The 66364-nt window shown below is 47.1% G+C and overlaps 1 protein-coding gene across 1 annotated transcript; it reads left to right on the top strand.

Annotated features, from left to right (window-relative positions):
- The first annotated feature begins 20735 nt into the window (after positions 1 to 20735).
- LOC134983576 (zinc finger protein 271-like) lies at positions 20736 to 49912 on the top strand. Its single transcript, XM_063949236.1, has 5 exons — positions 20736 to 20816; positions 30054 to 30132; positions 30251 to 30348; positions 30487 to 31075; positions 46899 to 49912. The coding sequence occupies exons 2-5, from the start codon at positions 30099 to 30101 to the stop codon at positions 48701 to 48703; spliced, it is 2526 nt and encodes an 841-aa protein (XP_063805306.1). The 5' UTR covers positions 20736 to 20816; positions 30054 to 30098; the 3' UTR covers positions 48704 to 49912.
- The last annotated feature ends 16452 nt before the right edge of the window (positions 49913 to 66364 follow it).

Raw genomic sequence — 66364 nt, forward strand, 5'->3', positions numbered from 1 at the left:
AACAACAGTACTCATAATTATTAGCATTTTGTAATTTTTTAACGTAAACTGTTATATAATTAATATAGCATTATCTCACATAGATAATAACGTTCAATAGTAATTTAATTTATATTACAAAATGTGAACTTAACAAATATACAGTAATTGGAATTACTGAGTGGCTATGAAAAAATCAAGCGTAGTCATTTATCATTATTAACAACAGCACATAGACATTCTTTTGAATATTACAAATGGTGTATTTATCAAATACAATCTAATTGTAAAGCACAGCGGATTATGCTGCGCTAATAAATAAATTATATTATGCATAAGTAAATTGTTCATGTGTACACATATATTTAGACACCAGATGGCGTCGCAGTCACATAGATGTGTCAAAATGTATGTATTCAGTGCTGCGTGACACATATTTCTTAGTAATTCGCTTTTTAAAAAACAATATGCATGCAAAATATTATCTTTGAATGCCGGGTATACATTGCTACACCACCCAACAATGACTTGTTAGAAATAGTAATTTTAAAATTCAAAATTTGCATTTTCCTATCTATGAACGGGAGTGCTGACGGTTACTGATAGCCTGTCTTATTAGCATAGATCTATCATCAACCACACTTCTCTGAACCTTCAGCGTGTTAGAGGATTCCAGAAATACAGTGAATGTATGAAGAAAAAAAATACTTTAAACACAGAATGATTTCTTCATATAATATTATTAATATTAACACATAGCTCGCACGTTTATTTTATAAATCATCTGGAAATAATATACAACATTGCATCATCGGTGTTAATACACAAAGCACTTATAACTGATTTGTAGGATTATTTCATATAAAATACCAGCAGAAGGGAATGAAAAGTGGGCGTATCAGGAGGATTGGTTAGGGGAGTGGTTAAGGGTGGATCTGGGCGGGGTTAGGGGAGGATCTGGGCGGGGTTAGGGGAGGATCTGGGCGTGGTTTGCATAATTAGAGGCGTTCCCACCTGTCAAAAATGAGTTTGACGGAAAGTGGTTCCCTTTACTACTACTGTCCAGAGCCAGGAACTAGCACAGTAACTATCCACCAACTGCCCAGAGCAAGGAACTAGCACAGTAACTGTATCCACCAACTGTCCAGAGCCAGGAACTAGCACAGTAACTATCCACCAACTGTCCAGAGCCATGAACTAGCACAGTAACTGTATCCACCAACTGCCCAGAGCCAGGAACTAGCACAGTAACTGTATCCACCAACTGCCCAGAGCCAGGAACTAGCACAGTAACTGTATCCACCAACTACCCAGAGCCAGGAACTAGCACAGTAACTGTATCCTCCAACTGCTCAGAGCCAGGAACTAGCACAGTAACTGTATCCACCAACTGCCCAGAGCCAGGAACTAGCACAGTAACTGTATCCACCAACTGCCCAGAGCCAGGAACTAGCACAGTAACTGTATCCACCAACTACCCAGAGCCAGGAACTAGCACAGTAACTGTATCCACCAACTGCCCAGAGCCAGGAACTAGCACAGTAACTGTATCCACCAACTACCCAGAGCCAGGAACTAGCACAGTAACTGTATCCACCAACTGCCCAGAGCCAGGAACTAGCACAGTAACTGTATCCACCAACTACCCAGAGCCAGGAACTAGCACAGTAACTGTATCCTCCAACTGCTCAGAGCCAGGAACTAGCACAGTAACTGTATCCACCAACTGCCCAGAGCCAGGAACTAGCACAGTAACTGTATCCTCCAACTGCTGAGAGCCAGGAACTAGCACAGTAACTGTATCCTCCAACTGCTCAGAGCCAGGAACTAGCACAGTAACTGTATCCTCCAACTGCTCAGAGCCAGGAACTAGCACAGTAACTGTATCCACCAACTGCCCAGAGCCAGGAACTAGCACAGTAACTGTATCCACCAACTACCCAGAGCCAGGAACTAGCACAGTAACTGTATCCACCAACTGCCCAGAGCCAGGAACTAGCACAGTAACTGTATCCACCAACTACCCAGAGCCAGGAACTAGCACAGTAACTGTATCCACCAACTACCCAGAGCCAGGAACTAGCACAGTAACTGTATCCTCCAACTGCTCAGAGCCAGGAACTAGCACAGTAACTATCCACCAACTGCCCAGAGCCAGGAACTAGCATAGTAACTGTATCCACCAACTGCTCAGAGCCAGGAACTAGCACAGTAACTATCCACCAACTGCCCAGAGCCAGGAACTAGCACAGTAACTGTATCCACCAACTGTCCAGAGCCAGGAACTAGCACAGTAACTATCCACCAACTGTCCAGAGCCATGAACTAGCATAGTAACTGTATCCTCCAACTGCTCAGAGCCAGGAACTAGCACAGTAACTATCCACCAACTGCCCAGAGCTAGGAACTAGCACAGTAACTGTATCCACCAACTGTCCAGAGCCAGGAACTAGCACAGTAACTATCCACCAACTGCCCAGAGCCAGGAACTAGCACAGTAACTGTATCCACCAACTGTCCAGAGCCAGGAACTAGCACAGTAACTTTCCACCAACTGTCCAGAGCCATGAACTAGCATAGTAACTGTATCCTCCAACTGCTCAGAGCCAGGAACTAGCACAGTAACTGTATCCACCAACTACCCAGAGCCAGGAACTAGCACAGTAACTGTATCCACCAACTGCCCAGAGCCAGGAACTAGCACAGTAACTGTATCCACCAACTGTCCAGAGCCAGGAACTAGCACAGTAACTATCCACCAACTGCCCAGAGCAAGGAACTAGCACAGTAACTGTATCCACCAACTGTCCAGAGCCAGGAACTAGCACAGTAACTATCCACCAACTGTCCAGAGCCATGAACTAGCACAGTAACTGTATCCACCAACTGCCCAGAGCCAGGAACTAGCACAGTAACTGTATCCACCAACTGCCCAGAGCCAGGAACTAGCACAGTAACTGTATCCACCAACTACCCAGAGCCAGGAACTAGCACAGTAACTGTATCCTCCAACTGCTCAGAGCCAGGAACTAGCACAGTAACTGTATCCACCAACTGCCCAGAGCCAGGAACTAGCACAGTAACTGTATCCACCAACTGCCCAGAGCCAGGAACTAGCACAGTAACTATCCACCAACTACCCAGAGCCAGGAACTAGCACAGTAACTGTATCCACCAACTGCCCAGAGCCAGGAACTAGCACAGTAACTGTATCCTCCAACTGCTCAGAGCCAGGAACTAGCACAGTAACTGTATCCACCAACTGCCCAGAGCCAGGAACTAGCACAGTAACTGTATCCACCAACTGCCCAGAGCCAGGAACTAGCACAGTAACTGTATCCACCAACTGCCCAGAGCCAGGAACTAGCACAGTAACTGTATCCACCAACTACCCAGAGCCAGGAACTAGCACAGTAACTGTATCCTCCAACTGCTCAGAGCCAGGAACTAGCACAGTAACTATCCACCAACTGCCCAGAGCCAGGAACTAGCATAGTAACTGTATCCACCAACTGCCCAGAGCCAGGAACTAGCACAGTAACTGTATCCACCAACTGTCCAGAGCCATGAACTAGCATAGTAACTGTATCCTCCTACTGCTCAGAGCCAGGAACTAGCACAGTAACTGTATCCTCCAACTGCTCAGAGCCAGGAACTAGCACAGTAACTGTATCCTCCAACTGCTCAGAGCCAGGAACTAGCACAGTAACTGTATCCACCAACTGCCCAGAGCCAGGAACTAGCGCAGTAACTGTATCCTCCAACTGCTCAGAGCCAGGAACTAGCACAGTGACTATCCACCAACTGCCCAGAGCCAGGAACTAGCACAGTAACTATCCACCAACTGTCCAGAGCCATGAACTAGCATAGTAACTGTATCCTCCAACTGCTCAGAGCCAGGAACTAGCACAGTAACTATCCACCAACTGCCCAGAGCCAGGAACTAGCACAGTAACTGTATCCACCAACTGTCCAGAGCCAGGAACTAGCACAGTAACTATCCACCAACTGCCCAGAGCCAGGAACTAGCACAGTAACTGTATCCACCAACTGTCCAGAGCCAGGAACTAGCACAGTAACTATCCACCAACTGTCCAGAGCCATGAACTAGCATAGTAACTGTATCCTCCAACTGCTCAGAGCCAGGAACTAGCACAGTAACTGTATCCACCAACTACCCAGAGCCAGGAACTAGCACAGTAACTGTATCCACCAACTACCCAGAGCCAGGAACTAGCACAGTAACTGTATCCACCAACTGCCCAGAGCCAGGAACTAGCACAGTAACTGTATCCACCAACTGTCCAGAGCCAGGAACTAGCACAGTAACTGTATCCACCAACTGCCCAGAGCCAGGAACTAGCACAGTAACTGTGTCCACCGACTGTCCAGAGCCAGGAACTAGCACAGTAACTGTATCCACCAACTGCCCAGAGCCAGGAACTAGCACAGTAACTGTATCCACCAACTGTCCAGAGCCAGGAACTAGCACAGTAACTATCCACCAACTGTCCAGAGCCATGAACTAGCACAGTAACTGTATCCACCAACTGCCCAGAGCCAGGAACTAGCACAGTAACTATCCACCAACTGCCCAGAGCCAGGAACTAGCACAGTAACTGTATCCTCCAACTGCTCAGAGCCAGGAACTAGCACAGTAACTGTATCCTCCAACTGCTCAGAGCCAGGAACTAGCACAGTAACTGTATCCTCCAACTGCCCAGAGCCAGGAACTAGCATAGTAACTGTATCCTCCAACTGCTCAGAGCCAGGAACTAGCACAGTAACTATCCACCAACTGCCCAGAGCCAGGAACTAGCATAGTAACTGTATCCACCAACTGCCCAGAGCCAGGAACTAGCACAGTAACTATCCACCAACTGTCCAGAGCCATGAACTAGCATAGTAACTGTATCCTCCAACTGCTCAGAGCCAGGAACTAGCACAGTAACTGTATCCTCCAACTGCTCAGAGCCAGGAACTAGCACAGTAACTGTATCCACCAACTGCACAGAGCCAGGAACTAGCACAGTAACTGTATCCACCAACTGTCCAGAGCCAGGAACTAGCACAGTAACTATCCACCAACTGCCCAGAGCCAGGAACTAGCATAGTAACTGTATCCACCAACTGTCCAGAGCCAGGAACTAGCACAGTAACTATCCACCAACTGCCCAGAGCCAGGAACTAGCACAGTAACTGTATCCACCAACTGCCCAGAGCCAGGAACTAGCACAGTAACTGTATCCACCAACTGCCCAGAGCCAGGAACTAGCACAGTAACTGTATCCACCAACTACCCAGAGCCAGGAACTAGCACAGTAACTGTATCCTCCAACTGCTCAGAGCCAGGAACTAGCACAGTAACTGTATCCACCAACTGCCCAGAGCCAGGAACTAGCACAGTAACTGTATCCACCAACTGTCCAGAGCCAGGAACTAGCACAGTAACTGTACCCACCAACTGCCCAGAGCCAGGAACTAGCACAGTAACTATCCACCAACTGCCCAGAGCCAGGAACTAGCACAGTAACTGTATCCACCAACTGCCCAGAGCCAGGAACTAGCATAGTAACTGTATCCTCCAACTGCTCAGAGCCAGGAACTAGCACTGTAACTGTATCCACCAACTGCCCAGAGCCAGGAACTAGCATAGTAACTGTATCCTCCAACTGCTCAGAGCCAGGAACTAGCACAGTAACTGTATCCACCAACTGCCCAGAGCCAGGAACTAGCACAGTAACTGTATCCACCAACTGCCCAGAGCCAGGAACTAGCACAGTAACTGTATCCACCAACTGCCCAGAGCCAGGAACTAGCACAGTAACTGTATCCACCAACTGCCCAGAGCCAGGAACTAGCACAGTAACTGTATCCACCAACTGTCCAGAGCCAGGAACTAGCACAGTAACTGTATCCACCAACTGTCCAGAGCCAGGAACTAGCATAGTAACTGTATCCTCCAACTGCTCAGAGCCAGGAACTAGCACAGTAACTGTATCCACCAACTGCTCAGAGCCAGGAACTAGCACAGTAACTGTATCCACCAACTGCCCAGAGCCAGGAACTAGCACAGTAACTATCCACCAACTGCCCAGAGCCAGGAACTAGCACAGTAACTGTATCCACCAACTGCCCAGAGCCAGGAACTAGCACAGTAACTGTATTCACCAACTGCCCAGAGCCAGGAACTAGCACAGTAACTGTATCCACCAACTGCTCAGAGCCAGGAACTAGCACAGTAACTGTATCCACCAACTGCCCAGAGCCAGGAACTAGCATAGTAACTGTATCCTCCAACTGCTCAGAGCCAGGAACAAGCACAGTAACTGTATCCACCAACTGCTCAGAGCCAGGAACTAGCACAGTAACTGTATCCTCCAACTGCTCAGAGCCAGGAACTAGCACAGTAACTGTATCCACCAACTGCTCAGAGCCAGGAACTAGCACAGTAACTGTATCCACCAACTGCCCAGAGCCAGGAACTAGCACTGTAACTGTATCCACCAACTGCCCAGAGCCAGGAACTAGCACAGTAACTGTATCCACCAACTGCTCAGAGCCAGGAACTAGCACAGTAACTGTATCCTCCAACTGCTCAGAGCCAGGAACTAGCACAGTAACTGTATCCACCAACTGCTCAGAGCCAGGAACTAGCACAGTAACTGTATCCACCAACTGCCCAGAGCCAGGAACTAGCACTGTAACTGTATCCACCAACTGCCCAGAGCCAGGAACTAGCACAGTAACTGTATCCTCCAACTGCTCAGAGCCAGGAACTAGCACAGTAACTGTATCCTCCAACTTCCCAGAGCCAGGAACTAGCACAGTAACTGTATCCTCCAACTGCTCAGAGCCAGGAACTAGCACAGTAACTGTATCCTCCAACTGCTCAGAGCCAGGAACTAGCACAGTAACTGTATCCACCAACTGCCCAGAGCCAGGAACTAGCACAGTAACTGTATCCACCAACTGCTCAGAGCCAGGAACTAGCATAGTAACTGTATCGTCCAACTACCCAGAGCCAGGAACTAGCACAGTAACTGTATCCTCCAACTGCCCAGAGCCAGGAACTAGCACAGTAACTGTATCCTCCAACTGCTCAGAGCCAGGAACTAGCACAGTAACTGTATCCACCAACTGCTCAGAGCCAGGAACTAGCACAGTAACTGTATCCTCCAACTTCCCAGAGCCAGGAACTAGCACAGTAACTGTATCCTCCAACTGCCCAGAGCCAGGAACTAGCACAGTAACTGTATCCATCAACTGCCCAGAGCCAGGAACTAGCACTGTAACTGTATCCACCAACTGCCCAGAGCCAGGAACTAGCACAGTAACTGTATCCACCAACTGCCCAGAGCCAGGAACTAGCACAGTAACTGTATCCTCCAACTGCTCAGAGCCAGGAACTAGCACAGTAACTGTATCCACCAACTACCCAGAGCCAGGAACTAGCATAGTAACTGTATCCTCCAACTGCTCAGAGCCAGGAACTAGCACTGTAACTGTATCCACCAACTGCCCAGAGCCAGGAACTAGCACAGTAACTGTATCCACCAACTGTCCAGAGCCAGGAACTAGCATAGTAACTGTATCCTCCAACTGCTCAGAGCCAGGAACTAGCACAGTAACTATCCACCAACTGCCCAGAGCCAGGAACTAGCACAGTAACTGTATCCACCAACTGCCCAGAGCCAGGAACTAGCACAGCAACTGTATCCACCAACTGCCCAGATCCAGGAACTAGCACAGTAACTGTATCCACCAACTGCCCAGAGCCAGGAACTAGCACAGTAACTATCCACCAACTGTCCAGAGCCAGGAACTAGCACAGTAACTATCCACCAACTGCTCAGAGCCAGGAACTAGCACAGTAACTGTATCCACCAACTGCCCAGAGCCAGGAACTAGCACAGTAACTGTATCCACCAACTGCCCAGAGCCAGGAACTAGCACAGTAACTATCCACCAACTGTCCAGAGCCAGGAACTAGCACAGTAACTATCCACCAACTGCTCAGAGCCAGGAACTAGCACAGTAACTGTATCCTCCAACTGCCCAGAGCCAGGAACTAGCACAGTAACTGTATCCATCAACTGCCCAGAGCCAGGAACTAGCACTGTAACTGTATCCACCAACTGCCCAGAGCCAGGAACTAGCACAGTAACTGTATCCACCAACTGCCCAGAGCCAGGAACTAGCACAGTAACTGTATCCTCCAACTGCTCAGAGCCAGGAACTAGCACAGTAACTGTATCCACCAACTACCCAGAGCCAGGAACTAGCATAGTAACTGTATCCTCCAACTGCTCAGAGCCAGGAACTAGCACAGTAACTATCCACCAACTGCTCAGAGTCAGGACCTAGCACAGTAACTGTATCCACCAACTGCCCAGAGCCAGGAACTAGCACAGTAACTGTACCCACCAACTGCCCACAGCCAGGAACTAGCACAGTAACTGTATCCACCAACTGCCCAGAGCCAGGAACTAGCACTGTAACTGTATCCACCAACTGCCCAGAGCCAGGAACTAGCACAGTAACTGTATCCACCAACTGTCCAGAGCCAGGAACTAGCATAGTAACTGTATCCTCCAACTGCTCAGAGCCAGGAACTAGCACAGTAACTATCCACCAACTGCCCACAGCCAGGAACTAGCACAGTAACTGTATCCACCAACTGCCCAGAGCCAGGAACTAGCACAGTAACTATCCACCAACTGCCCAGAGCCAGGAACTAGCACAGTAACTGTATCCAACTGCCCAGAGCCAGGAACTAGCACAGTAACTGTATCCACCAACTGTCCAGAGCCAGGAACTAGCACAGTAACTGTATCCACCAACTGTCCAGAGCCAGGAACTAGCACAGTAACTATCCACCAACTGTCCAGAGCCATGAACTAGCATAGTAACTGTATCCTCCAACTGCTCAGAGCCAGGAACTAGCACAGTAACTATCCACCAACTGCCCAGAGCCAGGAACTAGCACAGTAACTGTATCCACCAACTGTCCAGAGCCAGGAACTAGCATAGTAACTGTATCCTCCAACTGCTCAGAGCCAGGAACTAGCACAGTAACTATCCACCAACTGCCCACAGCCAGGAACTAGCACAGTAACTGTATCCACCAACTGCCCAGAGCCAGGAACTAGCACAGTAACTATCCACCAACTGCCCAGAGCCAGGAACTAGCACAGTAACTGTATCCAACTACCCAGAGCCAGGAACTAGCACAGTAACTGTATCCACCAACTGTCCAGAGCCAGGAACTAGCACAGTAACTGTATCCACCAACTGTCCAGAGCCAGGAACTAGCACAGTAACTATCCACCAACTGTCCAGAGCCATGAACTAGCATAGTAACTGTATCCTCCAACTGCTCAGAGCCAGGAACTAGCACAGTAACTATCCACCAACTGCCCAGAGCCAGGAACTAGCACAGTAACTGTATCCACCAACTGCCCAGAGCCAGGAACTAGCACAGTAACTGTATCCACCAACTGTCCAGAGCCAGGAACTAGCACAGTAACTATCCACCAACTGTCCAGAGCCAGGAACTAGCACAGTAACTGTATCCTCCAACTGCTCAGAGCCAGGAACTAGCACAGTAACTGTATCCACCAACTACCCAGAGCCAGGAACTAGCACAGTAACTGTATCCTCCAACTGCTCAGAGCCAGGAACTAGCACAGTAACTGTATCCTCCAACTACCCAGAGCCAGGAACTAGCACAGTAACTATCCACCAACTGCCCAGAGCCAGGAACTAGCACAGTAACTGTATCCACCAACTGCCCAGAGCCAGGAACTAGCACAGTAACTGTATCCACCAACTACCCAGAGCCAGGAACTAGCACAGTAACTGTATCCACCAACTGCCCAGAGCCAGTAAATAGCACAGTAACTGTATCCTCCAACTGCTCAGAGCCAGGAACTAGCACAGTAACTGTATCCACCAACTGCCCAGAGCCAGGAACTAGCACAGTAACTGTATCCTCCAACTGCTCAGAGCCAGGAACTAGCACAGTAACTATCCACCAACTGCCCAGAGCCAGGAACTAGCACAGTAACTGTATCCACCAACTGCCCAGAGCCAGGAACTAGCACAGCAACTGTATCCACCAACTGCCCAGATCCAGGAACTAGCACAGTAACTGTATCCACCAACTGCCCAGAGCCAGGAACTAGCACAGTAACTATCCACCAACTGTCCAGAGCCAGGAACTAGCACAGTAACTATCCACCAACTGCTCAGAGCCAGGAACTAGCACAGTAACTGTATCCACCAACTGCCCAGAGCCAGGAACTAGCACAGTAACTGTATCCACCAACTGCCCAGAGCCAGGAACTAGCACAGTAACTATCCACCAACTGTCCAGAGCCAGGAACTAGCACAGTAACTATCCACCAACTGTCCAGAGCCAGGAACTAGCACAGTAACTGTATCCTCCAACTGCTCAGAGCCAGGAACTAGCACAGTAACTGTATCCACCAACTACCCAGAGCCAGGAACTAGCACAGTAACTGTATCCTCCAACTGCTCAGAGCCAGGAACTAGCACAGTAACTGTATCCTCCAACTACCCAGAGCCAGGAACTAGCACAGTAACTATCCACCAACTGCCCAGAGCCAGGAACTAGCACAGTAACTATCCACCAACTGTCCAGAGCCAGGAACTAGCACAGTAACTGTATCCACCAACTGCCCAGAGCCAGGAACTAGCACAGTAACTGTATCCACCAACTACCCAGAGCCAGGAACTAGCACAGTAACTGTATCCACCAACTGCCCAGAGCCAGTAAATAGCACAGTAACTGTATCCTCCAACTGCTCAGAGCCAGGAACTAGCACAGTAACTGTATCCACCAACTGCCCAGAGCCAGGAACTAGCACAGTAACTGTATCCTCCAACTGCTCAGAGCCAGGAACTAGCACAGTAACTATCCACCAACTGCCCAGAGCCAGGAACTAGCACAGTAACTGTATCCACCAACTGCCCAGAGCCAGGAACTAGCACAGCAACTGTATCCACCAACTGCCCAGATCCAGGAACTAGCACAGTAACTGTATCCACCAACTGCCCAGAGCCAGGAACTAGCACAGTAACTATCCACCAACTGCCCAGAGCCAGGAACTAGCACAGTAACTGTATCCACCAACTGCCCAGAGCCAGGAACTAGCACAGTAACTATCCACCAACTGTCCAGAGCCAGGAACTAGCACAGTAACTATCCACCAACTGCTCAGAGCCAGGAACTAGCACAGTAACTGTATCCACCAACTGCCCAGAGCCAGGAACTAGCACAGTAACTGTATCCACCAACTGCCCAGAGCCAGGAACTAGCACAGTAACTATCCACCAACTGTCCAGAGCCAGGAACTAGCACAGTAACTATCCACCAACTGCTCAGAGCCAGGAACTAGCACAGTAACTGTATCCACCAACTGCCCAGAGCCAGGAACTAGCACAGTAACTATCCACCAACTGCCCAGAGCCAGGAACTAGCACAGTAACTATCCACCAACTACCCAGAGCCAGGAACTAGCACAGTAACTGTATCCTCCAACTGCCCAGAGCCAGGAACTAGCACAGTAACTGTATCCACCAACTGCCCAGAGCCAGGAACTAGCAAAGTAACTGTATCCACCAACTGCCCAGAGCCAGGAACTAGCACAGTAACTGTATCCACCAACTGCCCAGAGCCAGGAACTAGCACAGTAACTATCCACCAACTACCCAGAGCCAGGAACTAGCACAGTAACTGTATCCACCAACTGCCCAGAGCCAGGAGCTAGCTCAGTAACTGTATCCACCAACTGCCCAGAGCCAGGAACTAGCACAGTAACTGTATCCACCAACTGCCCAGAGCCAGGAGCTAGCTCAGTAACTGTATCCACCAACTACCCAGAGCCAGGAACTAGCATAGTAACTGTATCCTCCAACTGCTCAGAGCCAGGAACTAGCATAGTAACTGTATCCTCCAACTGCTCAGAGCCAGGAACTAGCACAGTAACTATCCATAAACTGCCCAGAGCCAGGAACTAGCACAGTAACTGTATCCACCAACTGCCCAGAGCCAGGAACTAGCACAGTAACTGTACCCACCAACTGCCCAGAGCCAGGAACTAGCACAGTAAAGGCGCATACACGCTATACGATATCGCTGAACCTGACGAAGCTGTCAGAGTAACGGCGGAACACGCGTGTGGGCAGCGTGTGTCCGCGAGTCCTAATGTCTATGTTTGATAGTTAGAAAAATGTCTAGTTAGCTTTGACCTATATAGAATGGCAGTATTGTTTAACAGCATTAGTGTGCAATAGCAGAGACCAATATCAGCTGCAGCAGATAAGTGATTCAGAGAGATAATAAGCAGCTCCGCACCAGCCAGAACAGGTTCTCTGATGCAATATAATTAAGCATGTGGAGTTGAGAAATCATACATTGTATTTTCACATGAAAGAACCTAGGGATGCAAAAAATCTCAGTGATACTATTTAGCAGTGTCAGTTGCAACAACATTTTCTTTTTAGATTTAGTTTTAAAGTATAATATGGAGTATGCACCTTTAATCTCTCATACACGGTTTTTTACAAACCAGTACTTTGCATTGTGCACTTTACCAAACATGCACTTTATCAGTTTGTATCAATTGCCATTCAATGTATATAAATCTATTGGTTTTAATATTATTCTTTTCAATGATCCTGCATAGGTATTGAACCCGGTTTTGCACGATTACATTGCATATTTTACATCCACTCAGTACACGTTTATGTATAAAGAACAGAGCCGGGTAACCATGGTGACGGGGACACGCGTCACCGGAAGTGACGCGACGGAACACACTAGGTCACCATGGCAACCCGGAAGCGGCAGTACGCAAGAAGAAGGGGATGAGAACAGAACGGACTAGGTAACTAGCAACAAAGCAGGATGTACGTTCCCGGAAGTGACGCGATGGGAAGAAGAACACGGTCCGGGTAACTATGGAAACGGTCATACACACTGCATCACAGCCAATCAGGGCGACGCACAGCATGGGATCATGGGACTTATAGATGATCTGTGTATAGGGTCCAGCTGTGCACCCTGGCATGTGATTGGACATTGATGATTTAAATACACAGGGAACAGGAGAGTTCACCATTCACTTGGATACCTTGAAAAAGACCCCAGATAGGGGTGGAAACGCGTCGGTAGCCTCCTGGTGTAAAGGGAACGCAGGGTCTGAAACTTGGTGACCAGAGCAGCTTGCCGATTGGACCAGTGTTGGTTTTAATCAACCATTCATGCGCTGTTTGGGACTGTTTGGCCACGGTTCCATTCATCTCCGGTAATTTCACTGCATTTACCTCACACCAGGAATCCAATTGATGTTCTTTTTGATTCATTCATGCACAGCATTTTTAATTGCATTTTTAATTGTATTTTAAAAGAATTGTATTAAAACAGGCTTCACTATTATCACTTTTTGTTTCATTGTCCCATGGTGGAACTGATTGTGACGTGAATTGAGGTCTGGGAAGATTGCCGTGACTGAGATTTCATCTATACAGCGCAGGCTAAGTCATTTGCCCACAAACTTTTATATTGTATCAATGTGTCTAAGTGGCACTACTGTGTGATGTAATGTGAATAACTAACACTACTGTGTGGTGTAATGTGAATTGGTACTATTATGTGGCCATGCCCCTTCTCCATGAAGCTGCGCCTTTAAATTTTTGCTGCGCATATTGTATTTATTTTGAATATGGGATGGGGGGGCACCAATTCACGTCCTGGCACAGGGCACCAAAACGTCTAGTTACGGCTCTGATACCAGATGTCATGTGTGTTTTCTATTAATAGTGCACTTCAGAATGTGGGTTACAACTTATGAGGCCTCAGAACTGGTAAAACTATCGGCAAGTACTTATTTCATTAACACTAAGATAGTCAACACTGAAATGCTGTCTTGAGAATGCCGTCACAGCAATTATTATTTTTCAAGGATTTTAATTGTGTCGACATTGAAATTAAAAATGTAATTTACAATGCTGACACTGTTAAAATGTAATAATAACTGTGGCCGGAGACCCTGGCGACCACGTGGGTAATGGTGGCCACGGCACTTAAGGGATTAACCCTAAAATGATCGTCGACATTTTCATAACAATGGGCACTTGGCGCTGCTTTTAAACTTGCATTGGTGCTAGACACCGTCTTTAAAATGTATTGCAAGCGCTAGGCGCCGTGTATTTAAAACATGTATAAAAATGTAATTTGCTATGCCGCGGTCCCGGACGTCTCTGGCAGCCACAGCAGTGTGTGTTTGCCCCCCCCCCCCCCCCCCGCCCCCCCGGTGCACTGGCTTGTGTGTGTGTGCCGGGAGAGAAGAGGGAGGTGCAGCGCTGTGTATGTGCCGCCGCTACAGAGGTGGCAAGCCGCGGCAGCCAGGACGAGCGTCCCAGGCTGCTGAGCTGCAGGGGGGTGGACCGGGTTAGCCGGCTCCCTATGCGGCGGAGGGCTGAGAAGGATGTTGAGCACTGGGGTCCAGGATAGAGCCACGGTGGCCGGGATGAGCGCCCCGAGCCGCCGGCCTTCAGAAGGGGGGTGCGCCGCAGCCTCGGATCGGGAGGCTGCAGCGAGGCAGCAATTTCAGCCAGACTGGGTGGCGGGGGTAGCAGCGGGGCAGATAATAGTTAGCCCCTGCTACAACCAGCTCCCCCCCCCCCCCCCCCCCAGTTCGCCCTGCTGACCCTGGGGAGAGCCCAGCAGTCCTCCAGGCTGCAGGGCTAAGGGAGCCCAGTGCTGAGCGCTGCGCACAGTAAAACGCACACTAGCAATGTGTTTGAATGTAATTAATATATATTGTGCTGTGGAGTCATTGAGCTGGGGATAGCAGATCCCCCCAGCTGCGGTGCCTGAGTATGTGGAGCCTGGTGCAGGGCACAGGCTCAGAGTGTATTTAAACGGAAACATGTACAGTGTATTTAAATGTATTTTAAAGTGAAATGCGCTTACTTGGTTGAATGTGTCCCAGGAGGGGGGAATCCATTACTGTGCAGGCTGTTGGATTCCCCCAGTCCTTCCCCCCCCCCCCCCCCCCAAACAGAATGCTTTCCCCCTCTAGCCTCCCACATGGAAGTATCATGGGAATATAGAGGGGCAGCTCAGCTTTCCAACAAGCTGAGTGGTTTTCAGGAGCTCCATAGGGATCACCCTCCAGTGGCGCACTAAGGGGGGGTTTCCGAGCACCCAGAAACCCCCCTCCATTAATTTTTTTTTTTTTTTTTAGCTGCATGAGTATTATTAATGGCTGTCTAGCGTCCTCTGCAGCCTGCTGTCTTCCTGGTGGCACTTGTAAGTGCAATAAAAGTTTGCTTTATTTTAATTATAGTACATATATTTGCATGTGCATACATATATACACATGTATATACATACATACATATAAACACACACATATGATATATAAATATATATATATATACATGTGTATATATGTGTACTGTATGTGTGTGTACATATATATATATATATATATATATATATGTATGCATGTTTAATATGCTGTGTATATGTGTGTGTGTATATATATATATATATATATGTAGATATGTGTATATGTATATATATATATATATATATACACACACACACAGACACACTAGTTTTACGCACCCAGCATATACTGGGTCACCTCAGTCCCCACCCCCGTGATTGGCTCCGCCCAGTTCTGGAAACCCCCCCATGCAAATCCTGCGTTTGCCACTGCCCTCAGTGAGCAGGAAACCCTGACCGGGGATCTAGGCTGCCCAGCTCTTGAGCCCGAATTCAGGCTGCAAATGGTGAGCTAGGTCCCGGGCAGATTTCTGGAAGTAAGTTTAGGTGGGAAAACTTCCCCCAGCCCAGACTGAACGTCGCCAGGACAGATCCCAACCCTCCAGGATGGGACGGTCAAAGGAGAGTGACCACTCCCCACTGTCCATAGAGGACAATGGTAGCTGTGCATGTGGCCAAGGCATGCACAGCACATGGGTAAACAGTGATTGGTTGAGAAGAACAGGGAGGGCTTACCCCCTGTGGTAATGTGTGTAGAATTGAGATAAAAAGAGGAGGCCTGTGAGCCTCCAGGTGTATTATACAATTTTCACTCTGCTGTATCGCTGAGTTCTTTTCAGAACTGTTTTGGCAAATATATATCTTCTGCCTCAAGCCGACCGCTTCATCTTGTGCCCTGCAGGGCTAGGCGAAACCTAGCTCCGTATTCCAGCTGTCCAGGGAGCACCCATCATCTCCAAGCTCCGCGTTCCACCTGCTACCATGCTGTGCTTAGGCAAGCGACGACTGGGGATTCATCAACACCACAGAAGGCGGCGTGTAGACACATACAGAGCAGAACTGTGGTTCCAGACGCCACGGCTAGGAGTCTGGAAGTGGCAGCGTAATACCCGCCAACTGCGCAGTGGGTGGAGTCAGTAACAGGCGGTTACTGACGGTAACCGGGAATCCCCTAATTGGCCAAGTCCTATGTGACCTAAATCTACATTCTGTGTACTGGGCGGTGAGGGTTTTCGTACGGGACCGTCCGGTCACAATAACATTTCTACTGGGTCATCATTCCCTAATCAAGCCGAAGGTGGGAACAGGTACACAATAGCACAAAGTATGCTGGAGCAAGGTACAAGCCTATACTCTGGCACAGGGGTGCTCTCAGGAACCTCCTTTCAAAGGTGACCAAAAATCTGGCACCAATCAGAACTGCTCCATTGGGCGCACCTGGCTCTTAAACAGAGCGGTGCAAGCATGCCTATAGGAGCTACAGCTACCTGAGCTCCGACGCTGCCTGAAGGAGGGAGGCAGAAGAAGAGACTGCACTCTCTCCTCCTGACACTGTCTCTCTCTCTCTCTCCCTGACACACTCTCTCTCTGACATGTCCTCTCTCTCTCTCCCTGACAATGTCTCTCTCTCCTTCTCTCCCCCTGACAGTGTACTCTCTCTCTCTGACACACTCACTCTCTAACGTCTCCCCCCTCTCTCTCTCTCCCTCTCTATCCCCCTCACAATGTCTCTCTCTCCCTAACACACTCTCTCTCTGACATGTCATCTCTCTCTCTCCCTGACACTGTCTCTCTCTCTCCCTGACACACACTCTCTCTCTGACATGTCCTCCCTCTCTCTCCTCCTGACACTCTCTCTCTCTCTCTCTCCCTGACACACTCTCTCTCTGACATGTCCTCTCTCTCTCTCTCCCTGACAATGTCTCTCTCTCCTTCTCTCCCCCTGACAGTGTACTCTCTCCCTGACACACTCACTCTCTAACGTCTCCCCCCTCTCTCTCTCTCCTCTCTATCCCCCTCACAATGTCTCTCTCTCCCTAACACACTCTCTCTCTGACATGTCATCTCTCTCTCTCCCTGACACTGTCTCTCTCTCTCTCCCTGACACACACTCTCTCTCTGACATGTCCTCCCTCTCTCTCCTCCTGACACTGTCTCTCTCTCTCTCCCTGACACACTTTCTCTCTCTGACATGTCCTCTCTCTCTCTCTCCCTGACAATGTCTCTCTCTCCTTCTCTCCCCCTGACAGTGTACTCTCTCCCTGACACACTCACTCTCTAACGTCTCCCCCCTCTCTCTCTCTCCCTCCCTCTCTATCCCCCTCACAATGTCTCTCTCTCCCTAACACACTCTCTCTCTGACATGTCATCTCTCTCTCTCCCTGACACTGTCTCTCTCTCTCCCTGACACACACTCTCTCTCTGACATGTCCTCCCTCTCTCTCCTCCTGACACTGTCTCTCTCTCTCTCTCCCTGACACACTCTCTCTCTGACATGTCCTCTCTCTCTCTCCCTGACAATGTCTCTCTCTCCTTCTCTCCCCCTGACAGTGTACTCTCTCCCTGACACACTCACTCTCTAACATCTCCCCCCTCTCTCTCTCTCCTCTCTATCCCCCTCACAATGTCTCTCTCTCCCTAACACACTCTCTCTCTGACATGTCATCTCTCTCTCTCCCTGACACTGTCTCTCTCTCTCTCCCTGACACACACTCTCTCTCTGACATGTCCTCCCTCTCTCTCCTCCTGACACTGTCTCTCTCTCTCTCCCTGACACACTTTCTCTCTCTGACATGTCCTCTCTCTCTCTCTCCCTGACAATGTCTCTCTCTCCTTCTCTCCCCCTGACAGTGTACTCTCTCCCTGACACACTCACTCTCTAACGTCTCCCCCCTCTCTCTCTCTCCCTCCCTCTCTATCCCCCTCACAATGTCTCTCTCTCCCTAACACACTCTCTCTCTGACATGTCATCTCTCTCTCTCCCTGACACTGTCTCTCTCTCTCCCTGACACACACTCTCTCTCTGACATGTCCTCCCTCTCTCTCCTCCTGACACTGTCTCTCTCTCTCTCTCTCTCTCCCTGACACACTCTCTCTCTGACATGTCCTCTCTCTCTCTCTCTCCCTGACAATGTCCCTCTCTCCTTCTCTCTACCCCTGACAGTGTGATCTCTCCCTGACACACTCACTCTCTAACGTCTCCCTCCTCTCTCTCTCTCCCTCTCTATCCCCCTCACAATGTCTTTCTCTTCCTAACACACTCTCTCTCTCCCTGACACTGTCTCTCTCTCAGACACTCTCTTTCTCCACTCTCTCTCCGACAGTGTCTCTCTCTCTCCCTGACATTCTCTCTCTTCTCTGACACCCCCTCTCTTGTTCTCTTTCTCCCTCTCTGTCATTCCTCTTTCTCTCTACTTCCCTGAGACTCTCACTCCCTTTCGCTCCCCTCCGTTTCTTGCTCCTTCCCCTTCTCTCTCTGGCACACTTTATCTCTCTCTTCGACACCCTCTCACTGATGTCCTCTCTCTCCCCTCTCATCCCTTTCTCCTTGACACCCTCTCTCTTGCTCCTCTTTTTCTCTCATTCCCTCTTTTTCGATGAAACCCCCCCCCTCTCTCTCTCCACCTGTATAATGATAATAACAGGACACCACAGGCTGCTCCCCTGTATAATAATAATAATAATAATAATAATAATAATAACAACAACAACAGGACACCACAGGCTGCTCACCTGTATAATAGTAATAACAGAACACCACAGGCTGTTACCCCTGTATAATAATAATAATAATAATAACAGGACACCACAGGCTGCTCCTCCTGTACAACAATAATAATAATAATAATAATAATAACAACAACAGGACACCACAGGCTGCTCCCCCTGTATAATAATAATAACAGGACACCACAGGCTGCTCCCCCTGTATAATAATATCAAGACACCACAGGCTGCTCCACCTGTATAATAATAACAGGATACCACGGGATGCTCCCCCTGTATATTAATAACAGGATATCACAGGCTGCTCCCCCTGTACAATAATAATAATAACAGGACACCACAGGCTGCTCCCCGTGTATAATAATATTAACAGGACACCACAGGCTGCTCCCCCTGTATATTAATAACAGGATACCACAGGCTGCTCCCCCTGTATATTAATAACAGGATACCACAGGCTGCTCCCCCTGTACAATAATAATAACAGGACACCACAGGCCGCTACCCCTGTATAATAATAATAATATCAGGACACCACAGGCTGCTCAACCTGTATAATAATAACAGGATACCACAGGCTGCTCCCCCTGTATATTAATAATAATAATAATAATAATAATAATAATAACATGACACCACAGGCTGCTCCCCCTGTATAATAATAATATCAGGACACCATAGGCTGCTCAACCTGTATAACAATAAAAGGACACCACAGGTTGCTCCCCCTGTATAATAATAATAATAATAACAGGACACAACAGTCTGCACCCCCTGTATAATAATAATAACAACAGGACACCACAGGCCGCTCCATCTGTATAATAATAATAACAGGATACCACAAGCTGCTCCCACTGTACAATAATAATAACAGAACACCACAGGCCGCTCCATCTGTATAATAATAATAACAGAACACCACAGGCTGCTCCCACTGTACAATAATAATAATAATAATAATAATAATTATTATTATTATTATCCTTTATTTATTTGGCGCCACAAGGGTTCCGCAGCGCCCAATTACAGAGTACAAATGCACATAAAAAAAATAGGAAAACAGTGACTTACAGTTGAAGACAATATAGGACAAGTACAGAGCAACTAAGCATAACTACACCAGTACACATAGAGATAAGTTCCAGGTGGCCAAAAAACTGTGGGATCTGGGCAGTTGAGGATTATTAAAGTAAGAAAAGGATAAGCACATGAGGGAAGAGGGCCCTGCTCGTGAGAGCTTACATTCTAAGGGGAGGGGTAGACAGACAGGGGTGACACAGATGGGGATATAATAATAGGATACCACAGGCTGCTCCATTACCGTAACGGTAGATGCTAGAATCAAGTGGGCTTATGGGCTAAGGGACCTTTTCCGTCTGGGGGAGGAGTCACAACACACGGGGGAGGAGCTAAGCCAGCGGGATAGTTCCTCTACTATCCACGCTTACCGTAACCACTCTCCCCTCCCTCACCCAGATGCTAAGAAAAATTCCAGTCTTTGGAACGCACAGAGCGGAAGAATGGTGGAACGCACATAGCGGAAGTCGGGTGGAACGCCGGAAGTCGGGTGGAACGCAAAGAGCGGAAGTTGAGTGGACCGCACAGAGCGGAAGTCTGGTGGAACGCACAGCGGAAGTCGGTTGGACCGCACAGAGCGGACGTTGGTTGGAACGCACTGAGCGGAAGTCGGTTGGAACGCACTGAGCAGAAGTCGGGTGAAACAAACAGAACGGAAGTCTGGTGTACCTCACAGAGCGGAAGTCGGCTTTGTAACAGTTTCCGGGTGAGAGGATGCGGTAGCTGGCGGGTGTGAGTATGTACATAGATAACTGGTGATATCTCCACATACACATATATCATACATACACCTATACCTCACATACATGTCACACCCCTGTACTGCTGCCCTAATCACCTGTATACCCCTGTACTGCTACCCTAATCACCTCCTGTATACCCCTGTACTGCTACCCTAATCACCTGTATACCCCTGTACTGCTGCCCTAATCACCTGTATACCCCTGTACTGCTACCCTAATCACCTCCTGTATTCCCCTGTACTGCTGCCCTAATCACCTGTATACCCCTGTACTGCTGCCCTAATCACCTGTATACCCCTGTACTGCTACCCTAATCACCTGTATACCCCTGTACTGCTGCCCTAATCACCTGTATACCACTGTACTGCTGCCCTAATCACCTGTATACCCCTGTACTGCTACCCTAATCACCTGTATACCCCTGTACTGCTGCCCTAATCACCTGTATACCACTGTACTGCTGCCCTAATCACCTCCTGTATACCCCTGTACTGCTGCCCTAATCACCTGTATACCCCTGTACTGCTGCCCTAATCACCTCCTCTATTCCCCTGTACTGCTGCCCTAATCACCTGTATACCCCTGTACTTCTACCCTAATCACCTCCTGTATTCCCCTGTACTGCTGCCCTAATCACCTGTATACCCCTGTACTGCTACCCTAATCACCTCCTCTATTCCCCTGTACTGCTGCCGTAATTACCTGTATACCCCTGTACTGCTGCCCTAATCCCCTACTGTATACCCCTGTACTGCTGCCCTAATCCCCTACTGTATACCCCTGTACTGCTGCCCTAATCACCTTCTCTATATCCCTGTACTGCTGCCCTAATCACCTGTATTTCCCTGTACTGCTGCCCTAATCACCTGTATACCCCTGTACTGCTGCCCTAATCACCTGTATACCCCTGTACTGCTGCCCTAATCAACTGTATACCCCTGTACTGCTACCCTAATCACCTCCTGTATTCCCCTGTACTGCTGCCCTAATCACCTGTATACCCCTGTACTGCTGCCCTAATCACCTGTTTACCCCTGTACTGCTGCCCTAATCACCTCCTGTATACCCCTGTACTGCTGCCCTAATCTCCTGTATACCCCTGTACTGCTGCCCTAATCACCTGTTTACCCCTGTACTGCTGCCCTAATCACCTCCTGTATACCCCTGTACTGCTGCCCTAATCTCCTGTATACCCCTGTACTGCTGCCCTAATCACCTGTATACCCCTGTACTGCTGCCCTAATCACCTGTATACCCCTGTACTGCTGCCCTAATCACCTGTATACCCCTGTACTGCTACCCCAATCACCTCCTGTATATCCCTGTACAGCTACCCTGATCACCTGTATACCCCTGTACTGCTGCCCTAATCACCTCCTGTACTACTGCCCTAATCACCTGTATACCCCTTTACTGCTGCCCTAATTCCCTCCTGTATACCCCTGTACTGCTGCCCTAATCACCTGTATACCACTGTACTGCTGCCCTAATCACCTGTATACCCCTGTACTGCTGCCCTAATCACCTGTATACCACTGTACTGCTGCCCTAATCACCTGTATACCCCTGTACTGCTGCCCTAATCACCTGTATACCCCTGTACTGCTGCCCTAATCACCTGTATACCCCTGTACTGCTACCCTAATCACCTTCTGTATATCCCTGTACAGCTACCCTGATCACCTGTATACCCCTGTACTGCTGCCCTAATCACCTCCTGTACTACTGCCCTAATCACCTGTATACCCCTGTACTGCTGCTCTAATCCCCTCCTGTATACCCCTGTACTGCTGCCCTAATCACCTGTATACCACTGTACTGCTGCCCTAATCACCTGTATACCCCTGTACTGCTGCCCTAATCACCTGTATACCCCTGTACTGCTACCCTAATCACCTCCTGAATATCCCTGTACAGCTACCCTGATCACCTGTATATCCCTGTACTGCTGCCCTAATCACCTCCTGTACTACTGCCCTAATCACCTGTATACCCCTGTACTGCTGCCCTAATCCCCTCCTGTATACCCCTGTACTGCTGCCCTAATCACCTGTATACCACTGTACTGCTGCCCTAATCACCTGTATACCCCTGTACTGCTGCCCTAATCACCTGTATACCACTGTACTGCTGCCCTAATCACCTGTATACCCCTGTACTGCTTCCCTAATCACCTGTATACCCCTGTACTGCTACCCTAATCACCTCCTGTATATCCCTGTACAGCTACCCTGATCACCTGTATATCCCTGTACTGCTGCCCTAATCACCTCCTGTACTACTGCCCTAATCACCTGTTTACCCCTGTACTGCTGCCCTAATCACCTCCCGTATACCCCTGTACTGCTGCCCTAATCACCTGTATACCCCTGTACTGCTGCCCTAATCACCTCCTATATACCCCTGTACTGCTGCCCTAATCACCTCCTGTATACCCCTGTACTGCTGCCCTAATCACCTCCTGTATACCCCTGTACTGCTACCCTAATCACCTCCTGTACTACTGCCCTAATCACCTGTATACCCCTGTACTGCTGCCCTAATCCCCTCCTGTATACCCCTGTACTGCTGCCCTAATCACCTGTATACCCCTGTACTGCTGCCCTAATCACCTGTTTACCCCTGTACTGCTGCCCTAATCACCTCCTGTATACCCCTGTACTGCTGCCCTAATCACCTGTATACCCCTTTACTGCTGCCCTAATCACCTGTATACCCCTGTACTGCTGCCCTAATCCCCTCTTGTATACCCCTGTACTGCAGCCCTAATCACCTGTATACCCCTGTACTGCTGCCCTAATCACCTGTTTACCGCTGTACTGCTGCCCTAATCACCTCCTGTATACCCTGTACTGCTACCCTAATCACCTGTATACCCCTGTATTGCTGCTCTAAGTACCTGTATACCACTGTACTGCTGCCCTAATCACCTGTATACCCCTGTACTGCTGCCCTAATCACTTGTATACCCCTGTACTGCTGCCCTAATCACCTCCTGTATACCCCTGTACTGCTGCCCTAATCAACTGTATACCCCTGTACTGCTACCCTAATCACCTGTATACCCCTGTAGTGCTGCCCTAATTACCTGTATACCACTGTACTGCTGCCCTAATCACCTGTATACCCCTGTACTGCTGCCCTAATCACCTGTATACCCCTCTACTGCTGCCCTAATCACCTCCTGTATACCCCTGTACTGCTACCCTAATCACCTGTATACCCCTGTACTGCTACCCTAATCACCTCCTGTATACCCCTGTACTGCTGCCCTAATCTCCTGTATACCCCTGTACTGCTGCCCTAATCACCTCCTGTATACCCCTGTACTGCTGCCCTAATCACCTCCTGTATTCCCCTGTACTGCTACCCTAATCACTAGTATACCCCTGTACTGCTGCCCTAATCACCTGTATACCCCTGTACTGTTGCCCTAATTACCTGTATAACACTGTACTGCTGCCCTCATCACCTCCTGTATACCCCTGTACTGCTGCCCTAATCACCTCCTGTATACCCCTGTACTGCTGCCCTAATCACCCCCTGTATACCCCTGTACTGCTGCCCTAATCACCTCCTGTATACCCCTGTCCTGCTGCCCTAATCACCTGTATACCCCTGTACTGCTGCCCTAATCACCTCCTGTATACCCCTGTACTGCTGCCCTAATCACCTCCTGTATACCCCTGTACTGCTGCCCTAATCACCTGTATACACCTTTACTGCTACACTAATCACATGTATACCCCTGTACTGCTGCCCTAATCACCTCCTGTATACCCATGTACTGCTACCCTAATCACCTTCTGTATACCCCTGTACTGCTGCCCTAATCACCTCCTGTATACCCCTGTACTGCTGCCCTAATCACCTGTATACACCTTTACTGTTGCACTAATCACCTCCTGTATACCCCTGTAATGATACCCTAATCACCTCCTGTATACCCCTGTACTGCTGCCATAATCACCTTCTGTATACCCCTGTACTGCTGCCATAATCACCTTCTGTATACCCCTGTACTGCTGCCCTAATCACCTGTATACCCCTGTACTGCTACCCTAATCACCTCCTGTATACCCCTGTACTGCTGCCCTAATCACCTCCTGTATATCCCTGTACTGCTGCCCTAATCACCTGTATACACCTTTACTGCTGCACTAATCACCTCCTGTATACCCCTGTACTGCTACCCTAATCACCTCCTGTATACCCCTGTACTTCTAGCAGGAGAGTGCACTAAGGGGAGGTTCCCCCTTTGGTTGATGCTTATATGGTGCAAGCTGCAAATCTTCCTGTCTTGGCCAAGAAGACATGAGAAGTGTGGAGCTGTTTGGCTGGTATTCTGTCAACTGCAAGACTACAAACCAAGTGTGGTCAGGAGCTCGCCTTGTTAGATGCTCTACAATATTATCCTACCTCAAGGATGCAACTGACAGGAAAATAGAAACTTTCCTCAGGTCTACTTACATGCGGGCGCCATTACATGCCCAGCTATGGCTTCGGCCTAGGTAGCTAAAGTTATTGAAGGCTGGGTGGATGCACCTGAAGACAGCCTCCCATCAGATGCTACTGGGGAACTACTATCCCAATAGGGAAGCAGCTTGGGATACAGTAGTGTTTGCTTCTAAAGGCTCTGCGACCTCCATGGCAGCTCGCTCCAAACAATCCTGTGCTATCAGCTGTACGGCTGCAAAGTCGGACGACAAACCCTCTGCTACTCAACCTCAAGGCACTCAACAAGTATATGTGGGCGCTCAGGTTTCGCAGGGAAATCCTCCACTACATTATCCTGGCAATGGACCCTGGGGACTTATGGCCTCTCTGAATTTTCAGGATGCTTACCTACATGTAGTGATCCCTCAGCCCTTTGCACTGACCATGACCCCTGGGGTCTTTACCAAAATTATGGCAGTCACGGCTTCACATCTTAGGGGTCAGGGGGTCTGAGCCCTTTCTTACCTAAGTACTGATTTTAGCACAGTCTCCGCAGGTCCTACAACAGCATCTCCATCTGACCATTGCCTTACTGCAGGCGTACGGCTGGATTATCAACTGGAAGAAGTCCTCCCTGTCTCCTTCTCAAGGGATTTTAGGAGCCATCCTATATTCTCATGTCCAGAGGATTTTCCTACCAGCAGATAAGATAACAGCGCTTCATACTTGAATGTGCAAGTTTTTCGACTCCAGCGAGTGTCCATCCACTCAGCCATGCAGGTGTTGGGGTTCATAGTCTCCACCTTCGACATGGTGGAGTACGTTCAATTTCACTCCAGACCAATTCAGTCAACAGAGGTCCAGCTCTCCCACTTGTGGGGGCTACAGATGTCCCACTTAGAAAAGTGTTGCCCCTTTGTTTTGGTTTCTGGATTGGGTACTCCTCACCCCAGATGCCAGCCTCCGCAGGTGGGGAGTAGTGACCAGTCAGCGGTCCCAGTCAAGCACAAGACCTTCTCCATGGTTGACCTGTTCAGCACCAATCCGACAAAGCAACCGCAGTAGCCTACCTCAACCATCATTGAGGCATGCAGAGGCCGGCCACCATGAGACAAGTGACGTCATCTTCCAGCTATATTGGCGGTCTTCATTCCAGGAGTCCTCAACTGGGAAGCGGACTTCCTAAACCGACAGAATGTACATTCCGGTGAGGGGGCTCTACATCCGGAGGTATTTCAGGTCCTACTGCGCAAGTGGGGCCTACTGAAAGTAGATCTCATGGCCTCACATCACAACCACAGGCTGCCTGTGTACAGAACAAGGCATCCCGCAGCCACATTCATGGATGCTCTGGCAGTGCAGTGGAGTTTCAGCCTGGAATACATCTTCCCTCCAGTCTCGCTCCTTCTGAGAGTTTGCAAGTTTATGAGGGAAGGAGGCACAGTGCTTTTATAGCTCGAGGCCGGCCGAGGCAACATTGGTTTGCACACCTGTAGAGTCTCTCAATAGACACTCCTTTTTACCTTCCTCTATGGCCAGATCTGCTGACTTGGGGTTCGTGTTACACCCAGACCTGGCTCGTCTGTCTTTGACAGCATGGTTTTTGATACATCCCTCTTAAGATCTAAGGGCTTCTCATGCTCGGTCATTCAGATGATGCTCAAGGCTCGTAAACCTACCTCAGCCAGGATTTACTACAGGATTTGGCACACTTACCTTTAGTGGTGTTCCCCCAGGTTCTAGAATCCTACTACCTTCAGAGTAGCAAGGATGCCTTTTTCCAGACAGGCTTGTACTTAGGCCTCCATATGGCGTCCCTCTAGGTAAAGGTATCTGTATTGTCAGTTGGGTTCCATCGAATGATTGCTTACCTACCTGATGTTAAGACCTTTTTCAGAGCGTTGTACACATTCAGCCTCCATTTGTCACTCAGGTGACTCTGTGGGATTTGTCGTTAGTTCTCCAGGCCTTACAAGCACCGCTGTGTGAACCTATGGAAACCGTGGACCTTAAGTGGCTGACATTGGAAACGCTCTTCCTATTTGCTATTGCCTCTGCCCGCAGAGTGTCTGACCTAGGAGCGTCATTGTGTCGCTCCACCTTTTTGGTCGTCCATTCGGACAGAGCCATCCTTACAACTAGGTTCAGCTTCCTTCCTATAATAGTCTCCAAAGTTCATATGACTGAAGAGATTTTAGTACCAGCTTTTCAATCTTCAACCCCTTCCACAGATGACGCTTGCTGGATGTGGTACGTGCACTTCAGATTAATGTGGATTTAACCACATCTCTACGTAGATCAGATACTCTATTGTGTTATACGGCTTTCACCAAAGAGGCTGGCCTGCTAACAAGCAGACATTATCTAGATGGCTTCTAATAATTATTTCTCAGACATACACGGAAGCAGACCTCCTGGTTCCAAATACTGCCAAGGCCCACTCTATTAGATCTGTGGCACCATTGTGGTCGGCCATTCGTGGGTCATCTGCTGAACAATTGTGCAGAGCAGCCACGTGGTCTTTGGTCAGCACCTTTCTGTTTTTATTCATTCGATACCTCCGCCTCCCAGGATGCCTTTGGGTGATCAGTTCTCCGTACCAATCAGGAATGTCCCCTCCCTTAGGGGAAACTGCTTTGGGACATCCCCATTGTAAATCCTGTGGGAATGGTATATTATACAGTAACGCCGGGGGATGTGTCTGGGTGATGACTGGAGAGGTGACTGCTGGGAATGGGACATTATACAGTAACACCGGGGGATGTGTCTGGGTGATGACTGGAGAGGTGACTGCTGGGAATGGGACATTATACAGTAACGCCGGGGGATGTGTCTGGGTGATGACTGGAGGGGTGACTACTGGGAATGGTACATTATACAGTAACACCAGGGGACGTGTCTGGGTGATGACTGGAGAGGTGACTGCTGGGAATGGGGCATTATACAGTAACACCAGGGGATGTGTCTGGGTGATGACTGGAGAGGTGACTGCTGGGAATCGGGCATTATACAGTAACACCGGGGGATGTGTCTGGGTGATGACTGGAGAGATGACTGCTGGGAATGGGACATTATACAGTAACACCAGGGGACGTGTCTGGGTGATGACTGGAGAGGTGACTGCTGGGAATGGGACATTATACAGTAACACCAGGGGACGTGTCTGGGTGATGACTGGAGAGGTGACTGCTGGGAATGGGACATTATACAGTAACACCAGGGGACGTATCTGGGTGATGCCTGGAGAGGTGACTGCTGGGAATGGGACATTATACAGTAACACCAGGGGATGTGTCTGTGTGATGACTGGAGAGGTGACCGCTGGGAATGGGGCATTATACAGTAACACCGGGGACGTGTCTGGGTGATGACCTGAGAGGTGACTCCTGGGAATGGCACATTATACAGTAACACCAGGAGGGGGGAAAGTGTCTGGGTGATGACTGGAGAGGTGACTGCTTGGAATGGGGCATTATACAGTAACATCAGGGGATGTGTCTGGGTGATGACTGGAGAGGTAACTGCTGGGAATGGGATATTTTACAGTAACACCAGGCTATGCGTCTGGGTGATGACTGGAGAGGTGACTGCTGGGAATGGGACATTATACAGTAACACCAAGGGACGTGTACGGGTGATGACTGGAGAGGTGACTGCTGGGAATGGGGCATTATACAGTAACACCAGGGGATGTGTCTGGGTGATGACTGGAGAGGTGACTGCTGGGAATGGGGCATTATACAGTAACACCAGGGGATGTATCTGGGTGATGACTGGAGAGGTGACTGCTGGTAATGGGGTATTATACAGTAACACCAGGGGATGTGTCTCGGTGATGATTGGAGAGGTGATTGCTGGGAATGGGGCATTATACAGTAACACCGGGGGACGTGTCTGGGTGATGACTGGAGAGGTGACTGCTGGGAATGGGGCATTATACAGTAACATCATGGGTTGTGTCTCGGTGATGACTGGAGAGGTGACTGCTGGGAATGGGGCATTATACAGTAACACCGGGGGTTGTGTCTGGGTGATGACTGGAGAGGTGACTGCTGGGAATGGGACATTATACAATAACACCAGGGGACGTGTCTGGGTGATGACTGGAGAGGTGACTGCTGGGAATGGGGCATTATACAGTAACACCGGGGGATGTGTCTGGGTGATGACTGGAGAGGTGACTGCTGGGAATGGGACATTATACAGTAACACCAGGGGACATGTCTGGGTGATGACTGGAGAGGTGTTTGCTGGGAATGGGGCATTATACAGTAACACCAGGGGATGTGTCTGAGAGATGACTGGAGAGGTGACTGCTGGGAATGGGACATTATACAGTAACACTGGGGGATGTGTCTGGGTGATGACAGGAGAGGTGACTGCTGGGAATGGGACATTATACAGTAACACCGGGGGATGTGTCTGGGTGATGACTGGAGAGGTGACTGCTGGGAATGGGACATTATACAGTAACACCAGGGGATGTGTCTGGGTGATGACTGGAGAGGTGACTGCTGGGAATGGGACATTATACAGTAACATCAGGGGACGTGTCTGGGTGATGACTGGAGAGGTGACTGCTGGGAATGGGACATTATACAGTAACACCAGGGGATGTGTCTGGGTGATGACTGGAGAGGTGACTGCTGGGAATGGGACATTATACAGTAACACCAAGGGACGTGCCTGGGTGATGACTGTATCACTGTGTGTGTCAGGTTCCTATAAGGTGTCAGGATGTCACTGTCTATGTCTCCATGCAGGAGGGGGAGTATATAGAGGAACACAGGGGTCTGTACAAGGACGTGATGATGGAGAATCGCCGGCCCCTCACATCACTGGGTAAGAGGAGACTATCATGTATTGTACAGGGGAGAGCAGGTATGGGGCCCCCTATATACACACATCACCTGATAATCACATATATACACTGTACTCAGTCACTGTGTGTCTCCTACAGATGGGCCCAGTAACAGAGATACCCCAGAGAGATGTCCCCGTCCTCTGTATTCCCAGGATTGTACCGAGGAGAATCACAGGACCCCACAGGAGGATCAGGTAGGTGGGATTTAGGGTCTCACGAATATACCAAAGTCACTGTCCGTGTATAATGTGTACCGATACTGTAATATTTAACCTCAATTAATGAAATGAAACATTATTATAGTGTCTTTTTTTGTTTGATGGATTATTTAGTCTGAATACTTGTCTGATATAAAGCTACAAGTTATAAAGGGAGAAGAAGAGACATATGTGACTGATATAAAGGAAGAAGATATAGATGGAGAAGAGACGTATGTGACTGATATAAAGGCAGAAGATACAGAGGGAGAAGAAGAGACGTATGTGACTGATATAAAGGCAGAAGATATAGAGGGAGAAAAAGAGACATATGTGACTGATATAAATGCAGAAGATATAGATGGAGAAGAAGAGACGTATGTGACTGATATAAAGGCAGAAGATATAGAGGGAGAAGAAGATACGTATGTGACTGATATAAAGGCAGAAGATATAGAGGGAGAAGAAGAGACGTATGTGACTGATATAAAGGCAGAAGATATAGAGGGAGCAGAAGAGACGTATGTGACTGATATAAAGGCAAAAGATACAGAGGGAGAAGAAGAGACGTATGTGACTGATATAAAGGCAGAAGATATAGAGGGAGAAGAAGAGACGTATGTGACTGATATAAAGGCAGAAGATATAGAGGGAGAAGAAGAGACGTGTGTGAGAGGTGATCAGCAGTGTAAGGAGGAGGAGATCCCTACAGATACCAGCACAGGTGAGTATTAAACACTTATTACACAACAGAGTCACATATTCTCCTTGTTCAGTCACTATAGCAATCTCTTATCCTAAACCTTCCACTGTCGGTATAAATTAGGGAACTGTATCTACCCATTGGGGGGAGTTAGGAGCCATCAGCCTCTATTATACTCCTGCTCTCCCCTCACATCATGTCACTGTGTGTTACCAGACCATAGATCTGACCAGTCTCCTCCCCACACTCTCTGGTGTATCTCATACATCAGGAGCCATCAGCCCCTATTCTACTCCTGCTATCCGCCTCACATCATGTCACTGTGTATTACCATCCCAGAGATCTGACCAGTCTCCTCCCCACACTCTCTGGTGTATCTCATACATCAGGAGCCATCAGCCCCTATTATACTCCTGCTCTCCCCCTCACATCATGTCACTGTGTTACCAGCCCAGAGATCTGACCAGTCTCCTCCCCACACTCTCTGGTGTATCTCATACATCTGGAGCCATCAGCCCCTATTATACTCCTGCTCTCCCCCTCACATCATGTCACTGTGTGTTACCAGCCCAGAGATCTGACCAGTCTCCTCCTCACACTCTCTGGTGTATCTCATACATCAGGAGCCATCAGCCCCTATTATACTCCTGCTCTCCTCCTCACATCATGTCACTGTGTGTTACCAGCCCAGAGATCTGACCAGTCTCCTCCCCACATTCTCTGGTGTATCTCATACATCAGGAGCCATCAGCCCCTATTATACTCCTGCTCTCTCCACATCATGTCACTGTGTGTTACCAGCCCAGAGATCTGACCAGTCTCCTCCCCACACTCTCTGGTGTATCTCATACATCAGGAACCATCAGCCCCTATTATACTCCTGTTCTCCCCCTCACATCATGTCACTGTGTGTTACCAGCCCAGAGATCTTACCAGTGTCCTCACCACACTCTTTGGTGTATCTCATACATCAGGAGCCATCAGCCCCTATTATACTCCTGCTCTCTCCCTCACATCATGTCACTGTGTGTTACCAGTCCAGAGATCTGACCAGTCTCCTCCCCACACTCTCTGGTGTATCTTATACATCAGGAGCCATCAGCCCCTATTATACTCCTGCTCTCTCCCTCACATCATGTCACTGTGTGTTACCAGCCCAGAGATCTGACCAGTCTCCTCCCCACACTCTCTGGTGTATCTCATACATGAGGAGACATCAGCCCCTATTATACTCCTGCTCTCCCCCTCACGTCACTGTGTGTCACCTGCCCAGAGATCTGACCAGTCTCCTCCCCACACACTCTGGTGTAACTCATACATCAGGAGCCATCAGCCCCAATTATACTCCTGCTCTCCCCCTCACATCATGTCACTGTGTGTTACCAGTCCAGAGATCTGACCAGTCTCCTCCCCACACTCTCTGGTGTATCTCATACATCAGGAGCCATCAGCCCCTATTATACTCCTGCTCTCCCCCTCACATCATGTCACTGTGTGTTACCAGTCCAGAGATCTGACCAGTCTCCTCCCCACACTCTCTGGTGTATCTCATACATCAGGAGCCATCAGCCCCTATTATACTCCTGCTCTCCCCCTCACATCATGTCACTGTGTGTTACCAGCCCAGAGATCTGACCAGTCTCCTCCCCACACTCTCTGGTGTATCTCATACATCAGGAACCATCAGCCCCTATTATACTCCTGTTCTCCCCCTCACATCATGTCACTGTGTGTTACCAGCCCAGAGATCTTACCAGTGTCCTCACCACACTCTTTGGTGTATCTCATACATCAGGAGCCATCAGCCCCTATTATACTCCTAGTCTCCCCTCACATCATGTCACTGTGTGTTACCAGCCCAGAGATCTGACCAGTCTCCTCCCCACACTCTCTTGTGTATCTCATACATCAGCAGCCATCAGCCCCTATTATACTCCTGCTCTCCCCCTCACATCATGTCACTGTGTGTTACCAGCCCAGAGATCTGACCAGTCTCCTCCTCACACTCTCTGGTGTATCTCATACATCAGGAGCCATCAGCCTCTATTATACTCCTGCTCTCCCCCTCACATCATGTCGCTGTGTGTTACCAGCCCAGAGATCTGACCAGTCTCCTCCTCACACTCTCTGGTGTATCTCATACATCAGGAGCCATCAGCCTCTATTATACTCCTGCTCTCCCCCTCACATCATGTCGCTGTGTGTTACCAGCCCAGAGATCTGACCAGTCTCCTCCCCACACTCTCTGGTGTATCTCATACATCAGGAGCCATCAGCCCCTATTATACTCCTGCTCTCCCCCTCACATCATGTCACTGTGTGTTACCAGCCCAGAGATCTGACCAGTCTCCTCCCCACACTCTCTTGTGTATCTCATACATCAGGAGCCATCAGCCCCTATTATACTCCTGCTCTCCCCCTCACATTATGTCACTGTGTGTTACCAGCCCAGAGATCTGACCAGTCTCCTCCCCACACTCTCTTGTGTATCTCATACATCAGGAGCCATCAGCCCCTATTATGCTCCTGCTCTCCCCCTCACATTGTGTTACTGTGGTCTACTGATATCTCATTGAAGGAGATCCGGACTTACCAATGGCCACGGCATTGTCTACTGATACATCTTCGGTGGAGATCTGGGTATACTAATGTCCATGGAATTGTCTACTGATAGATCCGGATCTCCTCCTGTGAGTTAACAATGACCATTGCATTGTCTATTGATACCTCACAGGAGGAGATCCAGACGTACCATTGGCCATGGCATTGTCTATGGATACCTCATAGGAGGAGATCTGGACATACCTCTGCTTGCTTCTTACTAAGAATCACTGATCAGAGTATTTCTGTACTCTGACTGGATCACCATGAGGTGGTGGAATATGTCTCGTGGGTATAACTCATTTGCCATCCACACTACTTACCTGTAAAAGTAGGTAGACGCTTACATAGAACAGGTTGTTTTCCTTTTTAAATGATTGCCATTGTAAAGTGGACATCTCTGTAGTTACAGCTGCTTCGTACGACCTGTCTCTGGACATGCAAAGCAGCTGTAACTAAACTGCAACACCTGGTGCCATTATGACATTGGTACAAAGCGCGGCAATCCAAGCAATGAACTACTTGCAGACCCAGGAAGACTACCATTGGACAACCAAGATGTAATGTCAGTGGCCTCTTTCCTCGTGGAGTAGCTGGAGGTTACCTTTCATTTTCCCCAGTCAGCACCAGTCGGACACCTAACGGATATTTTGTTAAGTCACATATTATTCTTCTCTAGAGAACTTCCATTACTTGCGAAGATCTCTTGAACAAGGGCCTTTACTGCCAATGCTGTATATAGATTGGGTCGCCTGGGAGATTATGACTGCGGATTGCTTTCCTGCCGCATGCCAGGATCCAGGCTCCTTGTGACCAGTGAGGGGCATGTACCCTTGTCACTGCAGATATCCAGATACCTCTAGGAATCTTATGGGTGAAGCAGCCCATAGACCGGGGAGTATAAGCAAATTCTGGCGCGTTTCAGCAACTTCATCAGAGGTATATAGAACTTATCCAATTTTGCATCTAGTTTCCACTACTTGGGTCATCAGAGTACAGATTATCGGTCACGTGATTGCTTTTATCCAGTAATATGCGTTCATTTATTCTTCGCTAAATAATGGAAACTTATGTAATGAACGCCAATTCTTTTCCTGTATGACCTGCATTTTAAACTTGTAAGTCATGTGACTTAACGTTCATATATTCATTTCATTCATAACCACTAGTGAGTATTTCTGGAATGTACAATTGATAAAATGTAGAGTATTGTAGTTATGTTGGTGCCTGACCTCACATCATGTCACTGTGTGTTACCAGCCCAGAGATCTGACCATCCCCCCCCCCCACCCCCCCCACACACACACTCTCTGGTGTATCTCATACATCAGGAGACATCAGCCCCTATTATACTCCTTCTCCCCCTCACATCATGTCACTGTGTGTTACCAGCCCAGAGATCTGACCAGTCTCCTCCCCACACTCTCTGGTGTATCTCATACATCAGGAGCCATCAGCCCCTATTATACTCCTGCTCTCCCCTCACATCATGTCACTGTGTGTTACCAGCCCAGAAATCTGACCAGTCTCCTCCCCACACTCTCTGGTGTATCTCATACATTAGGAGCCATCAGCCCCTATTATACTCCTGCTCTCCCCCTCACATCATGTCACTGTGTGTTACCAGCCCAGAGATCTGACCAGTCTCCTCCCCACACTCTCTGGTGTATCTCATACATCAGGAACCATCAGCCCCTATTATACTCCTGTTCTCCCCCTCACATCATGTCACTGTGTGTTACCAGCCCAGAGATCTTACCAGTGTCCTCACCACACTCTTTGGTGTATCTCATACATCAGGAGCCATCAGCCCCTATTATACTCCTAGTCTCCCCTCACATCATGTCACTGTGTGTTACCAGCCCAGAGATCTGACCAGTCTCCTCCCCACACTCTCTTGTGTATCTCATACATCAGCAGCCATCAGCCCCTATTATACTCCTGCTCTCCCCCTCACATCATGTCACTGTGTGTTACCAGCCCAGAGATCTGACCAGTCTCCTCCTCACACTCTCTGGTGTATCTCATACATCAGGAGCCATCAGCCTCTATTATACTCCTGCTCTCCCCCTCACATCATGTCGCTGTGTGTTACCAGCCCAGAGATCTGACCAGTCTCCTCCCCACACTCTCTGGTGTATCTCATACATCAGGAGCCATCAGCCCCTATTATACTCCTGCTCTCCCCCTCACATCATGTCACTGTGTGTTACCAGCCCAGAGATCTGACCAGTCTCCTCCTCACACTCTCTGGTGTATCTCATACATCAGGAGCCATCAGCCCCTATTATACTCCTGCTCTCCTCCTCACATCATGTCACTGTGTGTTACCAGCCCAGAGATCTGACCAGTCTCCTCCCCACATTCTCTGGTGTATCTCATACATCAGGAGCCATCAGCCCCTATTATACTCCTGCTCTCTCCACATCATGTCACTGTGTGTTACCAGCCCAGAGATCTGACCAGTCTCCTCCCCACACTCTCTGGTGTATCTCATACATCAGGAACCATCAGCCCCTATTATACTCCTGTTCTCCCCCTCACATCATGTCACTGTGTGTTACCAGCCCAGAGATCTTACCAGTGTCCTCACCACACTCTTTGGTGTATCTCATACATCAGGAGCCATCAGCCCCTATTATACTCCTGCTCTCTCCCTCACATCATGTCACTGTGTGTTACCAGTCCAGAGATCTGACCAGTCTCCTCCCCACACTCTCTGGTGTATCTTATACATCAGGAGCCATCAGCCCCTATTATACTCCTGCTCTCTCCCTCACATCATGTCACTGTGTGTTACCAGCCCAGAGATCTGACCAGTCTCCTCCCCACACTCTCTGGTGTATCTCATACATGAGGAGACATCAGCCCCTATTATACTCCTGCTCTCCCCCTCACGTCACTGTGTGTCACCTGCCCAGAGATCTGACCAGTCTCCTCCCCACACACTCTGGTGTAACTCATACATCAGGAGCCATCAGCCCCAATTATACTCCTGCTCTCCCCCTCACATCATGTCACTGTGTGTTACCAGTCCAGAGATCTGACCAGTCTCCTCCCCACACTCTCTGGTGTATCTCATACATCAGGAGCCATCAGCCCCTATTATACTCCTGCTCTCCCCCTCACATCATGTCACTGTGTGTTACCAGTCCAGAGATCTGACCAGTCTCCTCCCCACACTCTCTGGTGTATCTCATACATCAGGAGCCATCAGCCCCTATTATACTCCTGCTCTCCCCCTCACATCATGTCACTGTGTGTTACCAGCCCAGAGATCTGACCAGTCTCCTCCCCACACTCTCTGGTGTATCTCATACATCAGGAACCATCAGCCCCTATTATACTCCTGTTCTCCCCCTCACATCATGTCACTGTGTGTTACCAGCCCAGAGATCTTACCAGTGTCCTCACCACACTCTTTGGTGTATCTCATACATCAGGAGCCATCAGCCCCTATTATACTCCTAGTCTCCCCTCACATCATGTCACTGTGTGTTACCAGCCCAGAGATCTGACCAGTCTCCTCCCCACACTCTCTTGTGTATCTCATACATCAGCAGCCATCAGCCCCTATTATACTCCTGCTCTCCCCCTCACATCATGTCACTGTGTGTTACCAGCCCAGAGATCTGACCAGTCTCCTCCTCACACTCTCTGGTGTATCTCATACATCAGGAGCCATCAGCCTCTATTATACTCCTGCTCTCCCCCTCACATCATGTCGCTGTGTGTTACCAGCCCAGAGATCTGACCAGTCTCCTCCTCACACTCTCTGGTGTATCTCATACATCAGGAGCCATCAGCCTCTATTATACTCCTGCTCTCCCCCTCACATCATGTCGCTGTGTGTTACCAGCCCAGAGATCTGACCAGTCTCCTCCCCACACTCTCTTGTGTATCTCATACATCAGGAGCCATCAGCCCCTATTATACTCCTGCTCTCCCCCTCACATTATGTCACTGTGTGTTACCAGCCCAGAGATCTGACCAGTCTCCTCCCCACACTCTCTTGTGTATCTCATACATCAGGAGCCATCAGCCCCTATTATGCTCCTGCTCTCCCCCTCACATTGTGTTACTGTGGTCTACTGATATCTCATTGAAGGAGATCCGGACTTACCAATGGCCACGGCATTGTCTACTGATACATCTTCGGTGGAGATCTGGGTATACTAATGTCCATGGAATTGTCTACTGATAGATCCGGATCTCCTCCTGTGAGTTAACAATGACCATTGCATTGTCTATTGATACCTCACAGGAGGAGATCCAGACGTACCATTGGCCATGGCATTGTCTATGGATACCTCATAGGAGGAGATCTGGACATACCTCTGCTTGCTTCTTACTAAGAATCACTGATCAGAGTATTTCTGTACTCTGACTGGATCACCATGAGGTGGTGGAATATGTCTCGTGGGTATAACTCATTTGCCATCCACACTACTTACCTGTAAAAGTAGGTAGACGCTTACATAGAACAGGTTGTTTTCCTTTTTAAATGATTGCCATTGTAAAGTGGACATCTCTGTAGTTACAGCTGCTTCGTACGACCTGTCTCTGGACATGCAAAGCAGCTGTAACTAAACTGCAACACCTGGTGCCATTATGACATTGGTACAAAGCGCGGCAATCCAAGCAATGAACTACTTGCAGACCCAGGAAGACTACCATTGGACAACCAAGATGTAATGTCAGTGGCCTCTTTCCTCGTGGAGTAGCTGGAGGTTACCTTTCATTTTCCCCAGTCAGCACCAGTCGGACACCTAACGGATATTTTGTTAAGTCACATATTATTCTTCTCTAGAGAACTTCCATTACTTGCGAAGATCTCTTGAACAAGGGCCTTTACTGCCAATGCTGTATATAGATTGGGTCGCCTGGGAGATTATGACTGCGGATTGCTTTCCTGCCGCATGCCAGGATCCAGGCTCCTTGTGACCAGTGAGGGGCATGTACCCTTGTCACTGCAGATATCCAGATACCTCTAGGAATCTTATGGGTGAAGCAGCCCATAGACCGGGGAGTATAAGCAAATTCTGGCGCGTTTCAGCAACTTCATCAGAGGTATATAGAACTTATCCAATTTTGCATCTAGTTTCCACTACTTGGGTCATCAGAGTACAGATTATCGGTCACGTGATTGCTTTTATCCAGTAATATGCGTTCATTTATTCTTCGCTAAATAATGGAAACTTATGTAATGAACGCCAATTCTTTTCCTGTATGACCTGCATTTTAAACTTGTAAGTCATGTGACTTAACGTTCATATATTCATTTCATTCATAACCACTAGTGAGTATTTCTGGAATGTACAATTGATAAAATGTAGAGTATTGTAGTTATGTTGGTGCCTGACCTCACATCATGTCACTGTGTGTTACCAGCCCAGAGATCTGACCATCCCCCCCCCCACCCCCCCCCACCCCCACACACACACTCTCTGGTGTATCTCATACATCAGGAGACATCAGCCCCTATTATACTCCTTCTCCCCCTCACATCATGTCACTGTGTGTTACCAGCCCAGAGATCTGACCAGTCTCCTCCCCACACTCTCTGGTGTATCTCATACATCAGGAGCCATCAGCCCCTATTATACTCCTGCTCTCCCCTCACATCATGTCACTGTGTGTTACCAGCCCAGAAATCTGACCAGTCTCCTCCCCACACTCTCTGGTGTATCTCATACATTAGGAGCCATCAGCCCCTATTATACTCCTGCTCTCCCCCTCACATCATGTCACTGTGTGTTACCAGCCCAGAGATCTGACCAGTCTCCTCCCCACACTCTCTGGTGTATCTCATACATCAGGAACCATCAGCCCCTATTATACTCCTGTTCTCCCCCTCACATCATGTCACTGTGTGTTACCAGCCCAGAGATCTTACCAGTGTCCTCACCACACTCTTTGGTGTATCTCATACATCAGGAGCCATCAGCCCCTATTATACTCCTAGTCTCCCCTCACATCATGTCACTGTGTGTTACCAGCCCAGAGATCTGACCAGTCTCCTCCCCACACTCTCTTGTGTATCTCATACATCAGCAGCCATCAGCCCCTATTATACTCCTGCTCTCCCCCTCACATCATGTCACTGTGTGTTACCAGCCCAGAGATCTGACCAGTCTCCTCCTCACACTCTCTGGTGTATCTCATACATCAGGAGCCATCAGCCTCTATTATACTCCTGCTCTCCCCCTCACATCATGTCGCTGTGTGTTACCAGCCCAGAGATCTGACCAGTCTCCTCCCCACACTCTCTGGTGTATCTCATACATCAGGAGCCATCAGCCCCTATTATACTCCTGCTCTCCCCCTCACATCATGTCACTGTGTGTTACCAGCCCAGAGATCTGACCAGTCTCCTCCCCACACTCTCTTGTGTATCTCATACATCAGGAGCCATCAGCCCCTATTATACTCCTGCTCTCCCCCTCACATTATGTCACTGTGTGTTACCAGCCCAGAGATCTGACCAGTCTCCTCCCCACACTCTCTTGTGTATCTCATACATCAGGAGCCATCAGCCCCTATTATGCTCCTGCTCTCCCCCTCACATTGTGTTACTGTGGTCTACTGATATCTCATTGAAGGAGATCCGGACTTACCAATGGCCACGGCATTGTCTACTGATACATCTTCGGTGGAGATCTGGGTATACTAATGTCCATGGAATTGTCTACTGATAGATCCGGATCTCCTCCTGTGAGTTAACAATGACCATTGCATTGTCTATTGATACCTCACAGGAGGAGATCCAGACGTACCATTGGCCATGGCATTGTCTATGGATACCTCATAGGAGGAGATCTGGACATACCTCTGCTTGCTTCTTACTAAGAATCACTGATCAGAGTATTTCTGTACTCTGACTGGATCACCATGAGGTGGTGGAATATGTCTCGTGGGTATAACTCATTTGCCATCCACACTACTTACCTGTAAAAGTAGGTAGACGCTTACATAGAACAGGTTGTTTTCCTTTTTAAATGATTGCCATTGTAAAGTGGACATCTCTGTAGTTACAGCTGCTTCGTACGACCTGTCTCTGGACATGCAAAGCAGCTGTAACTAAACTGCAACACCTGGTGCCATTATGACATTGGTACAAAGCGCGGCAATCCAAGCAATGAACTACTTGCAGACCCAGGAAGACTACCATTGGACAACCAAGATGTAATGTCAGTGGCCTCTTTCCTCGTGGAGTAGCTGGAGGTTACCTTTCATTTTCCCCAGTCAGCACCAGTCGGACACCTAACGGATATTTTGTTAAGTCACATATTATTCTTCTCTAGAGAACTTCCATTACTTGCGAAGATCTCTTGAACAAGGGCCTTTACTGCCAATGCTGTATATAGATTGGGTCGCCTGGGAGATTATGACTGCGGATTGCTTTCCTGCCGCATGCCAGGATCCAGGCTCCTTGTGACCAGTGAGGGGCATGTACCCTTGTCACTGCAGATATCCAGATACCTCTAGGAATCTTATGGGTGAAGCAGCCCATAGACCGGGGAGTATAAGCAAATTCTGGCGCGTTTCAGCAACTTCATCAGAGGTATATAGAACTTATCCAATTTTGCATCTAGTTTCCACTACTTGGGTCATCAGAGTACAGATTATCGGTCACGTGATTGCTTTTATCCAGTAATATGCGTTCATTTATTCTTCGCTAAATAATGGAAACTTATGTAATGAACGCCAATTCTTTTCCTGTATGACCTGCATTTTAAACTTGTAAGTCATGTGACTTAACGTTCATATATTCATTTCATTCATAACCACTAGTGAGTATTTCTGGAATGTACAATTGATAAAATGTAGAGTATTGTAGTTATGTTGGTGCCTGACCTGGATGAGTAACGGAGTAGCAATGGGGCAACAGCTGAGTTTGGATGATGCCTTCTGGCTTGGCTCTGTTGAGCTACTGCCCACCTACTCTGGCATGTTCTCTTGTGGCTAGCATCTTCCTCCATCCCCCTTTGCCAGTAGTCCTATGTGCGTTGCTGTACTGTGGGGTGGAATGAACATCCTTGCTGCATGGTGGGGATGTCTGGCTGCTGAAGCTCTGCTGACCCGTTCCTCTGACGCTCTTGTCCTCTCGCTGGTGTCAGCTATGGAGTGACGTGATATGGAGGCTGCTCCGACAGCCTCTGGAATCTTCTGATTGCTATCCTCTCCTGAATCTTCTGATTGCTCCTCAAAGGGTTGCCATATCTATCACGGTGTGTTCTGGTGGCCTCTCTTCTGCCTGGCCTCTCTGGTGCCAGAGCACTTTGCCCATGTGGCCATCACTAATACTAGGGGTGACCTAACCTCATCTATTGCTTCAGATACACAAAAGGGAGGCAATTTCCTCCACTACTGGAATCCCTCTGCAACATGTCCTGAAGACCATTGGAGAATGGGAGAAAAATGTTACTGAAAAGATTGATGAAGTGCAGGGTGGACTTACAAAAATTCAACAAAGGGATTGGGAGGCTGAGGCCTGTATCTCCTCACTGGAAGATGCTACAGCTCCTGTTACTGGCCAGTCTAACCACATGCCTGGAACCTAAGGGAATTAGGGGATAAGGTAAAATGCTCTCTGGTTCTCGATTATATCCAGAAAGCCAATGCTAGTTTTGTTTCCCTCCTAAACAAGACTTTGGTGGGATGTAGAACTCTTTACGTAAACCTTGGGTTGGATGGGCCTATCATTCCACTTATTTTAGGGGTGTGCCAGTTCTCATCCACAAGAGGGTGTTTTTGTACTAGAACATGTCTGTGTATTGGTGATTTATATACCCACCATACTCTAGTGAAGTGCTTAAGTGACGCAATAAATTTATAGCTCTCTTCCCTGAAACTCCAGTTTTAGTATGGGAGATTTCAGTAATATAATGGACCCTGCTCTTGAAAGGTGGCGAGAAAATCCCCCTGTGGTACTTCAGTCCATTCTTTCCTCCTCTGACTTGATGAAGGAACTTGGATTGGTTGATATTTGATGGGTCCGCCATGATTCCCTGAATCCCACCATAGTCCAATCTTTCCTTCACTGACTTGATGAAGGAACTTGGATTGGTTGATATTTGATGGGTCCTCCATGTTTCCCTGAATCCCACCAATCATTTCTAGAATTGACCTTGCACTTGTATCTCACTAACTAGTGCCACTGGCTGCAGGGATGAAATAAAGGACGAGGGCGTTATCAGTCCTGACTCCTACCTTTCCAATCTCACTACTTATGGCCGATATAAAGATACTGGCCAAGGTTTTGGCCTTCTGAATAAATTGAGGCTCTGCGGTGGTTGTCCATCTGGACCCATCCGGCTTTAAGCCAGGTCAATCTACATCTATTAATCTCTGGAGGTTAGTCACTCGTTTGCAATTGAAATACAAATTAGAGGAGAATGGCTCTTTCTGGGTGTTGCCAATGGAATAGAATTCCATTGAATGGCCTTATTTGTGAGATGTTTTCTAAAAATTTGTTATGCCCTAATTGGTGAGGGGTACAGGGCAGGGATGCCCTCTATCACCAAGGCTATTTGCCCTTGCAGTTGAGCCACTGGCTTGTGTAATACAACACTGCCATGATATACAGGGGTTGAAGGTACACCAACAGGTGTTTAAGGTGACCCTCTATGCAGATAACGTGGCTATTTCTGTCTGGTGCGCTGAGTTCCATGGCTGCTCTCCTCTTGGTAGTCGAGAAATTGGTGTTTGTGGGCCTTCGGATTAATCAGGATAAATCTACCATACTACCTTTTGAAGTGCTTCCCCCACAGACTTGGCCGATACCCTTCTTCTGGTGTGGACATCTAAGAATAAATATCTGGGCATTTGGGTTATGATAAATACAGCTAATTTTATCTACCTTAATTTACAACCCCAGCTAGACTATTTAAAGACTAAATTGCAGACTTGGAAAAAACTCCCCATGGCTGTATTCATTCATTTAAGATGGTTTTCAACCTAAATATCTTTATATATTTCAACAAGTCCCAATCTATATCCCTCTCTGGGTGGTCAATCTTATTAGCAGATATACAGTATATCTTCCTGGGTTTAGGCTGCTAAACGGCCATGAATAAGCTTGGTATATTGTGTTGAACTACATATTCTGATGGCCTCGCACTTCCTAATTTGAAAAAATTAAATTGCCTGAAGGTTAACCCTCAGCTGCCCGACGCCATTTTAAAAGGGAACGCTTGGCTCTACGCACTATACATGACTAAATGTATGTTTAATAATGTGTCTTAATATGAAGAATGATGGACTGCACAGTTATAGTTATGTTACTTGTCCTAGCTCCAGCAGGGGACAGGTGGCGATTAGCCGGCCTTTTGGTGGACAAACATTTTCATTCAGATACAAACTAAGGTTTGGAAAGAAGACTGTTTGTGCTTTCAGTATCCCCTGTTGTGTGATAAGCCAAAGCTGGTTTTATATGGAGATGTGAAAGACAAAAGTGGATGCTAAATCAAATTGTGTTTTACGAATGTTTCGTGTAACAACAGTTTGATGTAAGATTTCCCAGGCTGCATTATGTAGGATGCAGATTTATGACAAGAACGTTGTCTATGGGTGAGAGGATGAATGCAATTGAAATTCAAGTTATATTTACATTTGTGAAAGAGACAGGAACATGATAATCAGATTGTGTTTGGGAAAGCCACTGGTTTGGTTATATATGAAGAGCAGAAATGTGGTTTATCTGATTATTAACTCTTCTGAAATGTAACTGGTATGTATTTATATTTTGTGCGATAACCCGATTGGTTGGAGAAGACACGGAGGGCTTACCCCCCTGTGGTACTGTGTGTAGAATTGAAATAAAAAGAAGAGGCCTGTGAGCCTCCAGAGGTATTATACCAACTACTTTCTGCTGTGAACATCTTGCTGTATGCTGTTTCCCCTAGCAATAGGGAAGAGTTCTCTTTGGGCAAATAAACATCTTCTGCCTCAAGACGACCACTTCATCTTGTGACCTGCAGGGGTATGCCGAACATAGCTCCGTTCTCTAGGCTGTCTTAGGTACACCCAGTGTCTCTAAGCTCCGCCTTCCGCCTGCTACCATGCCGTGCTTGGACAGGCAACTAGTGGGGATTCTTCAACACCACACAGGTGTGGTAAGACAGCGTGTCGACGCATACACAGCAGAACCGTGGTTCCAGACACCACGGCAAAGAGTCTGGTGATGGCAGCGTAGTTCCCGCCCACTGCGCCGTGGGTGGAGTCAGTAACAGGTGGTTACTGATGGTAAGTGGGAATCCCCTAATTGGCCAGGTCCCGTGTGGCCTAAATCTCCATTCTGTGACTGGGGTCGGGACGCGAGGCGGTGAGGGCTTTCGTACGGAACTGTCCGGTCACATCTCTCAAGTGGCCCAATGGCGTGGGTGGATCTTGGATGGTGGGAATCTGGAACTAATGGAATGTTAAAATCCTTTGAACTAAATGCAGTTTAGAATTCTGAACACAATGTTTTTTTTAGATATAGCCACTTAGGCCATACCATCTAAGTGCAATTGTTTTGGGGCTAACAAATATACAAAATGATCCCGTTAAAATCCTTTGAAAGTCATTGGGTGATAGGCTTATCTTACTTACATTATCTGCTCAACACACCTTGTCAGCTTAGCGTAAAAGAGGAGGATCACCTGGGACCTTTGGATGATGATGTTGTTGATGAAAATCTGGCGCTTAGTAGTCCAACCAAGGCCACCTCCTCTACCAGATATCAGGAAACACAGGTCTACATATTACATAAAATCTATCTTACTCCGCACGCTCTTCAAAAATTTGGATCTAGTACTGATGGTCGCTGTTCTTAATTTGGTGGCAATCAGGTGACTTTATAGCATCTCTGGTGGGATTGTCCTATAATTAAAGTCTTCTGGACAAAAGTTACTAGCTCTATATCGAAATCGGTGATAAGATTCCATGTAAGTCTCCACAGTTATGTATTTATAGTATTGGTATCATGGTGAACAGGGCAACTACTCAATATACTGTATGCTTAATAGTCGTGTTTGGTAGAGTTTGTATAGCTGGGACCTGGTTTGGTTGACTCCCAGGACCCCTCAATTTTCTGAAGTGGAGATTTCATGAATGACACAGTGAGACATGCCTGGTTCCTGTAAATGGGATGACAGTTTTTTATGTTTGCGGTACACTTGTCAACGATAACACAGGTGTCCTAAGGCGAGCTCAGGGTGGACAGACACATCCCGTGGAGCAGAAGAGCAGAAGGCCTTGTTAACTTTTACTGAGAAGGCAATTTGTATTGTGTGGTGGTATTTGTTCAGAACATTGTTGCTTTGAACGTTTTGGAAAAATCAATAATACATTATACATTATATAAGAAAAACTAGTGTAAGACTGTTGAGCACAATCTCGTCCCTCCTCCTTCCCACTGACATTCCCCCCAAGGTTCTGTCCTTGTCCTCTTCCTGTACACCTCCCCTAATCAACTCCTTCAGCATTAATACCAGTTGATGACACCCGTATCTACCTCTCTACCAAAGCTTTCCCCCCTTTTGGTCTTTCCCTTCTCACCATATTCCTGTCAGCCACCTCCTTCTGGATTACTTGGTGCTTCCTTAACCTCTCCTCCAAAACAGTAGTCATGGCTTTCCTTCTTCCAAGGTCCTCACTCCCACAACACCCCTCCTTAGTCTTCCTCCCAGTTGACGATGTTTTTCTCTTCTTCAATAAAGCCCACTAGCCTTCACTCTGCCCTTCATTCTCCAAGCCTTCCAGCTCTGTAATATGTCTAGTATGAAGCCCTTTCACGCAGTGGAAGACACAAAGTCAGTAATAAAACCTCTTCTCTTGCCTAGATGTGACCACCATAAACTAACCCTGGCCTACCAGACTTCAACCTCATTCCTCTTTGTTGAACACCACTGCCTGTGTCATTTGCCTCCACATTTCAAAGTTCTCTCCCTCTCTACAAAGCCCTCAAACACTTTTCTCCACCCTACATCTCCAGTCTAATTTTTACAAGCTCCCTCCCATTATCTTCATTCTGCCAGTGACTGTGGCCTCTCCGTCCTGATCACCGATTCCACCTTCAGGATTTCAGCTGTGGTGTTCTCAAACTTTGCCATCAGACCAGCATCTGCTACAAATTTAGCAGTATAAAATCTCTGTCTGTTGTAAAATGAAACATCTTACATTTACTCATTTAATGGCAAATTGAGGACCTTTCAACTTAGTCTTTATCTTCATGGTCTCATATTTCTTTTGATTTCAGCAGATGCAGACTGCTACAAGAATACTTCAGGTGGTCATCTCCGTTTATCTGCAGAAGGTGGAATAAAGGATGACATCAAAGGAGATTCTACAAGAGAAAATTATTTGACACCGATGATAAATTCAGTGCTACTTGCTTCATATATGTCATCTGGCACTGTTTATCATGAGGGATGTTCTCCTCCTAACTCTATTACAGCTCTTACAGTGGAGAACACATTTCCCTGTTCTATAGATACCAACTGTTTTACCCAGAACACACAATTTAATACCCATCAGCCAGCTAAGACAGGAGAGAGGCCATTTTCATGCCCTGAGTGCGGGAAATGTTTTACACGGGAATCACATTTTGTTATACATCAGAGAAGTCACACGGGTGAGAGACCATTTATATGCTCTGAGTGTGGGAAATGTTTTATGCAGAAATCACATCTTGTTGCACATCAGAGAAGTCACACAGGTGAGAAGCCATTTTCATGTGCCGAGTGCGGGAAGTGTTTTATACAGAAATCATCTCTTGTTACACATGAGAAAAGTCACACAGGTGAGAAACCATTTCCATGCTCTGAGTGTGGGAAATGTTTTATACAGAAATCAAATCTTGTCACACATCAGAGAATTCACACTGGTGAGAAGCCATTTCCATGTTCTGAGTGTGGGAAATGTTTTGCACACAAATCACATCTTGTTAGACATCTGAGAAGTCACACAGGTGAGAAGCCATTTCTATGCTCTGAGTGTGGGAAATGTTTTACACTGAAATCAAATCTTATAACACATAAGAGAAGTCACACAAGTGATAAGATATGTCCTTGCTCTGAGTGTGGGAAATGTTTTACACAGAAAACTGACCTTGCTATACATCAGAGAAGTCACACAGGAGTGAAGCGGTTTCCATGCTCTGAGTGTTGGAAATGTTTTAAACACAAGTCAGCTCTTGTTGCTCATATGAAAATTCACACAGGTGAGAATCTGTTTTCATGTCCTGAGTGTGGGAAATGTTTTACACGGGAATCACATTTTGTTATACATCAGAGAAGTCACACGGGTGAGAGACCATTTATATGCTCTGAGTGTGGGAAATGTTTTATGCAGAAATCAAATCTTGTTGCACATCAGAGAAGTCACACAAGTGAGAAGCCATTTTCATGTGCCGAGTGCGGGAAGTGTTTTATACAGAAATCATCTCTTGTTACACATGAGAAAAGTCACACAGGTGAGAAACCATTTCCATGCTCTGAGTGTGGGAAATGTTTTATACAGAAATCAAATCTTGTCACACATCAGAGAATTCACACTGGTGAGAAGCCATTTCCATGTTCTGAGTGTGGGAAATGTTTTGCACACAAATCACATCTTGTTAGACATCTGAGAAGTCACACAGGTGAGAAGCCATTTCCATGCTCTGAGTGTGGGAAATGTTTTACACTGAAATCAAATCTTATAACACATAAGAGAAGTCACACAAGTGATAAGATATGTCCTTGCTCTGAGTGTGGGAAATGTTTTACACAGAAAACTGACCTTGCTATACATCAGAGAAGTCACACAGGAGTGAAGCGGTTTCCATGCTCTGAGTGTTGGAAATGTTTTAAACACAAGTCAGCTCTTGTTGCTCATATGAAAATTCACACAGGTGAGAATCTGTTTTCATGTCCTGAGTGTGGGAAATGTTTTACACGAGACTCGCATCTTGTTAGACATCAGAGAAGTCACACTGGTGAAAAACCATTTCCATGTTCTGAGTGTGGGAAATGTTTTACACAGGAGTCACATCTTGTTAGACATGAAAAAAGTCACAGGTGATAAATTATTTCCATATTCTGAGTTTAGGAAATGTTTTATACTGGAATCGCATCTTGTTAAGGAACTCACCGAATTGTGAGTCCTTGAAGTGACTTGTCGGGTTTAATACTATTTAGGTCGAGTGCAAAGTCTACCTGGTTTCAGATTTCTACCACGGAATCCCAAAAGGAGTTTTGGTTTTTGCTGCGGACACCCTTCAGGTCACGACACACTTGGTAGGAACCAGACGTGGTTAGCTGGAACCAAAAGGACACTAACAGAAGTGTAAGATTCTAACAAAATTCTGTGGCCAGGCCGGTTCCTCTAAACTTTTATATACCTGGCGAACCTGCTTCAGAAGAGTAGATCAGAATGTCATCCAGGTACGCTATTGCAATCTATCCTAAAAAGTCACTTAGAACATCCGTTATTAGGTCCTGAAAGACCATTGGGGCATTGCAGATCCTCAGTGATATTCATAATGACCTTTGTGAGTACAGAACCCTGTCTTCCGCTTGTCCCTCTCATCCACATTAAACAATAAGCCTCTTGCAGATCAGTTTTAGTAAATACTGATACCTCTGTCAATTGATCAAACCGTTCTGGGATCAGCAATGGGTATTGGTTCTTTTCTAGTCATTTTACTGAGGCCTCTGAAACCAATACATGGTCTCAGACCTCCGTCCTAATGAAGAATAATGTCTGATGAATCCCTTCTAGAGATTCTTTCCAAGTATTCATTATCTTTAAGTTCAAGAGTTGATGATGAAAGTATCTTCCTCTGGACAATTTGGTGGAAGATATCCAATCAAATATGCAATCCCAGGTTCTATTGGGCGGCATTGAGTCTGTTACCTTTTTACAGAAGGACATGACTTATATCCTCATTGGCTACTAGAATACTTTGAAAAGGCTTAATCATATGGGCAACTTAGGACCACTTCTGGTACATTAGTCTTGCCGGAGATGGATAAGACCAGTTGTCCAGTCAAAACTGGGTTACGCTTATCCTGGGAATTCTAGGGTCAGATGGTAAGAGGAAGACATAAAAGGGAATGGTCTCTGACTGTAGCCATTAATGTGTGTGGAATACAAGGTACAAGAAGGAAACCTCTATCCAAGTGGTGAACATTGACTTTTATTGTCTTTATATCAAATGTTTAAATTTGTAAACCACAGAAATGTATTTGGAGGATGTGAATTAGTGAAAATAAAAATGACAGTAATTCCGCTTTGTCTTTATTGTTATAACTATTACATATTTATTCAAATGGTGTGTGAGATCATTGATTATTTATTCCAACGGAGAATTGAAGAACTTGATTTTCCAGTTTAAACAGTAATAATCATACAAAATAGATATTCAAAGGGGTCATCAAATTCTACATGTCCATACAAATGTCTGCATAACAGCTCATGAAACGATGTCCGCTCATATGTGGAGAATATGAGTAATAATATAATATACATAGTGGTACAATAGTGGGGTACTTATACAAAACACATATTACAATTGTGAGTAGAAAAGCCTGGAACTTAATTGGACTTCCAGAGAGCAACTTGTTGTCCAAACTGATAATGGAGATCGTGGTCTCTAAAGGAACCACCTGAACACCTACGTTGGTAAATGTCTTGGTCAACGAAGTTTCCAACCGCCCCACTGTCTGAAAAAGTATTTATTATACAAAAACACGATATAAGTAATCAATAAAACGCACATTACCCATGGTTGCAGGTGGAGTTACTATCAATGTCCTACAGCCCAAGGACAACAAAAATTAATTACTGTATCACTATACTGCATCAATCCGGCTGGGTCTACATGCTTTAGGTCTTCAGTCATCAGGTCCACTCCATATGGTTCGCCACTGACAAAAAGTCAACATGTGAAAGGTCAACACTGCATAAGGTCGACGGGGCTAAAAAGTCAACATGACAACAGTTGACACACTTTTTTTGCATTTTTGGGAATAGTGTGGATAGTTTTTTTTTATCTGGGACCACCATTTGTAGAAATGCCTCGTTCATCCCATTTCAGGCACGGTGCCTCGCTCCGCTTCGCTCGAGGTTACTAAAGGTTATGATTTGTGACATTGATAGTCAAGGATGGAAAAAGGCCAAAAACATGACGAAAATAAAAAAGTGTTGATCATTTGTGTCTACCATGGTCATGTCGACTGTATGAACCTGTTGACCTTTTCTAGCGTCAGCCTTTTGTCAGTGTTGACCTTTTGCCTGTTGACCATATGGGGTTAACCTAATAACCTATAGTGCGGATCCCAATTCCGTCTGGTGCAGAAGTCAGTCTGAAAGTACAATTGCAGGTCAGCAGGTCATTCACAAAGCAGTGTGTAGCTCCAAGAGGAGATATGTGCGGAGTACTGGCAGTCTAACCTCCACCATATGGAGGAAATACAGCTGGTCCCTGCCACTTGCTGTGTGCACTGGTTGAGCTGGAGGTGGTTTGACCCAGGCAGAGGGACCTTTGCTCCTATTCTGCAGCACCCAGAGGTGGTGACGCTACTTAGGTTGGCACTGCTGAACTCGCGTTCCGCTACTTCCAGTTTTGGAGCTTCTGGTTGTGCATTCCACAGGTCATCTGATGCATTTCTCTGCCCAATAGCATGGTGGTTTCATCAGAGGGTTAATCATAGGTTGTTGGACCCTCAATAGTGTTCATTCTAGCACCCTGCACCTTTCAAAGTCCATGCAGTTCCTTTTTCCTGTCTGGGGTGTGGCTTTCTGCTGTGATGCTTCTCAGCACACTCCGATCGGCTACTCAGTGCTGTGATACAGACCTGTGTGTGCTGAGAAGCATTAGAGCAGAGAGCGGCACCCCAGTCAGGAAAGAGGAACTGCACAGAATTGAAAAGGTGCAGGGTGCTAGAATGAACACTACTCAATATAGACTTCCAGAAAGCCGCTCATTTGTTGTCATATTTGTGGATTAACTAATTCAGTACTTATCTACCGTAACTCTGGTGTATACATTTCAGCTCCAATTGTAAAAATACGACAACCACACACAATAGACAAACATTACATACTAGTGTCACAATGAGGCGCCCAACAATTTTTTTACCATTAAATACAATTGTTATAACCTTTATTTATACTAACAATTCTACCAGTATTCTATGCATGGCTATATTATTGTGGACTACACACAAACAATAGAGAGATCTATAGGAGGACATACAATATTCATCAAAATAATAATGATAAAGGATTATTGACTAAGATTCCTCAACTAATGTAATGGTAAACTAATAGTAAGCCACATCAAGGCATCGGAGAAGGGGCGAGATCTCAGTATGGGACATCAAGGCATCAAAGGAGGAGATTTTGTCTGATTAATCTCATGGGACATATGGAAAATATATATATGATATACTTTATCAAACAATTATCAATCAAGGGTTCTAGATACACCAAACATTTTTAATTCCTGGTCTCAATTATGTAAGTATAGTAAATTAATCTGAAACATATATTTCTCTTACGTCCTAGAGGATACTGGGGTCCACATTAGTACCATGGGGTATAGACGACTCCACTAGGAGCCTTGGGCACGTTAAGAAATCAATAGTGTGCGCTGGCTCCTCCCTCTATGCCCCTCCTACCAGACTCAGTTTAGAAAATGTGCCCGGAGGAGCCGGTCACGCTTATGGAAGCTCCTGAAGAGTTTTCTGCATTTATTTTTTCTGTTTGTTATTTTCAGTCAGGGTTGTTTGGCAGCAGCCTGCCTGCTTCGTGAGACTTAGGGGGGAGAACGGCCCAACTTCCTGAGAGTTAAAGGTCCTGTTCCGCTGCTGACAGGACACTGAGCTCCTGAGGGAGACATTTGCAAGCCACGGCACAGCGTATCCTCCCGCAGCATGCCGCCACCCGCTAACAGAGCCAGAAGACACAAGAGTGGTGAGTACAGCGCCGGCGTCCCGGTTAGCGGGCTGCCGGTGGGAATGGCGGCACAAGGGTAGGAGCACAGGGGGCTCACAGGACATGTGGTGTGTATCACGCTGATGAGGGGTGCACTGAGCCACCGTTGATACCCACACTGGCTAACACTTCATATCAGGGGTTTTAATCCTTTGTAATACAAATTATACCTCAGGCCAGTATAATAAAAGTGCGGGAAGCCGCATGCCATTAAGGAGGCGAAGCTTCACGCTGAGCGGATCCAGCAGCTCACTAGCGCCATTTTCCCTCTGCAGCTGAGACTGACAGGATCTACAGGGAAACAGATGACCTTATCAATAGAGATTCAGCTCCCATACCTGTGTCTCAAACCCCTGCCATTTGCCCCCAAAAGCATTCCCTGGCCCAGCTGATGCAGGCTGATACTGACGATACATCATATCCAGAGGAGGGTGAGGTGGATGTGAGCGGGGGAATATGCTGTGTTACCACAGGACCCTGAGAGAGGCTATCAGAAATGTCCTGCACATTCCTGACAAGACGGCAGAAGTGGAGGAGGAATCCTTTTTTAATGTGAAAAATAAATCCTCGGCTACTTTTCCTGCATCAAAGATATTGAATGCCCTGTTTGAAGAAACTTGGGCTAACCCAGACAAAAAATGTCAGATCCCTAAAAGACTGATTACATCCTTTCCCCTGGAAGATAGAATGAAATGGGAAAACCCGCTGATTGTCAAAGCATCGGTATCTAGGTTGTCACGTAAGATTGTCTTACCTGTGCCTGGAGCAGCATCCTTGGATCACTAGAGCCATCGCAAAATGGTCAGGTAACCTAATTGACAATTTGGATTCCTTACCCAGGGGGGAGATAGTTTTACTCCTGCAGCATAGCCAAGATTCTGCTCATTTTATGGTGGAGGCCCTAACGGAAATTGGTTTGCTCAACGCACACACCACTGCCATGACAGTGTCAGCACGCAGGGGATTGTGGCTATGCCTGTGGGCTCCAGGAAAGGAGTGGACAATCTGCCTTTCACAGGGGAGGTCCAGTTTGGGGATGAACTGGATAAGTTGATATCCAAGGCTACAGCAGGTAAGTCTACATACCTTCCTTCTGCAACACCCCCAGCTAGGAAAACCTACTCTGCTCCAACACTGCAGTCCTTTCATACAGAAAAATTCAAAGGCAAATCCAAGGGTTCTTCTACAACCTTCAAAGGTAATAGAGGTAAACCCAGAAAACCAGCGTCTGCAGGTTATCAGGAACAGACCTCCGGGTCTGCTTCCTCAAAGCCTTCAGCATGACGGTGGTCCGCACTGCCTGAAAGACAGGCAGGTGGCAGCTCGGTTACGTTATTTGTCACGTTTGGGCAACATCTTGTCAGGATCCCTGAGTCACATACCTTATAACAACCAGGGATACAGACTGGAGTTTCAGGAACTCCCACCTCACACATTCTTCAAATCAGGCTTACCAACTTCTCCGGAAGCAAGTAAGATGTTACAGGCAATTAAAAAACTGGTACAGACTCAGGTCATTGTCTCAGTTCCACTTCAACTACACAACAAGGGTTACTACTCCAACCTGTTTGTGGTACCGAAACCGGACAGTTTGGTAAGGCCCATTTCAAACCTCAAATCACTGAACCCTTATTTAAGGGTGTTTAAGTTCAAGATGAAGTCTCGGAGATCGGTGATCTCAGGTCTGGAGGAGGGGGAATTCCTGGTTTCTCTGAACATCAAGGATGAGTACCTTCATATTCCGATTTGGCCGCCTCATCAGGCTTATCTAAGGTTTGCACTACAGGACTGTCACTACCAGTTTCAGGCCCTGCCATTTGGCCTCTCCACGGCACCGAGGGCATTCACCAAGGTAATGGCAGAGATGTTTCTCCTCCGCAAGCAGGGAGTGAACATAATACCGTATCTGGACGACCTGCTGATAAAAGCGCCTTCCAAGGAGAGGTTGTTGGACAGCATTGCTCACTCAACCAGATTACTTCAGGATCACGGAAGAACAGCATGTATTTCTTCCGTTTGAAAAGGCATTGGTAATCCAGTTGATGGTGCGAGATGTTCTAAAACCAGCCCGGATATCGGTGCATCTATGCATTTGCCTTCTGGGGAAGATGGTAGGCTCTTACGAGGCACTGCAGTATGGAAGGTTTCATGCGAGGCCCTTCCAGCTGGATCTGCTGGACAAATGGTCCGGATCGCATCTTCACATGCACCAGAGGATACATCTGTTGCCAAGAGCCAGGATTTCTCTTCTGTGGTGGCTTCAGGCTTCTCACCTGACCGAGGGTCGAAGGTTCGGGATTCAAAATTGGATTCTGCTTTCCACAGATGCAAGCATCAGGAGGTTGGTGAGCGGTCACCCAGGGGAAACAGTTCCAAGGAAAATGGTCAAGTCAGGAAGCCATTCTTCCAATCAACATTCTGGAACTAAGGGTCATATACAACGCCCTTCTACAAGCATTGCATCTTCTTCAAGATCTAGCCATTCAGCTTCAGTCGGACAATGTGACGGCAGTAAAGTACATAAACCGACAGGGCGGAACAAAGAGCAGAGCAGCAATGTCAGAGGTAACAAGAATTCTCCTCTGGGCAGAAAAATATGCAGTGGTGCTGTCAGCAATCTTCATTCCGGGAGTAGACAACTGGGAAGCGGACTTCCTCCGCAGACACGACCTCCAACCGGGAGTGGGGCCTTCACCCGCAGGTGTTCGAGTCCTCAACGCGTCAGTGGGAAATTCCACAAACAGACATGATGGCCTCTCGTCTCAACAAGAAGCTAAAGCGGTATTGTTCCAGGTTTAGGGACCCGCAAGCAGTGGCGGTGGACGCTCTGGAGACTCCATGGGTCTACCTGATGGTTTTCATGTTTCCACCTCTTCCGCTGTTCCCAAGAAATCTCAAAAGAATAAAAAGGGATAAGGTTTAACCAATTCTCAGTTCTCCGGATTGGCCAAGAAGGGCCTGGTACACGGATCTACTGGAGATGCTCCTAGAGGACCCGTGGCCTCTACCTTTTTGAGGATCTTCTATAACAGGGGCATTCGTCTATCAAGACTTACCACAGATATGTTTGACGGCACGGAAGTTGAGCGTCAAATTTTAGCCCGAAAAGGCATTCTGGACAAGGTTACAACCCTGATCCAAGCCAGGAAAGGGGCAACGTCTAAACATTACCAACATCAGCTGGGACGTTTTCTCCTTTTTCTACAGTCAGGTGTGGATGTGGGCCTATGTTTGGGCTCCTTGAAGGTCTAGATTTCGGCCTTATCCATTTTCTTCCAGCCCTCCCTGAGGTCCAGACACTCTGTACATCCAACCGCCCTTTGTGCCTCCCACGGCACCTTGGGATCTTAACGTGGTGTTGCAGTTCCTACAATCGGAATGGTTTGAGCCTTTACAGGAGGTTGACATACAGTTTCTTACCTGGAAGACAGTTACATTGTTGGCCTTAGCTTCTGCAAGGCGTGTCGAAACTGGGGGCATTGTCTCACAAAAGCCCCTATTTGATTTTTCATGAAGATAGAGTTGAACTCAGAACTCGTCAGTAATTTCTTCCTAAGGTGGTGTCTGTATTTCATATCAACCAACCGCTTGTGGTTCCAGTGCTTACGGACACCTTTGCTACCTCAAAGTCTTTGGATGTTGTGAGGGCTTTGAAGATCTATGTGAAGCGGACAGCTCGTCACAGGAAATCTGACTCGCTGTTTGTTCTCTATGATCCCAATAAAGTTGGGTGTCCTGCTTCAAAGCAGTCTTATTGCTCGCTGGATCAGGCTTACTATCCAGCATGCTTATGCATCGGCAGGATTGCCGGTTCCTAAAGTACAGGCCCACTCTACTAGGTCGGTGGGTTCTCCTTGGGTGGCTGCCCGGGGTGTCTCCGCTTTACAGCTCTGCCGAGCTACTTGGTCAGATTCAAACACGTTTGCTAAGTTCTACAAGTTCGATACTTTGGCCTCTGAGGACCTTCAGTTTGGTCAATCAGTTCTGCAGGAACCTCAGCACTCTGCCTCCCACCTGGTTTGTGAGCTTTGGTACATCCCCATGGTACTAATATGGAACCCAGTATCCGCTATTTCATAAGAGAAAAAAATTATTTTAATTACCTACCGGTAAATCCTTTTCTTGCAGTCCGTAGAGGATACTGGGCGCCCGCCCAGCGCTTTGTGATCCTGCACTGTTACTTGGTTAAGTATTATTGTTGGTTCAGCTGTTGCTGTTCCTGTTCAAGTTGGGTTAACATGGCTTTCCTCTTGGTTGTGTGTGCTGGTTCGAATCTCACCACTGTCCTGTTAAATCCTTCCTCAGGATATGTCCGTCTCCTCGGGCACAGTTTTTAGACGGAGTCTGGTAGGAGGGCAGTAGAGGGAGGAGCCAGTGCACACTATTGATTTCTTAAAGTGCCCAAGGCTCCTAGTAGACCCATCTATACCCCATGGTACTAATATGGACCCCAGTATCTATGGACTACGAGAAAAGGATTTACCGGTAGGTAATTAAAATCCTATTATCATTGGGACTGAACTATCCTAAAATCTTCTATGCACTGCCAATACTAATAACTGACATTTACCGGATTGTGGGGGTCATTCCGAGTTGATCGCTAGCTGCCGTTGTTCGCAGCGTAGCGGTCAGGCTAAAAATCAGCATTTCTGCGCATGCGTACGGGCCGCAGTACGCACGCAAAGTACTTTCACACAAAACTATGCAGTTTTACACAAGGTCTAGTGACGCTTTTCTGTCGCTCTGTTGATCGGAGTGTGATTGACAGGAAGGGGTGTTTCCGGGTGGTAACTGAGCGTTTTCTGGGAGTGTGCTAAAAAACGCAGGCGTGACAGGTGAAAACGCAGGCGTGCCTGGGGAAACGGGGGAGTGGCTGGCCAAATGCAGGGCGTGTTTGTGATGTCAAAGCAGGAACTAAACTGACTGAAGTGATCGCAAGGTAGGAGTAAGTCTGGAGCTACTCAGAAACTACATGAAAATTTTTTCAAGCTGTTCTGCTAATCTTTCGTTCGCACTTCTGCTAAGCTAAGATACACTACCAGAGGGCGGCGGCCTAGCGTGTGCATTGCTGCTAAAAGCAGATGGCGAGCGATCAACTCGAAATGAGGGCCTGTGATATATCAGTAATAAGGGGATATATATAAATAAATAAAAATTATAGATAAAAATGTGTTTGAGCCAAACCAGAACACCAGAAATGGGTCGAGATCAGAGCAAAGATAGTAAATAAAGTTCTTGTCAAACCGGGTCGTATATATTATATTCCTCCTAGGTTCAAGAGAACGTACCTTGAGTGTGCATGTGGTTCACCCAACATACTGGTGGCCAATAAGGAACACTCAATAAGGTACACAACATATTGGGAACTGCAATTAAGGAAGCATTCTATTTGAAACAATTCCCCTGAGGTTGATTGGAAACTTACGCTCTTTAAATCGACATTCTTACAAGTCAGACTGACTGAGGTAATAAGCCACCTGTGCTCATGCAGGATATTGTTTGTACCTGGACTGTGAATGGGCCATGAGGACCAGGTATGGGAAACAATGAGCTATGTCAATACGAAAAGGAGGTCACCGCAAAATGTCCAAGATCGACCGAAATCCAACACCTCCAGTGATCTCTGACTCTATTACATCCCACTCAAAGTCTTTATTGTTACGGACTACTTTTATTAAATTGCACATTCACCGATAGAATTTCATAGGGGACTTTTTAGTTTGTAATGCTAATTACCAAATTATTTGCACTAAATAAAGATTTTATATATATATATATATATATATTAGTGGTGGGCAACGATTAAAATTTCTAATCGCGATTCATCGCATGATTTTCTCAGATTAATCGCGATTAATCACATTGTTATGTGCAAAACTGGATCAGCAAAGTAGCTTTACACATAAATTGTTACAATGTTTCCGAATGGTGTAACAATATGTAACATTTAAGTAAGATAGTATTTCAGCCCTGAAAAGCCCAATGATGCAAATATAATTGATATATACTGTGAATTGATATATACCCAATGATGCCAATATAATTGATCTAAACAAATATAATTGATATATACTGTTCCTGGTAAAAAATAAATATAATGTTCACAAATGCCGCCCAGCAATATAGACTCCCTTAATGGGGAGATGACACATAGGCTCACAGTGCTTTAAATGGTGCCACAGAGATACCTATAGTGCAGCTGCGTCCGTCCTCCGAGTTGTAGAACAATCATTAGCACAAACGTCCCCTATAGCAGGAGAACCAGTGCAGGTGGCTCAGATGGAGGTGCTGTAACAGCCTCCCGATGAGTAAGGATCCTAATTTCCGTAAGCCGTTTTATGAAGCCGGTGCAAGCGGCTCTGTGAAACAGGAGAGCCAAGGCAAGCGGCTCGGGTGGACGTGCTGTGAATGCTTTGCGGTGATGAGCATTCTGCAGTACCGCAATCTCCGTCTTACCGGTCGATGCAGCCGGCTCTGGGATGGTATTATTCAAACCACTCGGTGGTAGCTGGTAGATCCTGACTGTGTGGTGACTGAAAGGGGAATGGCGTCCCCGTATCCTGACGCGGTTCTCGACCACAAAGCCCGGTCGTTTCTTCAGAGGTTGATTGTCGGCGTTAAAATAATTATCGGCATTAGTTAATGCGTTAACGCGATATTAACGCGATATTAACGCGTTAACTTGCCCAGCCCTAATATATATATATATATACTTGCAAAGCAGTCGGCACTCCCAGGCTCTTAAAACAACTTGCTCCGTGCCAGTTCAGAAAATCATCATGTAAGTCCAGAGAAGAACGGCACTGGAGACAGTCACATGCAATGAAAAAATGTATTGAACAGGCTACAGCTGTTTCAGGGCTTCTGCCCTTTCCTCAGGCCAAATACATAAAGAAACAAACAAACATAGAACACTTACCCAGCTAAATACCCCCGGAGCACACCCGCCGCCGCGTCTCCTCCACGCCGTCCTGCTTCCGGGTACAGAGCCGCCAGGTCATTTCCGCCCAGCACGTAGCTTGTCGCCATGGTAACCCGGCGCTTGCCAGTCACTCAGACGCAGCCGCTCTGTCTCGGGAAACCACAGATCGCTCCCCCTCGTAATCAGGCGCTGGATGGGTACGGACTCCAAGTGTGCTCCCTATAATAAAATTACATACACAAACATTAAACCAGAGTGCATAGTAAAAAAGCATTAAAAATGCATACATTATATACGTGGCACTTTCTAAGATATAAAAATCCATTTATGTTGAAACCACACCGGTACTGGCTGATACAGATCTACATAGTACAAAAGAACACCGACTAATTGTAACTACCACAACCTTCACCCAGAGAACTACTTCATCCAACCTCTTCATTCCTGAAATGTCTGTTCTTACAACAAGATCACGAAGATTGGCCCCCCTCCTAAAAGCTGTAATAGGTTTTACCCTTTAAAGGATGGCACATCCGGGTCTGACGCCACAATTGGCCAGAGGGCATGCGTAGCCCTGCGAACAATAGGGCTGGCAGTTGAGAAATCACTCGGCCACGGCAACAGATTTCTAGATGCTTTCGGTTTTGGATGTAATAACTCATTCCTGGACATTTGGAGTACCCTATCCTGCTTCTGTAACAAAGACCCATTGTATCCCCTGGCAAGAAATTTCAGAATCATGTTATTTAATAATTCAGGGACTTTATCCCTGTCACTTGTGATGCGAGCCACCCGCATCATTTGTGACAGTGGAAGCCCCTTCTTCAGGGATTCGGGGTGATGACTGGAGGCCATCAGCAATGTGTTCCGGTCCGTGGGTTTGGAAAAGATCTCCGTGGAAATCACCCCATCATTCACCATGATTTTCACATCGAGGAACGTAACTTCCTTTTCGTTGCATGTGTAGGTGAATTTGATCGTGATGGCAAGGCGTTAATCTCCGCCATCAAATCCACGAAGGCTTCTCTCCCACCAGCCCACAGCAGGAAGACATCGTTGATGTACCTAGTATACATTAGGATGTTTGTGGATACCCCCTGGTCCAGGAAGAACATTTTGTGTTCTTCCGCGAACATACACATTAGCATACGAGGGTGCGACCGATGATCCCATCGCGCACCCTCGTAGCTGTAAATAGAACTCACCGTCGAACAGGAAATAATTCCTGTACAACGTGAGCTCCAAGAGAGTCAAAAACAACCTATGGTCAAATGCAGTTGTGGCTAAGTGTTTCTCAAGAAAACCCTGTATGGCCCTCATCCCCTAAGCATGGGGAATGGATGTGTAAAGGCTACGGACATCTAGACAACACATAAGGGTGCCTGGGGCCAAGTTCCGTATTTCATGCAATTTAAGGATAAACGAGTTGGTGTCCTTAAGGAATGTTCTCTGTGCAGGTAACAACGGCTGAAGAATACTGTCCAAAAGTTGTGACACTGGCTGATACAATGAGTCTCTAGCCGATATAATCGGCCTCCCCGGGGGGCTGGTTTGATTTTTGTGGAGCTTAGGTATTGTGTATAACAACGGGCTTTTTGGATGCATCACACAAAGGGCCTTGTGGACTTTAGCTGGTAACTGTCCCTCATCTCTCGCTTTGTCTAGAATGGAAAACAGTTCCTGTTGATATTCCAAAACAGGATTACCCCGCAGTTTGCAATAGACTCCTTCCTCCCCCAGTTGTGTCAGAGCCTCTTGACGATAGTATTCGATATCTAGGATAACAATGGCCCCGCCCTTGTCGGCGGGCCGGATCACAATGTCATCGTACGATGAGGTTGGATACCTTTTGGCCAAGGGGCCTCAATGAAAAAGTTAATTGGAACGTGTTTATTTAGTAACACGTGACTGGGGGTTGTTTTAGTTTTCACCTACATCCTTTTTGATTCATTAATTTTTTCTTTGACCCGGTGGTGTCCCTGGGTCATCGTACTACTCCACAACACTACCTAGAGGTTTCTCTGGGTGAAGGTTGTGGTAGTTACAATTAGTCGGTGTTATTTTGTACTATGTAGATCTGTATCAGCCAGTACCGGTGTGGTTTCAACATAAATGGATTTTTATATCTTAGAAAGTGCCACGTATATAATGTATGCATTTTTAATGCTTTTTTACTATGCGCTCTGGTTTAATGTTTGTGTATGTAATTTTATTATAGGGAGCACACTTGGAGTCCGTACCCATCCAGCGCCTGATTACGAGGGGGAGCGATCTGTGGTTTCCCGAGACAGAGCGGCTGCGCCTGAGTGACTGGCAAGCGCCGGGTTACCATGGCGACAAGCTACGTGCTGGGCGGAAATGACCTGGCGGCTCTGTACCCGGAAGCAGGACGGCGTGGAGGAGACGCGGCGGCGGGTGTGCTCCGGGGGTATTTAGCTGGGTAAGTGTTCTATGTTTGTTTGTTTCTTTATGTATTTGGCCTGAGGAAAGGGCAGAAGCCCTGAAACAGCTGTAGCCTGTTCAATACATTTTTTCATTGCATGTGACTGTCTCCAGTGCCGTTCTTCTCTGGACTTATATATATATATATATAATTTTTTTTTTTATATAGTGACAGAATCACAAAGACGAAGTAAAGTCCAACTCACTTTATTTTCCACCACAGGCAGGTTACAGTTTCGTGAAGGATTTGCAGGTCAGGTTTTACAGGCAGTTTAAAACAGCAACAGCGATCACAGCACAACAGGGTACAGTCTTCCCCTATGAAGTTGGCATAACAATTCCGTATATCTCTTAACATAACCCCACACCCCAGTCCTATCGTCTGGGTGACTGGTTCAACGTCAGAAGCAAAGACCTACTGAACAAACACATTTTTAAAGGTAGCAGACAAGTTGTAGTGATTAGCCCAGCTGTCGCTTACAACAGACTCAGCCAGAACATGGACTGGATTCTATCAGACCTGTTGCTCCAATCCTGCAAAAGTTGCCATTCCACATTAACCTCATGTGGAATCATGCCGTCCCTGCCACACTCCTTCCCCCTTAGCTTGAAATCACTATGGTGAAGCTATGGACTTATCCGGCGAGTTCTCTTCTTCGTTCATATCTATTTGTGCCAACCAACCGGGAACATCATCGGGTTGCTTAGAGGATCGGGATCAACAAACCTTCTGGAAAGGGCATCAGCAGTGACGTGCAATTTCCCCAGATGCTGCTGCACCTCAAATTTGAATGGCTGTAAAGCCAAAAACCAACGGGTCACCTGGGCATTCACTTCTTTGTGTGCATCCGCTGCAAAGGTGCATGATCGGTAAATAGCCGGAATTCTCGCCCTAACAGATATTTCAGTGTTTCCACTGCCCACTTAATTGCTAAGCACTCCTGCTCCACAGTGGAGTATTTGCGCTCCTTGGGCATCAATTTACAGCTAAAGGTAGAGGATGGGTTTCTCAACCCCATCTATCTCGAGAAAGACCTGCCTCTAACGCAGTCCCAGAGGCATCGATCTGCAACAAAAATTGCTTCCTGAAATCAGGATCTGGTCACACCGGCTCTGCGCACAAGGCTTGCCTTAAATCTTGCCAAGCAGTTTCTGCTGGCCTAGACCACTTTATTTCATTTGTGGACTGTTTCTTATGGCACTCAGTGGAGCCGCTCTAGTGGCAAAATCACATCTGAATCTACTGTAATAACCCACTAGACCAAGGAACTTCCTAAGTTGTGTCTTACATTTAGGTTTAGACCAGTGTTTCCCAACCTTGGTCCTCAAGGCACACGAACAGTCCTGTTTTTAGTGATAGCCAGGCTGGAACACAGGTGACTTAATTAGTACCTCAGTTATTTTGATTTAACCATCTGTGCTGAAGCCTGGATATTACTAAAACCTGCACTGTTGGTGTGCCTTGAGGACCGCGGTTGGGAATGCCTGGTTTAGACAATGTGATGACTGCTTTCACCTTACTGGGCTGAGATTTAAATTGCTCTCTGCCAACAATGTACCCCAGATATTTTGCTTCCACCATCCCGATGGCACACTTTTCCAGGTTAGTGGTAAGCCCATGGGTTCGTGGGGACTGTAACACTACCTCTACCTTTGGAAGGTTTGACTCCCAGACTGTGCTAAAAAATGACAATATCATCCAAATATGCTGCCGCATATTCCCTGTGAGGCCGAAGCAACTTATTCATAGCTCTCTGGAAAGTTACTGGGGCTTCATGCAGACCAAAGGGAAGCACTTTGGACTGAAATAAACCCTCTAGGATACAGAAATTGGTCTTTGCCTTTAGTGCAGAGCTGGCCAAACCAGTCTTCGAGATCTACCAACAGTTCACATTTTCCAGCCCACCTAGCTAGTGCACAGGTGTAGTCATTAATAATTAATGTGCTGCATTCATTCCTAACTGACAATTCTACAGGTCTCCTGGAGGCCTGGAAAACATGAACTGTTGGTAGATCTCGAGGACCGGTTTGGCCAGCCCCGCCTTAGTGGCTTCAGTTATAAGAATCTGCCGTACCTTTTTGTCAAGTCAAGAATGGTAAGGTACTGTTTTTTTTTGCCAGATTTTCCAGTAGATCATCAACCCAGTGCATGAGGTTAGAGTCAAATCGAGAAACTTTGTTCAACTTGCGGAAGTCATTACATAATCTTAGTGCCCCGGAAGGCTTAGGTACTAAAACAATGGGATTATTCCACTCGCTATTAGATTCCACCATGACCCCCAGGTGGAGCATTTCCTCTACTTTTACCGCTGCCCGTTTTGCCTCTGTCAAAGTCAGAAAAATGTCTCAATGCACGTTGCCATATTTGCACCGCACACTGGTCCGCGCTGCGCGTGCGTACGCTCTCCCGTGGAGGCGCATACCCGCAATAGCGTGCACTCGCAGGCGCGGTATGCGTATTTACGGTAGAGTTTATATAGTCGTAGCGTGTGACTCATTCGTTACATATTTTCACAATTAATGTAGTTTATAGATCATGGTCCCTTTGATAGATTCTGAAAGTTTGGTTAAAATACAATGTCCCAGAGCTGAGGAATCCCTCTTTATATCGTACGAAGGGTCTAACAGGAATCATACAGCAGTGTTTGGTACCCATCGGAAGAGTATTTAATTAGCAATATTCCGGTGTTGGTTTGGAGCGTATTAATCGCTCGTGCGAATAGTTATGGACATAAGAAGTTTATGTCCATTTCTATTATTTACACATACTCAGGTATGCGGCGGGAAACCCAGTTTCCCACCCACCTGAGCTGTTGGAAATCGTCACAGCCCACCTGTATGAATCACCCTATGACCTTTTGTTATGATGCAGGGCCGAATTCCTTCGGCCAATGGACAATGGGATTGTAGGACCAGGAGATTGCATTGTGTGTGGGGCATAAATAGGCAGGCCGACCACATCCAGCTCTCACTCTCTCATCAACGGTTATCTGCTGATAGCCGGGAGCTGGATATCGAGGCGCAGGCGATCATACCCTTTGTGCGTAAGTTTCTCTCCGTAATCACTGTCTTTCTGTGAGCCAATTTCTCTCATCTCATCTCTCTCTCTCTCTCTCTCTCTCTGTTCTGTTCTCTCATATCTCCCCTAGACTAGGCTAGTATTGTATTGTATTAGATAGTATTGTATTGTATTGCATTTAGGTCAGTGTAGTATTGTCTTTTTGTATTTATTGTTTAGTTCTGTGGTTAGGAAGTCTCTGTTATATTGTAGTGTATCATTTGTACTGTTATCCCCTTTTACAAGTATATTAGATATAATACAGTTAATAGGCTTTGGAACCTAAACCAGCATCTGTGTATTTCCTATAGTGTTAAGTGTTCACTTGAGCGTCGGTGACGCTCAAGCAGCTTTGTAGTTAGTCAGGTTACACAAGGTTGCACTTACACCCTGTACTCACATTAAGGTATTCTGTGTATTTCTTTGGTATAAGGTTTAAACATTAAGGTATAGCATTATGAGCGTCTGCGCCGCTGGTGACCTCCTCGTGGTTTCGAGCGTAAGCTACGCCATAGCGAATCATTACTCTAGTCATAGCCAATAACGTGTCCTGTGATCCCTGGGCCGTGAGCGAACGTGACGCTTGAGCGTCTCGCCTACGGCTGAGCGATCGTTACGCAACTAGCGTACCATTACGGTACTTCTTAAGTAAACAGCGTACAGTGTTCTTAGCTTCATAAAGGGTTGTTTATACGACAAAGGAATTTAGCATTGTCAATTGGGGACTCGTCCTATCCTTCTCATATCTGCACTAGGTAGATCAGCAGACATTATCCCTCCAGCAAAGGGTGGGAGGTTGTCTCACAGTGCTGACGGGATAAGCGTCTGCTTCGCTTAGATAAAGAGTGCTGAAGGAATCCGGGAACCGGAAGTAAGAACAAAACGCTTGTGTCCTTTTAAAACTGTTTATTTTTCTTTTGTCTTGCGTACGCACGCATATATCTGCATTTCTGTTTCATTTTCGTATATCACTATTCCTGTTTGCCAATTTTATAGTTGATAGAAAGTGCTAAAAAGAGATTTGCTGTTATTTCATAGTAGAGGTAATAGTTAAAGTATAGAACAACACACGGTTTGTCTGAGATACAAGGCAGTCAGTGTGGATTGCGGTAGATGATCAGGGATCATTTACATTGATAAAAATATATTGTGTTACGGTGGATCCTTTGCATTGCGTACACGTGTCGCTAACAAAGACTAGCGTACGCAATCCAAAAGGCAGACGCACGCAGCGTTCATTACGCAACGTAGCGTCCGGTTACGCCCACGTAGCTCAAGCTGTGATAAAGTGAAGTAACGCAAAGGCGATAAGTAACGCACA

The sequence above is a fragment of the Pseudophryne corroboree genome, assembly GCF_028390025.1.
Source record: "Pseudophryne corroboree isolate aPseCor3 chromosome 3 unlocalized genomic scaffold, aPseCor3.hap2 SUPER_3_unloc_19, whole genome shotgun sequence".
Lineage (NCBI taxonomy): Eukaryota > Metazoa > Chordata > Amphibia > Anura > Myobatrachidae > Pseudophryne > Pseudophryne corroboree.

What these genes read in the sequence shown, in the direction of transcription:
- LOC134983576 (XM_063949236.1), top strand. Translation starts at nt 30,099, where the DNA reads ATGATGGAGAATCGCCGGCCCCTCACATCACTGG. An exon ending in CCGGCCCCTCACATCACTGG is followed by an intron (nt 30,133 to 30,250) that starts GTAAGAGGAGAC and finishes TGTCTCCTACAG; the next exon opens with ATGGGCCCAGTAACAGAGAT. An exon ending in GGACCCCACAGGAGGATCAG is followed by an intron (nt 30,349 to 30,486) that starts GTAGGTGGGATT and finishes TGGATTATTTAG; the next exon opens with TCTGAATACTTGTCTGATAT.